The sequence below is a fragment of the Chlamydotis macqueenii genome, chromosome 1 (assembly GCF_036417535.1).
Source record: "Chlamydotis macqueenii isolate bChlMac1 chromosome 1, bChlMac1.mat, whole genome shotgun sequence".
Classification (NCBI taxonomy): Eukaryota; Metazoa; Chordata; class Aves; order Otidiformes; family Otididae; genus Chlamydotis; species Chlamydotis macqueenii.
In genome coordinates, this window is record NC_141556.1 from 153,343,330 (window position 1) to 153,415,418 (window position 72,089).

The window sequence follows — 72,089 nt, forward strand, 5'->3', positions numbered from 1 at the left end:
CAAGTTTTGAGGAAGAAGGGAGCTAAATGCAGAAAAATATTCAAATCCTTGTCAAAAAGCAATGAATGGGATAGCAGGCGTGCTCCAGATCTTCCTCAGCTTTATTTTTTTTTCCCCTCCCATACAAAAATGTGCAAGCTAATAACATTGACATTATTTCACTATGTATTTAAAATAACTACTAAAAGTATTACTAGCTTCAAGAATTACCAAACATGTACAAAGTTGCATGGCCGTAACCCAAATTTATTTAACCCGGAATCCTCTGGAAATCTGTGGGTGCAATATTCAACTCAGGCAAGCAATCTTTCTTTAAGAAATAAGTATTTTCAGAGTCTATGATTTCTGTATCTCTTTCCCTCATGTACAAAGCCACCCATAAGTGTTTTTAGAGGACTGGAGGAAAAAAAAAAAAGCAGAAAATTGGTGGCCTCAATTTAGGGGAGTATGGCAACTGCATCCCTTAGCTCTTGTTACAGAGGGATAAAGCGCGCTGCTAGGAGTTACTAAACAAGTAGTATCAACAAAGTACTTGATAAAACAGCCTGGAAAGATGGCCTGTCCTCTCTTCCAAATAACACAGAGCTCACAACTGGGCAGTGGCGCGGTCATGGTACATTAGCAGTCAAAGGAGCCGAGAAAGGTTGGAGAGAAAGGAGGTGATGGGAGTTCACGTCCTCTCACCGCGAGGTTATGAAATGTATAACCACAGTGACACTCTATCAGGAGTGCGCAAATAAATGTACAAGGGAATAAACTGACTTCACCTGTTTATGTAGAAGTTCAAGGACATCAAAATATAAATCACTCGATTTTGTTGGAACAGATAACTGCACTCTTGATAGTGTAAGAAAGTGTTGCTGACGCACGTAATCTCTCTCCACACTTTTTTCCCATGGCTTCACCACCATCAGCTCTGTGATCCTGGCAGCAGGTAGAAGGCAACAGCCAAGCCAAACACCGAACACATCCCTTTCAACTGTTACTCCTTATCCTGAAACTGAAAGCTATTTCAAAATGAAATTTGGACTGAGAACAAACAAGAATGTATTTTTAAAGGCTGTGACAAATTTTGAAATTCAACCTACTCGGGCATCCAGCCTCGCAGAAAGCGCTTTGAGTAGCCTTGCTCTGACTTTGGGCAGTATTTAAATACAGCTACTATGTATTCAGAGGGCCTGGGGCTCCAACCTCTTCGGGGCGGGGGGGGGGGGGCGGAAATAACCAAACAAAAACCCAGTTGGATCCTGTGTGTGTTTGGCTTGTAGGATAAAGCTTCCACATGTAGCTAAAACCAGTTGCATGCCCCTAGAGGTAATATTTTTATCTGACCATTCAGGCAAACAAGTCTTCCTGACCTAAATTCGCTGATTGCTCGAGAAGTTCATTGCCTGCAAAACAGTGTTGCTGGCTACAGTTTCTCACTCATTCATACATTTTAGTAACCAAAACTCAGAGTTTAAATATATGAATACATAAATGAAATAATCATACTTTTTTTTTTTTTTTTTTTTTTTTTTTTCTACGTATAGCTAAGAAAGCCCAAGTACTTGAAGCACGGAAACACGAAACTAGTGGGGCTTTGGGGCGGCAAAACTGTACTTGCTATATCTAGATTAAACTCCATAATTTTCATCAGCAAGGTCTCTCATTTTCTAGGCATGCCTCTGTCAGTTTAGGGTGGACGGAGGTAACATTTTATGACTGCCATAACCAAGGGCAAATGCCCCTTACTTAGACAGTGTATTTTGATAAATCTAAGCATCACCCAGCACCGTTTATTTTTCTTGGAGGAAAAAGGAGATGGCTGGAGCAAGGTATGCTGGCAAAAAGCATAGTTTAGCAGGCAGGAAAGATGCTAATATTAGCACTATTTTGTTGGTCTACTTTGTATATGAACAAAGCATTCCCAGCGGAGACCTCAAACTAGAAGACAAATGTGGTGAAATGGAGATGGGGCAGGGTGACGTGACAGAAGAAAAGGAATGGGAGAGGTAAAACAATATACTTTTTTTCCTTCATCATATTCTATGGAGATGATTTAAGCAAACGTCCTCTGGCAAATCTATCACAGCTACTGAAGATGCTGCTGTCCCACTTTCTCTACCCCAAAATTACTTGGTGGAACAGGAGAGCACATACTGTCCTTCAAACTGTCCAAACTCACAGCCCACCGTATCACTGAAAACCCACTTATTTCAGAAATTAAAGCAAATATGCTACATGGCTCATAGGAATAGCTGAAGCTAAGACACATCAGCCTGCAGGAAGAGTGACTTGCAGCTGAGAGGTGGGACGGATCCTTAGTGTTAGTGCATTTATTTTGATTAAAAGACCCTGCAATTACATTGAAATGACCGGGAAAATTTTCCAGGAGGGCTATAGTTTTGAAAAGCACTTCAGAGGAGTTCAGAGAAAAAATCTGAATGAGACAGATTACCTATGTAAACTGGGGTAATTCGTTCTAGAGTGTCGGTCAAGAAACAATAGCACTTTTAACCTGAATTTTGTGCACTCCTGAGTCCCATTTCTTGCGCTCTGTACACAAGTTATGCATTAAAAACCAAACACCAAACATAATTATGGAAAAAATGACACTTACTATGAATCGGCCACTGCTAAAAATGAACTTCTAGAGATGCTCCTTACACCAATGCCAGTACAGAAATAAAAAGTATAAACTGCAACTCTGTCCTAATGCCTTTGTCCCAGAAATTATTTGCGAACGTAGTTCTGCTGCCATAGCCAGTATATCAAATGTGTATCACCCACACAGTCATGAATAACATATATTAGATAGTAGATTAATTAATATTAATCTTTTTTGCATGTCAGACCTAAGAATGCTTGCTCAAAGTCACCAAGCATTTTTCATAAAAGTCTGGAAAAAATCTTTCCCAATTTCCAAGGGGTTTCGGGGCAAATGGCTCCTCCATGTTTATGGACGCAGATCACTCAAGGTGGCAAGAAATTGTTCAGACAACTAACTCCGTTACAGTCATAGGCAGAAAATCAACTATTCCTGAGTTTTCATATGAAACTTTCCTCACTGAGAGATCTGTTACGCAATCATGACATATAATCTAAATTTACCTTTACCAATTCTATGCAATTTTTTTTTTTTTCAGCTATGGAAAGCAAAGCCCATCACCAGGACAGCAAAGGCTGCGCGCGGTGCTTTCTGTGAGGGGTCGCACAGGTAGCGAGAAGTCACGGGCACCCTGCCCGAGGTCACACACCGAATCACTCGCACCTCGCAGGCGCCCGTGCCTTGCTCCTGCGGGAGAGGTCGGTGCCTCTGATCATAGAATCATGGAATGGTTTGGGTTGGAAGGGACTTTTAAAGGTCATCTAGTCCTACCCCCCCCCCTCGATCTCCAGTTACTTCTCCCCTTCCCTTTAAAAAAAAACCAAAAATAAAACCAGGTAGCTACTACCTTATACGTAAATGTTAATATTTCCCTGTAAGACGAACGGAGAGGTCTTTCTTCAAAAGCTGATTTATTGCAGCATACCGGTATTTACAGTGAAGTGGCCTTTTCCAATCACACCCCCCCCCCTTCCTCCCAGTTACAGCTGTTGATTTCTAAATGGGTTATTATGACCCAGACCGCTGAGAATTTCGAGCAGGCGGGAACGGAGCCGTGCGGCGGCACCGGTAGAGGTGCGGGCGGCGGGGGCAGCGGTACCGGTACGGGGGGGATGCGGAAGGCTCCGCCGCCGCCTCCGCCGGGAACACGGGAAGCGCCTGCCCCCGACCCCGGCCCCCGCCTCGGCCCCGCACGGCGGCGGCTGGAGGCGCCGCATCACTTTCGTCTTTTTCTTTTTCTCTCTCTTTTTTTTTTTTTTCCCTGGGCTTTACACGCAAACTGGCTGCTTGAGCTTCGCCGCAGCCCCCTCGCGGGCCCCCTGTGCCCCCCCTTCACCGCCCACCCCGACCGGGGCCCCATCCCCGCCAGCGGACCCCTCCCCTCCGCCCCTCGCTTCCCGCTGGCTTTCTCTCAAGGTTGATCCCCGGCGGGCACGGTATCTGAGTTGCGGGTCCCCGGTAAACAACCGAGACACCTCCCCCTCGCCCCCGCCCCGCGGGTGGGAGCGGCGGAGACCCCGCGTACAGGAGCGCAGGTGGCCGGGGGGGAAGCGCTCCTTCCTCTATTGCCCCGCCGTTCCGTGATTCCCCGGCGGGGGCCGGGTGCGTTTCCAGAGGAAGCGAAGGGCCCAGATAAATTAATTTAATTAAAAACGAGTAGCAGTGGCCCCCCTCCCTAGGTGGCCTTTCCTTGCCGCACGTAAATAACCGCCGCGGGGGGCGTGAGACTCCGGGTCCCGAGGGAGCGGCGGAGCGGGGGCCACTGGCGCACGGACACGGCGGCTCCCCGAACGCTTCGAGGCGGCGCGCAGTGGGGGGAGAGCGGGGGCGTCCACGCACGCCGTGCCGCGTGGGCGCGGGCTGACACGCCAGGTGGAAGAGGAGGAGGAAGGGGGGAACTGTACGTGCGTGTGCGAGGAGGACTGACGCACACACGCGTGTGTGTGGGGGTGCGGGGAGGGGGGAGCTGTGGCGCACACGCGCGCCCGGAAGCGACGCGCCGCGGGCGAGTGGCCCGCGGGAGGCGGATCGACAGCACCTGATGGTGCCGGTGCCCCCCCTTCCCGCCCCGCGTCTCGCCCGCCGGGGCTACGACGGCTGGCGAGGGATAGCACCACGGCTCGCCCCGTGTAACGACTCTCCCCTCCGTGCCCGCCCCCACTGTGTGCGCGGAGGGCAGCGGCGAGGGGAGGTGGGTCCCGCTGCCCCTGGGGGGGCCGGAGGCTGTGGGCGGGAACGCGCCCGCCGCGGAGAGGCGGGGGGGGCGGGGGGGCGGTGCGAGGCTCTCACCGCCCAACGGCTCCCCGCCGCCTTGCACGCGAGGGCCCGCCCCGCCGCCTCATTGGCGACCGGAGCCGTCCTTCGCGCGGCGTGGCGGCCAATGCGGGGCGGCGCCGGCGGCGGCCGCGGTCCGCCCCCGTCTCGGTGTGTGAACGTCTCGGTAAGGCGGCGGTCACGTGTTGTTTTGCTCTTTAGTTGGGGCACTCGGTGCGCGATGCGTTACTTACGGCGAAACTCCCGCCGGCGACGGCAGCAGCCGCTGCGGCACCACTACCAGCAGCAGCAGGAGCAGCAGCCGGGGAGCGGCAGCGGCGCCGGTACCCGAGGCGGGGAGGACGCCGGGCGGCCGCCGGCAGCACCCGCTGCCTAGAGGCGACGGCGGAGGACCCCGCTGCGGCTCCGGGCGGCCGCGCTCTCCCTGCGGAGGATCAACTTTATTTTACCTGCTTCCCGCTCTCTCTTCTTTTTTTTCTCTTCTTTAATTTTTTTTTTTTTTTTTTTTCGGCTCCTAGCCCCACTCGGCGGCAGCGAGAGAGCAGGCGGGCGGCGTTCCCGCCGCGGGGCCGGGGATGGCGAGCCCCGCCGTGCTGGGGCTGCTGCCCCCCCTCAGCTCCCCGCCCGGCCCCAACCTCAACAACAACAACAACAACAACCAGGGCGTGAGGAAGTGCGGGTACCTGCGCAAGCAGAAACACGGCCACAAACGCTTCTTCGTCTTGCGGGGCCCGGGCGGCGGGGGGGAGGAGGCGGGGGGCGCCCGGCTGGAGTACTACGAAAGCGAAAAGAAATGGAGGAACAAGTCCGGGGCGCCGAAACGGGTGATCGCCCTGGACTCCTGCCTCAACATCAACAAGCGGGCGGACGCCAAGCACAAGTACCTCATCGCCCTCTACACCAAGGACGAGTACTTCGCCGTGGCGGCTGAGAACGAGCAAGAGCAGGAGGGTTGGTACCGGGCTCTCACCGACCTGCTCAGCGAGGGCAAGGCGGCCTGCCAGGGGTCCCCCCACCGCCACCTCGCCTCCCCCTTCGCCGCCTCCTCCTGCAGCGCCGCCGCCTCCTCCCTGGCCGCCGCCGGCGAGGACCTCAACTACGGGCTGATCACCCCGGCCGCCGCTGCCTACCGGGAGGTCTGGCAGGTGACGCTGAAGCCCAAGGGCCTTGGGCAAAGCAAAAACCTCACCGGCGTCCACCGGCTCTGCCTCTCTGCCCGCACCATCGGCTTCGTGCGCCTCAACTGCGAGCTGCCCTCGGTCACGCTGCAGCTGATGAACATCCGCCGCTGCGGCCACTCCGACAGCTTCTTCTTCATCGAGGTGGGGCGCTCGGCCGCCACCGGCCCCGGCGAGCTCTGGATGCAGGCGGACGACTCGGTGGTGGCCCAGAACATCCACGAGACCATCCTGGAGGCCATGAAGGCGCTGAAGGAGCTGTCCGAGTTCCGGCCCCGCAGCAAGAGCCAGTCCTCCTCCTCTTCCTCCTCCGGGGGGGCCGCCGGGCCCGGCGGCGGCCCCTCCGCCACCCACCCCATCACCGTACCCGGCCGCCGGCATCATCACCTGGTCAACCTGCCCCCCAGCCAGACCGGCCTCCTCCGCCGCTCCCGCACCGACAGCCTCGCCGCCGGCGCCGGCACCAAGTGCACGCCCTGCCGTGTGCGGACGGCCAGCGAGGGCGACGGTTGCCGTGTGGGCTCGGTGGCCGGTAGCCCTATGAGTCCCGGCCCGGTGCGCACCCCCCTCAGCCGCTCGCACACGCTTAGCAGCGGCGGCGGGGGAGGAGGGCGGCAGGCGGGGAAGCTGCTGCCGGTGCTGGGTGGCGGTGGCCTGCAGAGCAGCCGCTCCATGTCCATGCCCGCCTCCCACTCGCCCCCCTCTGCCACCAGCCCCCTCAGCCTCTCCTCCAGCAGCGGCCTGGGCTCCGAGCCCGCCCACCCCCATCACCCGCAGCGCCCCTCCAGCGGCAGCGCCTCCGTCTCCGGCTCCCCCAGCGATGCTGGCTTCATGTCCTTCGACGAGTACGGCTCCAGCCCGGGCGGTGACCCGCGGCCCTTCTCCTCCTCTTCCACCGCCAGCAACCGCAGCAACACCCCCGAATCGGTGGCCGAGACCCCCCCGGTGCGGGACCCCGGGGGTGGCGCTGACCTCTACGGTTACATGACGATGGAGCGGCCCCCGGGCGGCCGCCTCTGTTACCGGCCCTGCCCCGACGCCGCGGCCGACCGGGGCCATCGGAAGCGAACCTATTCCCTGACCACCCCGTGCCGGCAGAGGCCCGCCCCGCCGCAGGTCTCCTCCGCCTCCCTCGACGAGTACACGCTGATGCGCGCCACCTTCGCTGGCAGCGCCGGCCGCCTCTTCCCCTCCTGCCAAGCCGGTGCTTCCCCCAAAGTCACCTACACCCCTTACCCTGAGGACTACGGGGACATCGAGATAGGCTCCCACCGCAGCTCCGGCAGCAGCAGCACCAACCTGGGGCTGCCGGCAGCGGCGGGAGGAGGAGGAGGAGGGAGAGATGATGATGGTTACATGCCCATGACCCCCGGCGTGGCCGCAGCCTTAGGGCCGGGAGGCCGGGGCGGCGACGACTACGTGCCCATGAGCCCCACCAGCGTTTCCGCCCCTAAGCAAATCCTGCAGCCCCGGGCAGGGGTGGGTGGTGGGTCCCCCGGGAACGGGAGCAGCTACAAGACCAGCTCGCCCGGGGAGAGCTCCCCCGACGACAACGGGTACATGCGGATGTGGTGCGGCTCCAAGCTCTCCGTGGAGAGCTCGGACGGGAGGCTGAGTAACGGCGACTATATCAATATGTCCCCTCGGGACCCCCAGCATGGGCCCCAGGCTCCCTCCCTCACCCCCCCCGACTTCTTTTTTGCCCCTTCAGGGCATGGCTCTGGTGAGCCCCCCAAGCCCGGCTGCTACTCATACAGCTCCTTGCCCCGCTCCTACAAGAGCCAGGACCTGGCGAAGGACAACGACCAGTACGTCTTCATGAACTCCCCAGGGAGGACGATCCCGGAGGAGGCGGTGTGCAGGGCTGTCCAGTCCCTTGCCGGCACCTTTGCCCCCTCCAGCCACACGGTGCCTTCGCCCCTGCGGCACAGCCGGACCGAGAGCTTCCTCAGCCAGCGGTGCCAGCGGGTAGCCCGGCCCAGCCGCCTCTCTCTGGAGACCTTGCGGACGATGCTCCCCAGCATGAATGAGCACCCTCTGCCGCCCGAGCCCAAGAGCCCCGGCGAGTACATCAACATCGACTTTGGGGACGCTGCCGTCTATTCTCCCCCCTCGTTGCCCACTGACAGCCCCGTCTCCTCCCTGGGCTCGGGCACAGGGCAGAGGCGCTCCCCGCTCTCTGACTACATGAACATTGATTTTGGGTCGCAGTCACCCTCCCAGTCGGGCACGGTTTCAGTGGGCTCCCTGGAAGCCCTCTCGCCAGGCTCTTCCTCTAGCACCAGCCAGCCCGACGGGCGCTACCTGAAGGCGGCTGTGGGGGTGCCTTGTTTGTCCAGCCCATCCGACGGTGGGGATTACACCGAGATGACCTTCGGCATGGCCACCACCCCACCTCAGCCCATCGTGCAGAAGCCAGAAAGTGCCCGGGTCACCAGCCCCACAGCTGGGGTGAAGAGGCTCACCCTCTCTGGGGTAGAGGCTTTCATTCTCTCCAGCCCTCCTCCGGACCCAAACCGAGGGGCCAAGGTCATCCGGGCAGATCCCCAGGGGCGCAGGAGGCACAGCTCGGAAACTTTCTCCTCCACCACCACTGTGACCCCCGTGTCCCCCTCCTTCGCACACAACCCCAAACGGCACAACTCGGCCTCGGTGGAGAACGTGTCCCTCAGGAAAAGCGAAGGCCTGGAGGAGGAGCAGGGTAGCAGCCCCATGTGCCGGGAGACCTCGGCTGGCTTCCAGAACGGCCTCAACTACATTGCCATTGATGTGATGGACGGGACCCTGGCAAACTGTGAGAAAGCCAGGTCGAAAGCCAGGCACGTCCTGAATGGGGGCATCAACGGAATGGAGATGAGCGCCTATGCCAGCATAGACTTTCTGTCTCACAACCTGAAAGAAGCAAGTGCTGTGAAAGGTGAGTAGCTACATCTGCCACTGCCTGCCATGCGTGTTTGTGCTTAGCATTTGTTTCTTGCCACGGGGTTGTGTTTTATCAGCTAGGGCACTCTCCCTCCTCACTTTCTTGAAAATCTTTTTTTTTTTTTTTTTTTTTTTTTCCCCAACATGTCCTGTAACAGACAGTCTTGGAGGAACTTGCTGGCTCTTTAATTTAGTTTGGGGATATTTCTTCACGTTTGAATTCTATTCTGCTATTATTATGAGTGTATACTTCTGGGTACCCTGATAGAAGCTAATGTTTACACGGTTACTATGTTTGTGCTGTACTTCAGAGTTTTCTTATGTAAGATTTTTGGAAAGTGTGTGAAAAATGTGACCGAAATAGTTTATGTTAATGCAGCTTCTAAATACCGTTTGAAAATGTAAAACGATTGAGTTAAAAACTAGGATTGTTGGACCGAGGGCATCAGATTACAAAAAAAATCCTTGGCTCTGTAGCTGGGGGAAGGTCAGTAGTACCAAAATGAGAAGAATAAATTTTATATCTTGATTTTGAAATACCTTATCTCTTGCAAGAGTTTAACACTAAATCATAGCGAGCGTGGAATGTGAATTTAAAAAAAAAAAAAAAAAAAGAAAAAGAAAAAAAAAATTCTTTCCAGAGCTGGCTATATGCATGAGGTGTTGTGTGTTGCATCGCACATGTCGCAGAAGGGCCAGCCCTGTGGTGGTGGTGGGTTGCTGCCTTCCAGCTGGCAGCTCAGCCCCAGCGTGGACGACCAGCCGGTTGGCTTGCTTCTGCGTGGGTTGCAAATGCTGGCTGGTTCAAAGACAAAAGCAAACTGAAGGAATCTGAAACTCGGGGTGAGGGAGAATTTAGGTTTTAATTATGTAGCTGTTCCTTTGTCGAGGTGCTAGTTACACTGTTTTAAAAAAAAAAAGAGAAAGAAACAAAGAAATCCCCCTTCCCCCCCCCCCCCAATATAGCAGCCCGCCTCTTAGCGAGTGCGCGTTCCTACGCAATTGGGGGCTGGTTGAGCAGGGCAGGGAGCAGCCAATCTGTCAAGGATTAAAAGTTAATGATGAGACACCATCGGGATTCTCTTTGCCCTCGAATTTATGCGAGACGTGGTGCTGTGAACCCCTGTGCGTATTTAGCTGTAATACACGTTTTTGGATCCAGCTAGGTGCAACGTAGTGAAGGCGGCTGCTTGGTGGTGAAGAAGTCTTGCTTCTGTACTGGCGGCACTGACAGAGGTCAGCGCTAATCAGCAAACAGCGATGGTTTGTGAAAGCCAGTTGCCGTTTTTTTCCTCCTTTTTTCTTAGTAGCTAGTGGATTTTGAAGACGAAAATATTTTCTCTTTTGATAGGAAGTACAGGAAGATGGAAAAGATGAGAGACCCACCATTTGCAGAGCAAGCTTTGAACCTAATTAAGACAAGAGGATTGGTGAATGAAATGTCAAAGTTTGAAAGGATGAACGCTGGTTCTGGATGGCTGGAAGGGCTGAGGGCAGAGCGTTTTTTGTCCATTGCTGTTAGTTTTGCTGGGCTTGTTTTCAGCATCCCCGTGGCTTGACCTGGAGTGGGGCGGATACTGTGGGTACTGCTCTCCTTGTCCAGCCTTGGGACTGTGGTCCCAGGCACTGACAAACTGTCTCACCTCTGGCTTCATAGACTGATTTTTCACAAAACCGAGGAGTTTTTCTTGAGCCACCTACAGCCCCCAATGGCTGGCAAACAAGCCCCATCTTGGGAAAGAGCTGTTTCCACAACATTCCCCAAACTGCTGACCCTAAGGCAGGGTGCGGGGTGGGGGGAGCAGGCACCAGTTACCGGGAAAACCTGGAGTGGATGGAAGCGCGGCCACCATCCAGGGGAAGAGCCACAGTGGAAGAGCCGATAAGAGCAGATAAGCAGGGGAAACCGACTGCTGTCCTTCCCAGCCAGTAAACAAAAGGATAATGTGATAAACATCACCCTGCTAACTTGGTACGCAGCGTACAGAGGAGCGGGTTCGGTTCTGCTATGTATTTGTCAAAGGGTGGTTATGGGCTTGCCTTGTTTTAATATTTAATCTGCATGCCTATTTATTCTTCCTCTTTCCTGTAAGCTTTTAAAGGCAGACCAAATGGAGAAGTGTTCTGAGGAAGCTCGTTGAGATTTAATCTCCCCATAGGAGATGAGGCTGACTTCTCTAGCACCCTCATTCCCGGGGAAGGGGGCGTGCCTGTGTGTGCTTACGGTTCTGGGGTGACTGCGGCCCATATCGGGCCGAGGCGGTAAGGAAAAAAATTCACAGAAGCATTGTCAGTCAGCAGTGTGCAGGGTTAGGTACCAAAAATTGGGGTTTCAGGTTAACTGCACTTGTGGCAAGTGAGCAGGAAAAGTCAGAGCATGGGGAAGGGGAAATGGGTCACAAAGGACTTTATTGGTGTAAGTCAAATCCAGTCATTAACTTTTGTGAATTTCCTAGTTTCTCTTTTTGTTTTCACTGGGATTTCACACCAGAGTTCGTTTATGGAAGGACTTCTGCCACTGCTTAGAAAGATCACCAAGTATTGTGCCAGTGTATTTGAATTTCAAACATTGTGATTTGGGAGACTACTACGAATTTCACGTTTTACAGAGAAAAACATGCAATTTATAGAAAACTGTATTTTAAGCATAAACAAGATTATTTTAACACAGTAGTAATTCAGATAGATTTGAGATAATTTTTACAAAGTTATGGTTTGCACAAGAGGAAGCTTATATATAATCAGCATTGTTTACTTAGTTGTTTGCACTTTTAAAAATTTTGTTTTTAACTGTATTAGCAAAGTGAGAAGGTTTACTTCTTTGAAACTTCTTAAAAAACCAGGAGAGGTTTCTAGCATAAAACAGTGGAGAATCCACACATGTTTATTGTTTAGACCAGGAGAATCTCAGAAATACAGGGTATACAAACAAGCTACTTGTAATTACCTTCTCAGTAAATTAGTATTTCGATTTGTGTAAAATACGTGTAAAAAACCAGTTTTAATTCCTCCTGAAGGTCTGTAGCAGTAGATGTGTTTTTGTGTGGGTAAGTGTTTTAAGAGATATTATTTGTATCATTTAAAGGTGGCTGGTTTTCGCGTGTAGCTTGTCTCTCTGCTATCAGTAACTTGCCTCTGCTGTAGGGAGTGCTGTGCTTCTGGAAATCTCTGCCCATGTTATCCTGTCATGGCAAGAGCAAGCAAGTGCACCCACAACTGCTGTCAAAACAGAAAAATTAAAAGGTTGCTTGAAATTATTGAGTTGTTTAGTTTTACTGTGTTCTGAAAGTGTGCAAATATTTAAGAGTTGGAGAACACTTGCCTTCATCTGATGTATAAATAAAATAATACTGTTTGGCTGAAACTTGTTACTTGCTGATAATTAGCCTTTGTTCTTAAATTATGACTGCTTTTTTGTTTAAAAACATATGAACTGTGTATGGTTTTCATTATTTATGGAGAAATTTACAGTTATTTTTCTCATATAGCGTAAATTATTTATTATGGTATATTTATGACAGATTGCACCCAATAATGATGTGACTTTTTATGGTGGATCTTAGTTCTGTTGAAGTCAAATGGGAGTTTTATCTCTGTTTCAGTGGGGTTAATATTTTACCTTTTGTGTGTAATCCTGAAATTCTTAAGTAAAATTCCCATTAAATTTAATAGGTGTGTAATAGGGAATTTTGCTTAATTGAAAACGTCAGACGTGGGTGGGTTATCTTTAATTTTGTTTTCTCTTCCGTTAACAAAATGCTCTGTAACTTGTGAATGTTTCTGGTAGTTGGTCTAGTTTTCTAAAATTGAACAGATACTATGTGTAATGGAGCAAAAAAACCTGAGGATTGTTTTCCTTCTGTGTTAGTTTATTTTGTCTTGATTTATTTAAAGAAGTAATAATCTGTAATGCATCTACTTAAGATGGTAATAAGGTAATTTTTGATAATAATGACCCCCTTGCCTTGTCAATTAGCTCTTACTTTTGTGAGGGTTTTATGGTTGCACCTAAACAATAAAAAGCCTATCTTAAGAAATCTCTTCCTGTGTCTTTCTAATGGCATTTTAGATCATTGAAGACATAACCCTTGTTTCCTTTTTTTTTTTTTTCCCCTTTGGGATTACTTTGCACAATGGATTATATTATTAAGGGTTTTTTTTCCCCTCTAATATGCCAACTGCATGAGGATATTTAATTGTCTCTTTTTGCTGAAGTTGTATTCATTTTTAAATGGTGCTGTGTTAGAAATCTATGCATCTCCTGAAGTCGTTTTTGAATAAATTAGTTGTAGTAGTTTCTCTTACTGATAAGTTCTGTGAGAACATCAAAATTAAAGTGGAAAGAACTGAACTACTTTTAATACCTTGCATAGTTTGGTGTTTTTTAACCTCTTATGCTTAGATTTAAAAAATGAGGTTTTCTGTTACTATCACTAGAAATGCACTTCTTGTCACTCAGAATAGATTTTACAGGTGGCCAAACCAAGATGGTGAGGTTTGAACCTAGCAGTGCCATTTGTGAAACACGAAGTGTAAACTGAAGTTATCTAAGAATAAATTATGCCTTCGATGTTTTAAATTATGTTGATTATATGGATGTCAGCTTTTTACAAGCAGACAAAGTATTAAAATGCATAACGTGTATTAGACTTTTATTTGCCTTTATACTTTAAATTATGTTTAGCTATACTGCTCATAGAAAGAATGTCATGGTTACTTTGAGTCATTTAACATAAATTGTTACAGACCAAGCTGAATGGTGGGTTTGTTCTAAAAGGAACCAGTACAGTCATTGCTTAAGGCAGAGGAAATGCTTAGGGTGATGATTGCTTCTGATTACTTGATTTCTTTCAAGATAGCTACAGAGGCTAACGTTTTCTTGTAAGTAAAAGGGATAAAGGAGTGTTTGAACAGAGAGAGCGTTAGGACATCCTTTATATGGTGGGTTTTGTTTTTATCTAATAAGGAGAGAATAACATGGGTTTCTTTACACTTGATCTACTACTGTTTTTAAATAGCATTAATTACACTGGAATGCTGAAGTGTTTTAAAAGTTGAAACACAGCAAGCATCCACAGACAAACGAAGCTAGAGTTAGTCTATGTAATCTAACTTTCCTCCCTCTTCAGCAGTTAAATGGCAGTTAAATGGCAATACCACCCAGGTATTGTCTGTTCGTATCTGATTTTCTCTGGAGGACCATTGACATGTTGCTTTTCAAAGTAATAAACACATAAAGAAATGGCTATATCTGGGGTCTTTTTTTTTTTTTTTCCCAATGTATGCTTTTGTACAGGTTGTCCATGTGTTTTCGCTTTGTGTCTAGGCATGTTGTGTGTTACTCGTGATACACTTGAGCAGAGTTTGTGGAAGTTTTAAAGTTACGTTGGTGCAAGGTGTGTAACAGCAATTTAAAGTGAGTACAGCGACTGATTTGATAAATTAGGACATGTAATTATGAGGGTTTCACAAGTCTTTGTTTTTTGTTGTAGCTCTTAGTGTTTGCTTAGAAGCACTCTGTGTATACATGAAAATGAGTAGCATCCTTTCACTCTTCAGAAGACCGTATAGTGACCTCAAAGTTCAGATATGTTTTGTTGGTGTGTCTGTTGTCTGGCGTGTTGTTTTTAAAGTTTTTGTGCGTATGGGTGTAGGGGGTCAAGAGTGGCAGCCTTGAAAAGCCAAGCTCAGCTGAGCAGTTCCTTTGCTTGTTGAAAAGGCTGGTTTTCCTCCTGCAGCCTTTCCAAAGGAAAACTTTCTTTGGCTGCTTTTTTTTTTTTTTTTTTTTTTTTTTTTTTTTTTTTTTTCTCTTTTCTTCACACTGGTGTTTGCCTCAGCTGCCTTTAGCTGTCTAGGGTTAGTCAATCCTCCAGGTGCTCTCAAGAGCCAGCAGCAGTAAACAGAGCCAGCAAGGGTCACTGCTCCCACCTCTTCTAAATACAAATTATAAAGTAGAATGAATTTTTCCCCCGCATCTCTGTCAGCTGTAAAGGAAACCAGGATTACTGCTTTAGATGGTATTTGCAGTTTCCACACTAATTTAGGTAGGATGAATCCCTTAGTTGTAGGGTTGTAAGGGTTTGTATTTAAAGCAAGCTTTTAAGGCTTCAGCATTCTAAGCCTGATCCAAAACGCAGAGAAATTGATGTAAAGATTGCTTGTATCTTTACAGAGACTCACCTGAAAAATGCATTTCATGGAGTGTTGAAGTGTCAATGTGTACAGTAAGAGTTGAGGCTCACGCAAAGAGAGCAGTGGCGTGCAATCTCCACTGTGTTGCTGGTCAGACAGTAAGGAATACAGTAAGGAATAACTTTCCTGGAGAGTAGGTGTGATCCCAGCGACTAGTCTGGTAAGCACGCACACGTTTTCGTGGAGTTGCGCTGTTGCTTGGTAGCTGAGGTGAAGGATGGGCCATGAAAGTAGCACTGTTCAGGAAAGGTGTTCAATCTGATAATGAGAAATCCCTTTGGAAAATGATTTAAAAGACCAAAGACAATACTCGGAGTTCTGTTACTATTCAGGTTTTTTTTTTTTTTATTTTAAGAAATTTTTGTCAAAACAGACCTTCTCAATTTTTTATCTCTCGTGATGGCCCGAAATTCTGTCTAGGTGTATCAAAAGTAGTGATTAAAAAAAATCCAGTTCTTGCACACAGAGAAGGGTAGTACGCTTCAGAAGGAGGCACATCACAAGTTACCAGTGGGGAAATACTTTCCAAAATAAACATCTTTGATACTGGGGTAGTTTTTTGTTTGTTTTCAAATCCAAGTTTGCCTGTTCAGTTAAATAAAAGTTATCCTAGGGTGTGTTTTTAATCTCAGTAAATCAATCACAGAAATAGTTAAGAGGAAAAAAAAACCACCCAAGCCCCAGATCTAAGCCTCCACCTCTGATGGTAACATCTACATGGTGGAAGAGTAGGGCAATAGCTTGATTCCATAGATTAGGAATGATTCAGTGTTTTGTTGATATTGTCAATCGTTTCAGCATCCTAGAGGAGAACACTTCCTTCCTGGCAGATGGCAGCCCCAGGGCCATGCACCTGCCATTACAAGCACTCGGTGCTAGTAATCTACCCCGGCATTGCTGTTGACAAGAGGCTAATGATTGGAGGCTGTCTGTCTGACAGCCTAAACAAAATAGGAACATATTAATCCTTCAGCGAGGGTCTGAGAGATCTTAGGAATGACAGTCAGGGCGGTATACCGAAGAATTATAATGGAATCTAATTTAGAGGTCTCTGGTAGTGTTTGCAGTGCGAGCCACTTTTGAGATAATGATGCTGCAGAAGGTGAACGATGGCTCGAAGAAGGGATTTTCTGTTTCTTCAGTGGAGCGATAGCCAGCTTTATATTAATAGCACTGCATCAATGGGAGGAAGGCTGGCGTGATGTAGCCGTGCCGGTCCTCTGCAGTGGAGTCTGCCCTTGCTGGGAGTGGGGGGTCGGATGTGCTTGCACAGAGCTCTGTCTTGTGCAGGTAAATGGGGCCAAAGCAGTGTTAGAAGGTCAGAATGTCTCCTCAGTTGTTTTTGAGTGATGTGTTTGGTGCTTGTATAATGCATTCCTGTTTCAGTTGTTTGATTTGTAATATCATGTGTTTTTATTATGTCATTACACCAGGATCCCTTATTTTATCTTTTCTTCATTTCCCTCAATGCGTGTGTTTGCTTTTCTTTGAAATGAGTGTGGGTGACATTTCTAGGGGCCACTACCCAAGGCGAGGGTATCTTTGAAGTAGGCCAGGATGTTCTTTGCTAAATTTAAAAACTACCCAAATATTACCCAGAGTTTGTAGAGTATTAAGCAGGATTACATGACGCACAGATTAGACATTGTTGAGCAGCTTGTTTTTGTTTGAAGGGGTCAAAAATGGAGGCACTGGGGCTTTAGTGTGATGCCAAAATAGCAAACTTGCTGATACCAGAAACAACAGAAGTTTCTTAGAAACAGCAGAATACAGTGGAGAATTTTCCGTACTTTTCCCAGTGATGCTTTAGTAAAACTTGTTTGGTACCTGCCGTGATGATGAGTGTAAGGTATGAAACTCATTGTTCCATTGGATCTCAGTTTCCAAGTCTGTTTCACAGATACCTTAAAGTAGAACAAGACTTAAAGTACAACTTGAGGCAGAGAACTTTGCTTCTCTTCAGTCAAAGACAAATCAATAAATCATTCCAGTAACAGTGGGAAAATCATGTTGATGAAAGAAGATCTAAGCAGTTTTGGAGTTGCCTCTTGCATTGTGTCCTCCCAGGCACTGTATTATTTAAAAACAGTGCTTAAGACAGTCCTAGTGTTCACTTTAACACCTCATTAAATTGGGTAGCATTGTCAAACTAATGTAAGAAATGAGAATTTGGAAATTTTTTTTTTCCTTGGCTCTAGGCTTTTGCTCCCTAGAAGTCACAAGATTGATTGAACAAGACATCTGACAGTTTCTGGGGGAGGGTTAGGCTTACCTTCTATGTGGGAGATGGTAGCGTTGAACAGTTGCTCAAGAATGAGGAGGCAATAATGATGCTGGCTGCCTTCTCTGATGGGGATAACTGGGGCTATAGAAAGTTATTTGCAGTAACTGGTAATGCTACATTTTAGCATTATTTTAAATAAATAGGAATAGAATTGAGAAATAGTTGCAAACCTCAGCAGTTATTTGGTTAATGCAAAACCCCTTTACATCACCAAGTTGACTGCGTCAGCTACCACAGTCTCTCCAGTGCTTGAATTATTGAGAAGTTATGGTGTGAATTTCTTCTGTAGTCTTTTTACCAGTTTCTCTGATAATGATTTTTTTTTTTCCCCAAAAACTCCAGTGAGTGATTTTAACTTATTTTAAAAGTCAGACCAAGTGTTGGGTGATGTGTCTAACCAAAACTTTCACTGATGCCCAAAAAAGTCATATTGCAAGGGAATTACAAGATTTGGATCTGGAAAATGAAGGTAAAATTCTTCCATAAGGCAGTTGCACTTGGTTATATTGTAACGTGATTCATTTTTACAATGTAAACATTTGGAAGAGTTTATAGGAGGGTGGACTTGCATCTTTTACAGCAGATTTCAGTCCCAAGCAATTATTTCTGCCAAAGTTAACGAAATATAACTATAATGATACTGTTTCTTTAACATAACAAAAAGTTACACTTTTATTGTAGCATTCTTCATAAAGATTTGTAATGGTGATTAATACTAAAGTTGTTTGTGAACTATGAAAAGTCACTTTGTAATAAAATTTTTTATGACTAATTAGTTTTGATCTAGTATAAAACTTTGAACATTTATGTTTGGATTGGAACTCAAACTTGTATAAATTAGTGCAAGGGTACATAATTTCCTCAGTGGTGAACTTGCAGAATTAGTGCTCATGACTTTAACAGTAGTTACAGAAGGATAACTACATGGAGGAGCATTAGGAATATACATACATGTGTATCTGTATGATCCTGAGGCACAGAATACTTGAGAGAATTGGCCTTAAACTACTTAGTACTTACAACTTTATAATCCCAATAGTCTAGCGGTTACTCTCACAAACAGCAGCGAGGGATTCTAACGTGCACCAATGAGTGCTAGGATAATATTGCTTTCTTTTAAATATCTACAGAAAGGCAGAACTTATTACACTGTTCTGTTTTAATCTTTAAATGTCAAATGAAAATCCTGTCAAGATAAGCTTTTAACTTTAACTGGTGTATTTTTAAATAAAGAGTAGATTGCGTGGGTTCTGAATAAATAAATTGGTAGTACTCAGTTGTTGAATGTTAGCCAGTAGGATGATTTCCAGATACAAATGCACCAGTGTATTTCAGCACTGTAAGTGATTTCTAGTCTGGGTTCTCTCTTAATTTTTTTTTCTGTTAGTTCAAGTGGCAGTAAACTGAAAGCTTTTTAAGAGATGGTAACATGAGATAGTCCATCTGTTATTAAGAAAAAAAAATCAGAACTTGATAGTAGTGAAATAGCTGGACTTTTTTTTTTGTTATTGATTTTTAGTAGAACTAGAATTCAGCCCTCAGGAAATAAATTGATTGACTTTTATTTTAATAAATATGCTAGGAAGTGGAAACAATTGATTTGGATCTTGCAGCTTGAGTGAGCACGGTCAAACTGGTGTGCCTGAATGAAGAGGGAGCTCGTCTGTGCTGTGAATGAGCTGTGTAGGATCTTCAGATACCATGCTGCTGTGCAATGGAGTCCTTGCGAGAGGTCATTTAGAGAGCTGTGAGTCTGAAATAATTCCCTAAGTATTGAGTCTGCTTCGTCGGTCACAAACATGGCAAGCTTTAACTTGCCATACTGGCCATGTGGATGTTATGTTGTCTCAGAAAAAGAAAATACTGCAACATTTTCTATTCCTCTCACTTCTGAGTAGATGTTTTCCGTTCTCTTTGTACTCATAGATTTGCTGTTGTTGCTTTTACAAGGTGGTAACATTTCAACCACACTATTTAAAGAAAAACATATTGAGAGTTATTTACGTGATATTTTTGGTCATGTAGACTCAGGCTTGTATTCTTCTTACTTTTACTTTGCCAAGGAATATAATTGTATTGATTTTTACTAATAATTTCCATATTGTTCTAGTGCAGCTTGCTCTGTTTCCGTAATTAAGCATAGGAGAAGCAGAATGCTGAAGGGAGTTTTTTGGTTGGTTGGTTTTCTTTAAAAAAAAAAAAAAAAAAAAAAAAAAAAAAAAAAGATGCTGGAACTTCAGAATGTGTACCTGGGAAATAGTGAGCTCTTCTGAGGACTGATGCAGAGGAGACAACTTTAGGCTCTCCGCCTCGAGTGGAATGAAGTGTATACGTCTTGTCCTTATCAGGTACCTTAACTCTGAAGATGTTCTTAATATTTCCTGTTAGTTTGCTTTAGATCCCAGCCAGTTTATCAGGCACTGATTTTTTCGCTTGTCTTCCTGAGGCATTTTCCCATACATTTAGTAAAGGGCTACCTGAGCAGCCAGCTCGTCTTCATTCCACTCTGGAGGCAAAGTTCTATTAAGTTCTACTGAAAATGACAAAACAGTAGACAAATATGTCGTTGTTGAAAATATATGTTAAATTTCTTTTTTGTAATCTCTTAATTTTTCTAAAAATAGTGTAAACTCATTTTTTTCTTGGCTTGTGAAGTGGTTTTGTTTTACTCATTAGTGTAGCTGTGTTTTTGTGTGTATGTGTGTGTACCAGAGTAAGATCTTAATTTGGCTTCTGTAGTCAAAGAAATGTTTCACATTTTGGTATGTCTCAAAATATATGAACTCATTATTTGCATCGATACAAACAAAGCAAATTCTTACCTGGAAGAAGGGAATAAAGTGTATTTGATACGTAAAGCCTGTTGTCTCATCAATTAAAGAAAGGAATATGCGAAAAAGAGTTATATTTGGTAATTGTTAACCCAGGAGCAGGAAACACTTGTCCAAATTCCGTGATTTAGTTTAGGAATAACATTGGAAATAAGTGGTACACCTATTAGTACAGGATTTAGTGTAGTGGGGCTATGACTGTAACTGTTGGAATGAACAGCATTGCCATCTCTTTTAAGTCTGAAATTATGTTTCTTCATTGGATCAGATGCTACTGGAGTGTTTTTTTTTGTAGTGTATGTGTTTGTCTTGGTGGTACCTTTCTTAAACTTCTCTCCTGCTTCTGTAATGTGGTAACTTTTAATTTGACGGAGGTTTCCAAGATTTTTCATAGCAGCTATGAGATATTAATAGAGAGGCTTGGAACCGTTTCTCTTTTTTCTCATGGGTTGACTTAGGTCCCTCTTTGGGCCATTTGTGACCACATAGTATAATTCTGGAATAGTAATAATTAACTACTTCAATTAATTTTTTTCAATGTACTTTAATTAAATATAGCTACTGGAAAAAAGACCTCTGAAACAGTGTGAAGTAGTCCATGGACTGTCATTTGGAAAGCCGTGATGTCGAAGAACCAGTCATTTACAGCCTGTTTATGTCGGGGTTATTTTATATGTGTTTCATGGAGGTGGTTAAGTCTTATCCCTGCCGTATAGGAAAGTGTATCTGTGGCCTCTTGTCTCAAACATAGATTGAATCTGGCTTTTTTTTTTTTTTTTTTTTTTTTTTTTTACTTAAGAGTCTTTTTGGATGACAGTTGGAGAGGTTGAGGCATCAAAGTGGAAGACACTGGCTAATTTGTTGTGCCTTTTATTAGTATCTCTGGTTGGTTGAGTTTTCCTCTTTGTAAACAGGCATCTTGTAACTGCTGAAGAAAAGTTTGGGTGGGATTGTTTAGCACAGATGGAATGGGATTATTTGCAAGCTGAGGGAGGATATTCCAGAGAAGGCAATTTATCCATGTTTTTCCTATCAAGTTTTGTGGAATTCAGCTGTGCTGGGCTCCTCTTTTGGTCTGATGGACACATGAGTATAATGAAAAGGCAGAAATGTCTTCCTCTGAGGCTACAGGATGGCCACAGGACTTCAGTATCTTAGAGGACCTTAACATAGGTGTTTTGAGCGAAGCTGCTTAATGTCTTCTGTGTTGCAGATTCCAGCACTCAAGTGTCTTCAGTGTGTCCTAAGAGTCCATGTTCCTGTTTCAGATTTCCCCATAGATGATGAGTTTTTTCGTCTAGATTGTGTTCTTGTACTTTATGTAGAACTGAGAGGTTTGATCCAGTCTGTAGACACCTCATTTGCACCTTATGAGAAGCCTGCTGATCAGCCTTCTTAAAATAAGGATGTGGCTTCTGTAAGTAGTCACTAGAAGGTTACCGGTACCTTTTAAGTATTGAAGAGGCTGGTCAAAGCCAGGCTTGGAGATTGCCACAAACCTGTCTTCCCTATCTATAGAGGGAGCCTATATGCTTGGCGTAAATGGAACATCTAACTTCCAGAGGTCTGTGGCTTGTGAGATCAAACTTGCTGTGTGGAGTCTATTTTAAGCAGAAGGAATTGAAATGAGACTGATATTTGTATGTGGATCAGCTGGCGTAGCTAAGTATTCCTGCCTGACTTGGACTGTGCTCTAGTTAGTTGATGATGTATTGTACTTGTTCAGTAAATGTGAAATTAAAAGGGATTTGTATTTTCTCTAGCTATGCAGCTGCTGCACTGTTGGCTGAGCACTTCTCAATGTATTTCCTGGTCAATCACAATACGTGAAATGTGCAATGGTATCAGGGCCTTAGCACTTGGAAGCGGTCCTGGTTTCTGCTAGGATGGAGCTGATTTTCTTCCCAGTAGCTGCTGGGTTTTGGGTTTAATATGAGATTTGGTATGTGAAGAAGGTTGGTAATATACTGATTTTATTAGTTATTGCTAAGAGATCCAGGACTTTTTCCCACTTCCCAGGTCTTGCTAATGTGCAGGTGCAAGAAGGTGGGAGGGCAATAGCCAGTACAGCTGACCCAAACTGGCCAGAGGAAGTGTTCCATAACATAGGTGTCATACTCAGTATATGAGGGGGGTTGGTTGGTGGGCAGAAATCCTGAAATAGCTGTTCCGAGATCGCTGCTTTGGATTATTCTGAGATAACTCTTGGTTCTGCTCTGTGATCGCTGCTCAGGATGGACTGACTGTATTGGTTGTCAGGTTGTTGGGCGGTAAGAAATCGTGCGTAATTTGTTTTGTATATTCTATTATCATTATATTTCAGAATAGATATATAAAATATCATCTTTCCCTTTGCTGTCCTAGTAAACTTTCTTTATCTCAATGCACAAGTTTTCCTTTCTTTCTGATTCTCTCCCCCATCCCACCTGAGAGGGGGGAGGGTGAGCGAGTGGCTGCATGGTATTTAGTTACTGACTGCGGTTAAACCACAACAGAGGCAAAATTGAGCTTCAAAGGTGCAGGTGCCTTGGGGAAAATACTAGTATTTTGCAAAGTATTTATTCATGCATGTTGTCTGCGATCTTTCCTTTTCCATTCTTTGCAGAGTGTCCTTCTAGATCAGCACTGTATCCTACAGGAAGCTATAGTTCTTTAATGTGATATTCGGAAGTGTTCATCACACCTATTTGAGACGTCCTAAGCAGCTTTAAAGAGCTGGCAGTGGGAGAAAAATATATGCAGGTTTTTATGTACTGGAAAATCTCCCTGAAGTCTAGGGGAATTCTCTGCTGAGCATCGTGGGACTAGAGCCAAACTCTTACGTATCCCATCTTAAGTGACAAAGATGGTTTTAAATCTGTTTTATAAAAGCAGTCCCCACAACATAATACATTTCAAAAAGATGACAGTGTCAAAATATATTGCTATAAGTAAAATGTTTTTTTTTTTTTCAAAACTGCTCCGTAAGGTACCAGTGAGCCTTTTTAAGAAAATTAAGCATCATTGGTTGCTTATAAACATATTTACTGGCAGCAAATCAGGGGAGCCATAAAACAAAACAGAACAAAGACACCTGTGTGAGAGCACTTGGGAGAGGAGGAAAAAACAGAGCTGATGAAACAGTACAGTGCAGCTCTGTTTGTGTAAATATTTACTGAGAGCTCCTGTGACTATGGATGAAAGTGCATCTTACTCTGGAGTTAGCAATATTATGCATAAATGATGCTTTTTTTTCTTTTTTTTAAAAGTCTGAAGTTTTGAGAAAAGTACTGTGAAGGCACACTGTGCTCTGACAGCGTAGTATTTTTCATATTTAAACAAATAATTTTTTTTTTTTGTCTTTGGGAAGGTAACATTTTGTACTGCAGATAATTCTATTTATTTATTTATTTATTTTCCCCCAGAAAATAGGTAGTTTCTCATCTTTGTTCAGTGTAGTGTGTCCATGAGAGCATACTGAACCTGGCAATTGCTGGTGGCTGGGTGTCACAAGCAGAGTAGGTCCTGCGGTGTGTTGCAAATGAAGTGAAGGAATGTGCTCAGAGGAGATGCAGGGAGAAACAGCTTCCTCTGCTTGAGGGAAAACCTGCTGGTTTCCTGGACTGGGAGCTGCGTCCCTAAGGCGTGGTGAACTGGGATTGCTCTGCTTTGGTCTTGGCTCCCCTTCATCATGGAAGGTTTGTAAGTGGTCTGGTGGTATGGGGAAGTTCACCTTTTCACAGAGCTTTGTTGTAATAGCTCTTTCTCACAAATTTAGTCTTTCATATTCTTTTTGCAGTCTTCTTTCCAAGCACTTTTGTGGAGTAGGTTCGTATTTTTTTTTAGTTCTTTTCTGGGTTGCTAACAGGAGCAATACATTTGATAAGCCATAATCACAATTGTATTGAGTTAATTTACTGTAGTTAGTAGAAAAATATATTGTGCCTGTGTGCATGTACAGTGCCTGGAACTATAGCCTGCATTAATAGAGGTTTCTAAGAACAGCAATATAAAAACCCCAGAGTTTACAGAATAAAAAAAGCCTTTAAAATAAGGAGACTCTAGCTTTATTCATGGAAGTATTTGACTTTTTTTTTTTTTAATTCAAACATTTGTATATAGAAGCTTGAATTATTGTTGAAGTGGTGTTAATAAAGGAAAAAGTTTAAGGGCTTAACCTGATTTGTGCTACTGTATTAACAACTCTGAACTACCAGACATAGTTTTAAATGTAACAAGATTAATAGCTGAAGTGAAATGTGTAGCTGTTTAATGACTCAGTAATGATACCTCAAAAGATACAAAATTGTGAGAAAGTAAATTGTTCTTACTTTTTTTTTTTTCTGAGCAATATTCCTCAAAACACATCAGCTCATTCATTTTTTTAGTGTGAGAAAAGAATCCTAACCTGATCTTGTGGAAGAAAACTCTTGAAACTTGGTCGGAACACCTGCTGCAGTCTCCATACAGACTTTGTAAATCCAAAACCTCTTTTGATATTGGGTGCTTAAGTCCTTGAGGCAGGGATCTGTCTTTCAAAGAGAACCTGGAAGAAGTGTTTCTCTTCTTCTGCCCACAATATTTATGTAGGTAGGACACTCACTCAGGACTGACCAGCATCCAGTACCTTTCTGTCTCAAAAAAAAAAATTTCGATAATCTTTCCCCCTTCCCCATCCCTAGCACATCTTACCCATATATTCTTTGGTAGAGTGCTCTCGTTCTTTCTTACCGAAGCTGTTTTTATGGAATAATTAGATATCCACTGTAATAGAAAGAGAGAGTGAACATGACTTTCCACAGCTTACATGAGTCCTTATCCCTGTTCCCATTAATATTTAAATTTTTAATATTAATAATTCTTCAATTTAATCACTGGAAAAGATTGCTTTTTCTCCCAAGTGAGAGAGAGAAAAAGCATGCTTTTCAACTCTTTGAGAGCACTCTAACATTGTATGTTCAGGCGTATGGATGGAGGTAACCTTGTGGCTAAGAAGAAGATTTTTGGACTTTGATACTGGCGATTGATATCTAGAATGGAAGTCAGGTTCTCACGTGTGGATCTAACCAGAAGTCTGGTTTCCTTCCCCCCCCACCGCCCCTTGCCATTTACTGTTACATGCCTGGAATAGGTCCACCAGCATTTTAGTTGGCAGTTGTGTGAGAACATCAGGCTCTACTCACAAGAGGTTTTTTTTTTTCTTGTCAGACCTTGTTGCCCTTGTTAATGACTACTGCTATATATTCAAAGAGGGACAAATATGCCTTTGACATCCCAATGGAGCAAACTTCCACGCAAAGGTGTGTAAAAGGATATGGTCTCAGCTCCTAAAATGAATACCAAGTCATACACCTCAGAGACTTGGAGATCTTTCATAACTCTTATTCGTCTGAGCCTAACAGAAAATAGGGCAGAAGAATTATTGCTTAGAAGTGCCTGTTTCTTCTCCTTGACAGTAAGGAGCTGGAATGACTAGCTCTTCATAGGGTGAGTAGTTCAGAGATGTAGAGGTGCACATTTAGGATGGCAGAAGTTAGCTGAGTATTGCCTACTGTATGCTGTAGGGGCAGATGTGCTACTTCAGATGTTTTTGTTGTGTCTCCAGAGATGGGGTTCGTAGGTACTGCAGTGTATTAGTCACCAGTTCCTTCCTCCCTCGCCCTTCATCACTTGTAAGGTGAGCATGTTGTTCTGCAAAAGTTTCTTCTCTTAAGAAACTTCTGTATGCAAAGTGGTGTTGGAGTTTGTGTGTTGCTGTCAGTCTGTTCCTGGGAAGAGCTGCACTGTCTCGTTGACGTGGTGGAAGGAGCTGTAAAAGTCAAGCCAGCCGCCTGATTGAGACAGCGTTTGCAGTGTTGGCTTTTGCATCTGTGCTGATGAAGGAGTGGTGTGATGGTTGTAAGATGGGAGGCAACTCCAGTTGCACCAGTCATGGTCATCAACCAAGAACGTGACTTCTTGTTCCACGATGGTTAAATCCTGTGCGTGTGCACTGTCACGTGGCTCTTTGGCTGGCCGCCACACACTAATCTTTTCAGTGGCAAATTTTCTATATAGTTTCCACATCTACTTCTCTGTGTGTGTTTCTGTCCCTCTTACAAACTCCCAGTGGAAGGCCAACAGGACTAAACATTTTTTTTTTTTCTAGCGTTTTGTATGCTCAGGGAAAGCAGCTTGATTTTGTTTGATTTCATAAGATATTTTGGAAAGGTTATGTACCCAACTTGTAAGGGAGAGAATAAGTGAACAAATTTCAGATAGTACTGTGTTGAAGTTTTTTGTCTGATTTATTTTATCCATAACGATGGGATTCAATCACATCTATACAAACTTGTTTAACAGTACACAGTGGCTGCAGCTCTGAAATTAAGAGGTATAGTAGCAACTGTATTAAATTAATCCTGGAAAAATGAGCATGTCTAGTTTCTTAATTTTAAATTTGAAGTGCCTATTTTTATTATAATTGATGTGGGAAATGTATTTCTGGACCAGTACTTTAACTATAAATTCATTATAATGACATTTGTGAGTCTAATCCTTTATTTTCCACATAATTACATTTTAATGTTTAGTTATTCATACTACAAAATGTATAAGAACCTTGACAAAATGATATGAAACACAAATTATGTCAAATTCTGAAATCAACTAAGCGTAGCCCTCATCTTCATCTATTACTTCTATTGTAGACCCAGCTCTAGGGTAAGGTTGCACGTAAATAAGTGTTAGTTATATAAGTGTATGGTATCAAATACAGATTACTTTGATTTTAGTGCCTTTGGATAAAAGTTGACACTTACTATAAATTGTGGTGATTTGTCCATGCCATCAGATGAATGTTTTAGCCTCTCATGTGTATGCTGAGACATTAAAAAAAAAAAAAAAAAAAGTACTTGCAGGTGCTCACATGCAGCATCTTTTTCCAGATAATCTAGTGTTTTGTTCCTACTTAGATTACATCTTTCCCCGTGGTTATCTTAATGCGATTCAAGATGTTATGACTTTTTAACTATTTGACACAAGAGTTGAAAGTACTGTAAAGTTCATTTTAATGTAGATAACTGCGACCATAAATTCCCTACTTTGCTACTGAAAATAAATTCAGTGATTTTTTTTTTTTTTTTCCTTATTATCAGTCATGAAGAATCCATGTTGACCTGATGCTCACTTTTCTAAATTTGTGAAGCAACAAGGACGTATCTATACAACATTATGTACTCTTTCTTAGTGCCCTGACATTCCAGAAGAGCCTGGTTACTTGGGGCAGCGTGTCTCCAATTATGATCAACCATGACTTATTTAAAAAACAGATAATAATGTGGCTTTTTAATTTCATGTTTTAACTTGTTTTTCCCATCAAGTGTGGAAGTGTTTTACTTCGGAATGGGTATTATTCCTGGGCTTTGTAAACTGTTAGAGCATGCTACCTCGTGTTTTCCTGCGAAGTGTTGGTAAGGCGAATGTTTAAGCTCTGATCGAAACGTTTTCCTATGATGCTGGCGCAGCTCGGCTTTATTTGGTATGAACAGTCCTGCTGAGTGGAGCTTAGGTTCCCTGGAATTGCTTGTGAAGAGCTGTAGCTCAGCACATGAGTTGTTTTGTTATCTTTAGCAGGGTTACCAGTGTACTTAGTAAGTATAGTATTCACTAAATTGCTTAATGAGAGTGAGAGCCAGGTCAGGATTTGGCTCCTGCTGTGCATCTCCCTGGTAGCATCGTGGGGAGCAAGCAGGCTGCAGTCGCATTGGGATGCTTGGCCAAATCTGTGACCTTACAATGTGTATCAGCACGTGTCCTACAGTCCCTCCCATGAAGAAGCCCTCGGAGACTGTGGTTCAGACCATTTCCCATTGCCGTCAGTGCCAGGTGGGCATGGGTTTATCGCTGTCAGGACCCATCGTGTCCCTCCCCACCCTCAGCCCTGCCTCCCCGCTCCACTTGCTCGCTGACACTGGCTGCTCTGGGCGTAGGGAAGGTGCTGTGGAGACGCAAGGCTCCCATCCGTGTGGGTGCCTGTGGGCCCATCTCCTGCAGGATGCCTGGCCAGGTACAGCGCACGGTGCTGGAGAGAACTGGAGGATAGGTAGGGCAGTGCTGGTGGAGGGGATGCTTGCCTTTTCCAGCCAGCCGGTTGTGTGGTCCAGGGCCACGTGTCTCCTCCTGGGTGTCGGGGGGACCCAGGACGTCTCCTTGCGGGTGGGATTTGGTTCCTTGGGCTGTGCCATCTAATGGCCTAGCCCAGTGCCCACAGACGTACGTGGTGTTAACCTTCGGATTTGGTTGTATCAATAGGATTGTTCTTCCAGGAGAAGTTAGTTAGCAGGATCAGAGCCTGAAATCGATTTGGCAGGCAGCGTGGGGAGGGGAAACAAAGGGACAAAGCCACCAAGAGATTTGCTTGGAGTCAGGGCAGAAGCCCGTGGCAGAGCTGGGGGTTCTGCGCCCGATGCCTGATCCACTCTGGCACTTGCGCTGCCAGTGGAATAAATTTACTGGTTATGAATAACCAGCAATGCATTTTACTGTGAGGCACATGGATAGCTGTTTCTGTCTGCATGCTTGTTAGCAGATGAGAATTATTTTTAGGAATTAAGAAAATTTTTTTTCATTGCTTATTGACTTTGAAAATTAATAAGCAGACAAGGTCTTCTTTAATTAACTAACCATTATATTCTCTTCACAGTATATTTAACAAATCTTTGACTATTTGGTAGTTTCCTAGCAATTTGCCTGTGCATTTATTATCAGATTTATTCCTCAAGAAGCACTGGTGGAGTCAGATGACTTCAAGTAGTTTTGGAAACTCAGCAGTGATTATAGATGCTTTTCTTAATAAAGCCCAAAACCAAGAGGAAACCTCAGTTTTGACACAGTGCTGGACTTTGTATTTTGATTTGTGTGTGCCCATGGGGAAATGAGGTTATCAAAGAATATATGTGTGTCCTCTAGGAATTTTGTTTAGTTTCTGGATAAGGACGGTGTATACTGGTGTGACTTGCTGTGTAAGTGGAATGTTGACCTGAGACTTGAAATCAGTAAAAGATACCGATCACTGAAGTAAAAATTAACAGTGATAGTGATGTAATATTTTATTTTTTTTTTTACTTTAACATGGAACTTGTAACTTCTGTCTTGCAAGTAGGCTTCCTCTGAAGGAAGCTGTTGTTATTGCTGTTGTGTGGTTCAAGTGGTAGCAGTAGTTATTCTTCCTTTCATTATTCAAAGCTTCTTCAAAACCTGATTCAAAGCTTACTGAAGTCAAAGGAAATTGTTTCATTATTGAAGATGACATTTGGGTTAGGTTTTGAGTTATAGGTCAGCATTATAGACTCAATGGATGACGTGTTTATTGCGTCATAGGCTCTTAGGTTTGTGCCTATAATTCCATTGTCCACCTACAAAAAACTCTGTGAACTAAGTTTGGAAGTGCTTTGAAGCATCGGCCACTTCACCTGCTCCAGTTTAATTCTGGCTGGAAAGTACCTCTTATGCTGTAAGACCAATGGCAGTTGCTAGAAATCCTCCCTGATGACCGCCCTAGACTGACATACTTCTGGAAATGTACTTGTTTGTGTTCTTTGCATGAACAAGAATATCTTGTTCCAATTTTCCTATCTGAACACATGATTTTTTTTTTTTTTTCTTTAACTATATTTGGCTTTCGCCATCATGTGTCCGCTTTTGGGAACCTAAATTTATTTGTCAGATTGATTTCCCTTTGGAGGAGGAAAGCAATAACACAGAATCAGCGTGTCTCTTTAAACACTCATTTGTTTGCCCACATGATGCATTTATCCTGCTTCCCTGAACAAAAGTCAGAATAAAACGGTTAGGCAGCTCTTCCTCAAACAAGGGATCTCCGCTCCCTTCTGAGAGCGACCCATCCATCCTGCCACACCTTCTCCCACACAGCCTTACTGGAGGGTGACAGCAGTTTTGGGGCTCCCTTGATTGCATCATAAGCCAGTTCAAGTTCTTAATTTGAAACACCCTCCCAGCCCAGACAATGAAAGTTTATTTTCTGAAGATTGAATGGGTAGATTCAACTTAGTTTCTGATCAGAAAAGTGGCAGCAAATAAATTGCAATGGATGGGAGGCAATGAGATGTTCTCCTTTAGTCTTGTCAAGCGATTAATTAATCTCAAACTAGGTCATGAAACAAAATTCGAAGTAGTATCCCAAGTGTCTGATCATATAGCGGCTCCAATTGACTCCAGCAGGACTGATTCCTTAAGTAAACCTTAGCTCTGAGAGATTCAGTAGCAATTTTACTGCATAACTCACCTTGGTTGTTTAGAGCAGCTTTGTAGTCAGTAATCTAGAGAAGATTTCTTCCATTTGCATACCTACCCACTTTTTTTTTACTTCTGGAATAATAGTTATTTAGTAAATCAAATAACTAAATTAGAAGAAGATTCCTTCTATACTTTGCTTACGTTTTTAGAAGACTCTCTCCCTAAAGACAATATAGTCTCAGGAAACTTGTTTTTAATATCTGGAAATTGATAGCTTTTGATAACACCCAGCTGACTGAAAAAAACAGTTGAGTTTGTACCTACTTTCTGCAACCCCTTTTCCTTTCCATTGATGCAAACAATGATGGTCACAACTTGAACGGGGGGGGATTTTGTGCTGGGTTTTCTAACCAGCTCTGTCTCCCTTCTGGTCTGAAGAGCCACAGCTGAAAACTTCTAACACAAGGAGGTGATACTGGATTGGGGAGTACACCCTTTATTCCCTCTGCAATACCTTATCATGAATACAAATATAAAGGCAGTTATTGCATAGCTTTTTTTTCTTCCTATGAAAACTCGTTCTGAATAATCACTCTGTGGTATTTTTTGTGTTGTTTAATTCATAAATGTGAATTACTACTTTTTTTTTGCAGCTTTTATTGACTTTCTTTCATTTTTCTTTTCAGAGTGAAGGAATTACTTTTCTCACCATGACCTCAAACAACAGAGTACAACATTCAAAGAAGCTGCTCGGCATATACCTTTTTGGTTTGGTGTGGGGGTTTTTTTGTTGTTTTGAGGTTGTTTTTTTTTTTTTTTTTTTTGTAACTGAAGCTGCTTAAGGTTTACTTTTTGTTGTTGTTATTGTTGGTCCGGACAGTTACTTAACTGTTGTGGACTAAACCGTGCAACAAATCTGGGAGGAAGGGAAAGCAACCTGCCTAACTCATTACCTGTCCATGGCATCTACGGTATCATTTTGCTGCTGTTTCGACAGAAGTTGGAGATGCTCTTTAGATCGTAGGAACTTTTCTGCTGGCCTCTTTAACTAACGGCCAATGCCTTCATTTCTTTTTTTTCTGCAAAGACAGACTGTATTTATTCTTCGGCATATTCGGGGATTCTGTAACACCTGCTGAAGCAGTACGATCTGGTATTTACTGGCATAATTTCAAGCCTACCACAGCGCTACCTCAGTTCAAAGTAAAGCCGGATTTGCGGTGTTGGTGTACAACAGAACCTCCTTTATCGCTCTATGCTGAGTCTCTCTCAAGAACGGTCGGTCGTCAGCCTTACTGAACTCGCAACGCGTACAGCTGCTGCTGCTGCGTTGTGAATCGCTAGCCGCAGGGTTTACTTCTCAGACAAAGCCGAACCAGGGCACTGAAAAGTCTAAAATGGGATGAGACTCTGTGAATCGGACTTGGATGGAGGATTCAGAGGAGTTAAAATATATATATAAAAATGTGTAACTGAAGCAACGTAAGTTAAAAACATCAAACTGTATTGGGGGTATCTCTCTTTACCTTTGACACACCTGTTTAATCCTCTCTATGTAGGTGTTTATGTAGGTACTTCAGATTGCAAAAGCCTTTTCTCTCCTATTTACAAGCTCACTTTTGTCAGCTAACCCTGTTCTTAGCTGCGTTTCTTGTAACCAAAAATCCACATAGGCATGCTAGGAATGCAGGGATGATAATGGGTATCGGGCAGATTGAAGCACTAATATTAACACAGTATTATCTTGCCATGTAGAAAGTCCTGATATTTGCCTTTTACCAGGAAAGCACCGCTGCAGCTGCCGGTGTTATTACAGGGAAGAAGAACCATTGCAGTCACTTATCTTGAGTTCTTTTCAAGGCCACTCGTGCATCGCATTTCCAGTAGCCTGAAAATCCGAGTGATGTGGCAGCTACCGTCACAAATGTCACACACAGCTGTTGCACCAGACTAGCAGAATGTCATGCCACCTTGTTTCTCTTTTGATAAATTTGTTGTAGAGTTCATATACATTTTAAAGGTACCTCCCCAGTGCCTGCTCTGATAGACATGTAAGTATTACTAAGTTATTTGACTTATGTGAGGCTTTTTTTTTTTTTTTTTTTTTTTTTTAAATCATTGTGCTAGGTGGAACATGTACTTCACTATTAATGATGCATTATCTTTTGGTTTTTTTTTTTTTCTGAGGAAGACAAGAATCGATGTCTTACAAATATAATGAATGGCAATGCGGTCTTCCTACTTACATGTTGAATTTTTAGAACTGAGGATTGTATTACAAGACAAAGATGAATGTAAACTAATTCCTCCCTACCCCATGACACACTTTATTTTTCAGTGTAATTTTGGGGGTCTTAAATCACAGCAATGCATAGGCTAATATGATATTAGATCTAAAATCAATTTAAATATCTAATCCATCTGTTTGGGGTTTTTTGTTTTTAATAATAATAATACTATAACTGGTTCTAAGATATTCTAAAATGCTGCTTGTTCAAGTCTGGAACTGAAAAAAAAAATAAATACCTTTGACATTTTCTTTCTGACCCTTCCCATAGCACTGAGTGTGGTACCTGCTGAATTCAATGTTTTGAACTTCTATTTTAAAGTAGCCCTCTGTACCAATTAAGAAGTCATGCCACTAAAAAAATGGCTAAAATGCATACAGCAACTTAAAAAAAAAAACTTGACAACATAGCCAATTCTTCTCTATCCTGTATATTTCACAAAGGCATATGCAATACTTACATTCTTAATTTAGTTTACAGAATGGAACCAAAATGTATAAATGTTATGTTTGCTAAAACTTCACGATGTATATTTGGTCTTTGTACATTTTGCCTGACTTACCTTAAATTTAAAATATTTTTTGCTATATAACCTTAACAGTTATTAAGCAGTGTTTTCTTTTTGGGTATGTATTGTTTCTGGATATCAAGATGTTAAATATATTTCTTGCTATTGTGATATGACAAGAGACTTAACTTATCTTGCTGTGTCTTCCAATGTACACGCTGTATATAAGGATAAATGTGATGCTGCTGGAGACCAGAATAAATGGAACTAGAGTAGTGTATTGTATTTAGTCTGTATTGATCATGGATGCTCTCCTTAATAGCCATATGCAATAAAATACATTATTTATGAAAGGAGTAAAGTATTTGTGTGCTTGTTGTCTCTAGGGGTGGAGTGTTTTTTCTGGTTGTTTACATAAAATCAGTTTATTCTCTCTTTTAAACGGAAGCACACATTCTCTGAATAACTGCTTTGCACATACTTACCTGCTTTCCTTTTAACACATGTAACACTCCTGAAAAAAATCGTGAAATCATTTAAAATCTTGTTTAAGAATAAAAAGATCAGTATTATAAAGGTAAAGTTTGTACATTTGAGGAAATAACTAGGAGCAGGATTTGGTCTTAATTTTTAATTCCAGTTTTAAAAGTGAGTGGAAGACTGTGGGAGTCCTTCTGGCAGCCTGTTTAGTGGGAACAGACTTGCCACATATGTGCTGTGTAGTCACTGACACTGGTACAAGGTGAACGGGAACATAGTACTCTGTGTAGGTGTCTTCATCTGCCAGCTTGGGTGCAGGAGCTCTGGGGTGCAGTCACAGACACCACGGGGTCACCGTAGCCTGATCTGCTCCTGGTCAGTCAGACTGTCCCTTATACATGTGTAAATGACCCTTTTTCAATGTTCCTTGCACCCAAGTAAATGACCTGTGTGAGAATCACTGACTTCTGACAGGGATTGTGGTCATGAGGTGCATGGGATAAGAACTGTAGGTTCCTAAAAAGCTTGATGTCCTATTTCACAGCAGAATCTTGCTGAGATCTCCTTTACTTAAGCTGAGGAGTGTCTGAGATGCTTCTTTGCTGATCGCATGCAAGGCCTGCTGGTGCAGGAGGAGACATGATCTCTCTGTGTACCACATTTAAAGTAATTTGGAGTGAAATCCTGTCTTGGGACATGTATTTTATATCCTGGCCACATCTACCACTAAGTGGGCTGTTAATTTCATGGTTACCTTATGTTTTGAGGATGGTTGACGGACCATACTTACACAACTTTGTCTTAAAAAGGACAAAACCTGGCTCACTGGGGCAATCTCAGGTTCCTTCTCTGAAAGTGGCTTGAATGGAAAAGAGCAGTTCTGTCTGTTGCTGCAGTCAGATAATCCTATGGCTGCTGGAGTGTCCATATAAGCCACAGAGTGCAGACATAAGTCAGAGATAATGTATATGCTGCCCAAAAGAGAACGTTCGGTTCCTTCTCTCATCTGTCCTGACTGTCTTAGCTGCAGGCTTAGCTAAGAGAGACAAAATGGGGCATTGTGGATCTTATGATGCCTGAGTCCTTGAAGAGAAAGAGCAATTGCTTTAGTCTTTGAAATTGCTCTAGAGAAATAAAACCATCCAAAAGTACCTTCTTTTCTGCTATCAACAGGGTATGTGAGTGGTACCTTATGATACCATAGAAGAAGAATGTGTTTGATAAGACATCTGGAAATCCAGTGTCAGATTCTCTGGTGCATTCAATTTCTGGTAATCAGAGCATAAAGGAAACCTTTGGATACTTAGCCCACCCACAGCACAGTTTGGTGTTTGCTGCTTCCAAACAGAGCAACATTTGCAGTGACCCGAGAGTAGTGCTGTTAAGTCCTTGTCCTGTGACTATCCTTCTAAAGGACCTCAATGCAGTCCATGGCTTCCAGCCTCCATGGGAACCTTGGTTTACTTTTTGTGGTATGGGGTTCAGGGAAAGGTTGACCCATGTCCAGGTGTCACCCCAGCATGGAATGAGGTTACCTTGAGCACTTACCTGTGCCCTGGAGCTAAGAAGCATTCCCAAATTCTCCAGTTCAGAGTGGCCCTGGAGACCACTATAAAAGGCATCATCTTTCAATAGCCTTTAAATAATAATCATGGGACAAGCAAATTGTCTTCTTCAACATCTATTCCTACTGTTCAACTTGCTTTCTGTTATCAAAGAGGATGGGAAGAATAAAGGGTTCAGGCCTTTTCTACGCTAATTTTGAACTCATTTTTTGAGAATTATGAGCAAGGAAATGTAACTTGGAGTCTGCTCTTGGGAGAGCTGTTGCTGAATAGTGCAAAGGGAATAGATTTGGCCAGAGATGCAAGCCTTTATGCTGTGGGAGGCAAATCACCTACCAAATCTTTCAGTATATTACTACTGCTTCAGTCATTCCCAGGTGACTTATCCACCTTGAGGAACTTCAGCCAGCTCTTGCAGAGACATCAAGATGCATTGCAAGACTCACCTGACTTGCACCTGGCTTCTCCTGGGGGACAAGAGTCTCTGAAAGGGTCTGCAAACAGATATTAATGAATGGGAATTTTGCTTTTTTAGGAACCCTAAATATTTAACTTATAGTTGAGGATAGATATTTCTTATTTAAGGGTATGATTTGTGACATTTAGTGGGAATCTGACTTCTGAAAACAGGACTTCTCTGAAGAATCTCGATGGCCTACCAAAATAATAGGGACAGAAAATGTCACCATTCACTTTTGACGCTATAGATCCCTTAGCTTTTAAAAATCTGTATTTGTTATTGTGGTGTATGCAACCTATATGTCAGACTAAACATATGTTTTACAATGTGCAAGCTAGGGATGGGGAAACTATGGCCTGTGGGATGGATATGACACATGACATTGCTTCATATGAGCCATGGCTTCCTGGTTTTTTTTGTATTATTAGGCAAAATAATGTCATATGTTGAACATCTGGCTGACAAAAGTTATTGAAAAGTCTACTTGATCCTCAGTGTTTCTTTACAGAGCCTCTTTGCATCTTCTCTTTCCCCCTCTGCTTAAAGTGAGTAATAAACTGAATCGTAAAAATGCATCAGTAAGTGGTAAACTGAAGGTATGTCTGGAAGGTGAGGAGCACTACTGCCAAAATACTAGCTCTTACACAAGGAAGAGGATATAACCATCAGGCTATGTTTACATATTGTAAATGGAGGAGACAGAAGATAGAATTAGACACACCTTGAAACATCCATTAATACAAATAGGAGGAGGGTTTAGGTAAAGGAACAGGATTCCTTTTCTGGGAAACATGCTTGCTGCAGATGGACTAGTCAAATTGAACTCCCACATTTGACAGGAATTAAACATTAATACATTGTTCTGTCTCAACCTTTGAAATTTCTGCTACTTCTCCTAAAAATAGTTTTCCTTCTCATTAAATAAGGATCCTGTCTGAAAATGTGGGTGTACCCAACAATGCAGTTACTACTTCCCCATTCATTCATTAGTCTGAGTAGGCTGTATTGCAGAGGTGAACATGCAGGCCTTGCATTCTACCTCAGATAAACTCCAATGTGGAAATTTTGCCCAAGCAAAAGGATCCAGACTTGCAGTATGACTTAGATTTTCCCCAAAGAAGTGAAGTGTACCCTTAACTCAAAATACTACATCAAATGATGAAACTTGTATATAAAGGGATGAATGTACTACATCTCCACTAGAATATTTTTGTGTGAAAAGTCTGACCTTAAAACGATAGAGTTAACATATACTCCTAAGTCCTTTAAAAAAGCTTCCTTTCACCCAGGCATAATGGCTTTTTGGACAAATTTGTATACCAAATGACTATGAAAGGTCTTCCAGGTGTCCCCTATGAGGTCTGCAAGGCAAAGTCTAAATTTGTGATGCTACAATACATTAAGACCCTATTTGACAGAGCAGTTATTCCTGGAAAAAAGTGATAATTTCTTTAACATCGGCCCTTAACTGGCAATTGACCTGGTTTAGATGCAGATATTGAAGAAAAAGGAACTGGTGAGACTGGTGACTCTCAATTAAAACTCAGATCATGTGCTCAGGAGTGCTCTTATTCAACTGCAGATGAAACTCCTTAGTCAACATGATGAATAAAAAAAACCACAGCAACACCATGATCAACTTCTCTGACAGCTGTAGGCAGTATCATTTCGTATCGGGAGATGCGAATGCTTTCTATGTATCAGGATAGGAACCGTCCTGTGTCCACGCGGGACTCCCACCACTCCTCGGACATTCGAGGTGAAGCTGGTTGGTGCGGCAAAGCAGCCTGTTCTCATCAAACCTTTCAGGCAAGTATTGTCGTCCTGCAAAAGGACCAGAAAGTGCGGGGGGTGGTGTATTATGCCATTGCTTCAGCTGTGTGATAAACCTAGGTGAAGCCGTCAGGATGCACGTGAATGCATATATACTTAAACAAGCTACGAAGACAGAGGAGGAATAACAGATACAGCCACTACACCACCGTATCCGTCATTTTACTTAATCTAAGCTGGAGGTAACTGTGAGGTGTTTACCCCTTCCCTACGGAGCAGAGATTGCCTCAAATTGTCTCACACTTGCAGTGGGATCAGGGTATAAACACAGAGACTGGTAAGTGAGTTCACACCGCGCTTGCCCTTAGGAGGGTCACCCGGATCACTGACAGTGCACCCACCCGCTGCCCTTTCTCTGCTGCCAAGCTGCAGGCTAAATATCACAAGCTGTTGGACGAAGATAAACGCTGGGGCACCGGTCTCAGCAGCCGCAGATTAGGAATATGCCACCATTGCATTCATGGTGATTTACTGCAACAGAAGCTCTGACTCAGAGCTGTTTGGGAGTTTGTTTATATGTTTTTGATATATTGTTTTTTAAACCTTATGTCCTCTGAAGGCTTTTCTGTGTTGTGGTATAAGATTGCCTTTGAGCGGTACCTCAAGAAATGTAATTATAGTCAATTATTTATCATGTCTATCAAGCTCTTCCATATAAATATCTTGATTCTTAAGTGGGATACAGAAATAGCTTCTTTTTTTTTTTTTTCCCTAGAATGCCAAACCTCACAATGACTGCCCATTTTCTCAAGGCTAAACTGCTTTTAAATGACAGGTTTTTTGTTCCTATTCAATGTGTCAGTGCAAGCAGAGAGGAATTTCCTTGGCTAGTTTGTGCCTTTAGCTGATGAATCAATAAAGCAATCCAATATTAATTTCAGCTGCAGATAAATGAATGTTTCTCTAAGGGTTTCAGAAGAGTAAAGGTTAGAAGTTAATCTTATTTATCTAAAGAACAAATATTGAAGTGTTTCTACTTTGAGTAGAGTCTTTTCTTAGTAGCAGACTCAACAAAAGAGGAATAATATTTTCCTTCTCTGCATTTGATGCAGCATGATTAATATTCCAGTGTTGGATTCTATATTATTTTAATTAAATAATGGTTCTACTATTTAATAGGAAATACTTGGACAATATAAACATTTCATTATTTTATTGACTTTGTCTGTATTTCTCAGAAGGTAACAGACCCCTTTTCTATTCTAAAGGAATAAAGAAAATGTTTGTACTGTGTGTGCTGGTCATGGTCAGAAGAACCTCAATGATGTTTGGACTTTAGACTCTCCATCCATTGAACTGCCTGCCCTGCTACAAACTATAGGCTCCAGCAATTCTGCCATTTTACACTGTGATTGTCCTCAGTTTGATGTGTAAAGCAGCAACGCAGCTTCTCAGTGCGTGAGGTGCACTATCGTTCTGTGGGTGAAGTTCTCCCATGCTGTTCAGCGAAACGGTCCGGTTCTCCTCTTCTGCAGAAGCAGCACTCCATTTTTATCAATAGATGCTGTGGTAAAGGCCTAATTATGCTTGTTACCACATAAGAAGTTTCACATTTTTTGTGCATTTGACTACAACTTGATAGATGTCAGTGCACCAATTGACATGTATTTGGAGGATGTTGTTTGTTTGTTTGTTTGTTGACTATTTTACTTGTCGTCTGGCACAGAAGATCCACAAGGTGAAACCTTAGTGTTCCTTGAATGAAAACACAAATTTCAAATGGACCTCCAACTTATGTCAGCCACCAAAGACTTTGCCTTCCTGCCTAAGAGCTTGAACCGCTGGCTGCGCGCCTCTCTTAGCGCATTCATTAAAATCGTCACATTAATCCGTGTGACTGAGACATAGTGAAGGCGAGGGCTCTGCAAAGCTCTCCTTGAACCCCTGCCTCACTACAAGTGAGACTTTTTGTATTTCCTTTTGCGTTTCAGGTTTTTCAGGAGCCTTTCCAAAGAAGAAATAAAAGCCTCCAGCTATAACACAGAGTGATGTGCATCATCATACAGGAAACCCTGTAGCCTTTATGGTGGTGGGTACAGAAGCAGCGTAGAAATGGACGCCGGCCTCCCCTGCGGCCTCTGGGATGGGGAGAGCTAATGGGATGGATACATCATCTGCCGGGCTCTGCTCAAGCTGCTCCCGCTCCAACTAGCCGCACCAGTGGGAAATGTCACAAAACATCAAACTCAGCCTCAGCCCATTTTTTGCGCCATTGCGCTCTCCCCATTGAGAGGGCAAGCGTGGGCCCCTCGAGGTATTTTAGTGCCTTCCTCAGAGGCAGCTGCTGGAGGAACCAGGCCCCTGGCAGCCACCCCAGGCCACGCCGCATGCACGGCTTCCCTGCTGCACCGAGGTGGGCGGCTCGCCCCTCTGCTCGCTCCTCCGCTCTGTGTGTGTGTGGCACAGCCATCGCTGGGATTGTGTCTGCCTCATTTACAGCACTAAAGGGGCTTTATCAGCTGCTTTCTGGGATCCTCTGCTTGATTTCGATGCATGCCTCCTTGGCGGGAAGCCAGCATTTTGTTTACCTCTTGAAAGAAGATTCATTAGTATGTTTTTCCTGTTCTAGTTTATTTGTGTGTCATTCACCCTGCGTAAGCAATTTTGCTTTCCCAGTCCTTTTTTGTTGTTGTTGTTGTTGTTGGCTGGGGAATGGGGGAGGTTTGTTTTTATCATTGATATATTGGTGAGTTAAGTCATTGTTTGCAAAATGAACCACATACTGTTTGTGGTTTAAGAATTTTTTGCCTTTTTTTTAAAGTTTTTAAGCCAAGTTTTGCTAACAGTTGTCATCAGCCCAACTGAAGTCAACAGAATTGCTCAGTTATGACTGAGCATCGTATTAAGCCCCACTGTAATTTTCTCTTAAGCCTTGTTTAAACGGGTGTATTTATGTGATAGATCCACCACAGCTAGCACCAACAGCCCCACAAAAGGACTAGATGCAGTGCAAATGTTAGCAAATGAAGCCCTCTGTTTCTAAACTGCCAGGATAAGATATCCTGAGAAATTTAAAAGAAACAAAGCTGAAGCTCTTGGTCTGCATTAATATTACACTGCTGCCAAAAGCAGAGGTGCCATTTTAGTAAAGAAATCAGATTTAGGTTTTGAAAGTAACTTTCACAACTTTCACTGTGCTATCCCACAGAGGGTGTAAGTAGCACCAAATGGATTTTCAGGCTCTCCGTGACCACTTTGTATATTCAGGAGGGGCTGAAATGAGAAGATGCTAATGAGTGACTCTGCTCACAGTGCAGGTAGAGTTGTTGCTTTCAGGGAAGGGAGCAGTGGCCAGGGCAGCGTGGCAGGCAGCGAGCTGTAACCTGTCACTGCCTGGACTTGGAGAGCCCCTCAGGTGGAGAGAAATCAAGGAGGCCAGATGCCCAACATATTGCAGGTGTTTACAATGGCCCTCACGTGGTTGTTTAAGCATAGGGGTTCTTAGAAAGCAAAAAGCATAGCATGTGGTTTTCCATTCCTCCATCCTGGAGCTTAATTTTGTCCTACAAACTGTCATTTTGGGATGAAATTATTTTAATCAACTTAATCAAATGCATTCAAGGTCATATTGAGAGAAGGAACTAATGAATACATTCTGGAAGAAAGACACTTTGCCTTCAGTGCCACAGTGTTGGGGAAGGACTGAGATCAGTTTCCACTTCCTATAAAGCCATAGCACTGAGGCTTAAAAGATTTATGTTTTTAAAAATCTCCTCATTTCAGGACAAGAAAAATGTGATTGATCAGCTCTTTTAAAGAAAGGAAGTCCTTGTCTAATTAACACCCCTATTTGCTTTCTTTTAAGGTAAAACATTAGGTGATGCTGTGTAATGATCTTTTGTTACATATTCTGTTTCCTTTCCTGATAGATCAGTGAGTCAGGGTCAGCAATGCAACAACATTTTCCACTGGTCCTGTGACCACAGCGAGGAGGATTCTGAAAGCCAGCTTCCATGTTCCCCCCTCAGAAGAGAGACACATTCCAAAAAAGTGTAAGATCTCTTTGTCATCCTGACTACCTATGTTTCAAGTTTAAAACCTGTTTCCTTGGTAACTAGACTTGCTAGGCTAGTCTGCTCACACCGTGTGTGCAGAGGCCACCACATACCGTCCAAAGCTTATTAAGTAATATAGCAAAAACATTTAATGCATTTGATTTTTGTACTAATTTTAAAGGCCTCCTGAGAGACAAAAGATGAACTTTCTCTGCTACTTGCCTCACCTTGTAAAAAGCATTCTCCTGTGATGCTGGAAGGTATCGTGACAGGGGATGGCGACAGTCCCTTCATGAGAGGAAAGTTGCTCTTCTGCTCGACTCGCCTCTCCATTGCAATTTCTTCCTGGATTCCTCCCAAGTGTGGTCAGCTGCAACACTGCTTTATTGCACGCTTTCTGTTTACGAATGCTGCTGTAACAGAAGACGTTCAAAACTGGCTATCTGCAGCATATCTCTGTGCTGTCGTCACATAGCTGTGTAAGGGGCAGCTACTTGGATATTCCTGACTGGCAGTTTGACTCTCCACACCCAGACAATGTACATTCATAGTGTCTTGGTTGCCTGCCACCCAGCCCATCTGTTGGGTTGACTCTTTTCCCTGCTTAAAAGTCAGTCAGACAGGGGTGTAGGTGCCAAGAAAATGTGAATTGAGAAGGGGAGTCTACATAACACTGCTGGCAGACTATCTTCGGCAAGAGCCTCCTCCTTTGTGGCAGCCATCACTGCCAGATGCCTCCCTACAGTAGGTTACAACTGCTGACATTTGTGTACCAAGAAAAGGATTTATGAAGCGGAGAGAAGGAGGGAAGAGTTTTCGGGGTAGCCTTGGCAACTTGCTAGGCAAGCTGTGCTGCTGCAGGTACTCGGCTCACAGCACAACTGAGAGACGCGAGGAGCTTGCAGGGTCTTAAAAAGTTACTCAGTAGGAAGGAGAGCACATTGTCAGTGCACTAGGGTGAACCTGAGGGAGCCCATTAGACTTGAGAAGAGAGCCGTTGACCCAACTGAGCTGGCTGCAAGAGGCAAGTAGAGGTATTTCTCCTCCTCTTCCATGTAGGAGATCTATACAGGATTGTTAGCCCTGTCTGGGGAGTGTTCCTGCATGCAGAGTGCAGATTCAAAGATAAGATCCCTAAAGACAGATCATCTCTCTCTTAGCCACATTTGGGTTGTGCAGTGAAGAGGATTAACTCATCTATGTGTAACCTTTATAATCCAAATCTGGAGCGTGTCAGGAACATGCATGCTTGCAATACTGTCCATAAATGTGTGTTTCACTTCAAGTCTGTCTGACTAGGATTAATTTATCTGTGAGACTAACTTGTGTATCTGTCTTCTTTGCTTGGACATCCCTTCATTTCTGCTGAATAGGCATTACTGCTGCTGCCTTTTACACCAGAGGAACAGGTAACCTGTTTCCATCATCATTATTATACCTGAATATAGGAGAGAAACACCTTCAGAGTTGGTCAGTGGAAATCTGCCATATCGGTGCCTATGGATCAGCAGTGCACTGCAAGCTAACTAGTATTTAATGGATAATTTTCTTTTCTACTCAAACTTAAAACATAAATAAACTTGTGGAGGCCAGTCTGAATTCTGGAATGTTTTAGATAATTCTTTATAAACTAAAGAAATCAATCATCTCAAACCAGGGAATAGCTGTGTGTGATCTGAGTTATTTTGTTATGTTTCCAGACTTTTTTTTGTTTGGTTGGTTGGAGGTTTTTTGTTATTAAAAAAAATTTGGCTTTCCTAGCCCCTCCGTGAAATGCAGTGTAGCACCAGGAGCCTGTAACCAGTGCAGAGATGCTATCTCTCTTCTCATGAACCTGGGGAAGGAGTTTGTGGAAGGCACTAAGAGCGAAGAATTGCCCAGTCTTCCTTTTGGGACTTGCTGCAGTGAAAAGATGAACTTTCAGGTACTGGGCAAGATTATTTTTGTGATCACCCAACTCCTCTTCCATTTCCTGTTATTTTCTCTTTCTGATGTTTTTTGTCCAATGTCTAATTCCAAGCAGAGAACCCCAGCTTCCACTAGCCTGGGGTAATGTACTGAAGTAGTAACGCGCCACAAGTGATGGCTGATGCTGCGCTGCCCTTTCCTTGATGGCTGCAAGTAGTGCTGAGGAATCTGGTGCTCAACATGTTGTCTCCGAGCCAAGAGTTAGGGACCACTGCCTGAGGGGACAAGAAGCAGATTTAGTGTGCCTACTTGTCAGTTAATAGTCACCCTTATGTTGTACAGTAACCACTCTACTTGCTCACTTCAAGGGAAAATAAAAAACATTTAGAAGATGGTAAAAATCCCAAACAATAGTAACAATTCTCCCCCCTCCCCTATTTTCAGAATAGGCAGCATGCTGCAGCCCTAAACATACATGATATAAAGTAATACTAAAATTATTAGGTGTTGATGCTTGCGTAGCCTTTGCAACAGCAGTCTGCTGCTCTGTGATGTGCTAGCCACATGGCCCGCCCTCAGTGCCTTTCTCCCCACCCTTGTCCCCTTTGGTCTTACATCTTGGAATCTGTAAGATGTATCCTGCCCTGTCCTCTGCCTCGTCAGCATTATGGAGATTGACTGGAAGTGGGTGCCCTTGCTTGTCTCCCAACCATGTCACCAGTCCACTCTCCAGGAGGATGTTGTGGGCAGCTAGGATGGGCCTTGGTGGGGACCAGGGCTGTAGGGACAGAGGGACTGGTGGGGGTAAGGTGGGCCATGTTTCCAGAAGAAGAACAGAAGGCCAGGTTGGAAAAGAGGAGTTCAGTAAGCCAGGGGCTGAGAGAGAGAAAGAAAGAGGTGTGGGGAGAAAGGAGAAGGAGATAGGAGGAAGAAGAAGAAGAAGAAGAGAAAGCACTGGAGATGTAAGTCTCATAGTGTTACTTCCCTGCACTCTCTACTCCGGTGTGAAGTCCCCCAGGAAAGTTACATTGTCTGGAAAACAGAAGTGTAAATGAGCAAAAACCAAACTCTTGTTCTCCCATGGAGATGCCTACAGCATGACATTTGGGAGCATCTGTATCACGAAAGATTCAAATGGCAATGTGTAAACCCAAGTGTATGGCCAGGGAGTTGGTTATCAACAGATCAGTCCACCCCAGGCAGAGGAAGGAGCACAGAAGAACAATCGATGTCATAGAGGAGATACTTAGTATTTAGTCTGACTAGTACTAGGAAATACGAAAGTTCTAAGAACTGCAAAAAGAGTCAAATACTCTCCTAGTGTTAATGCGCTGCAGTCCAGTGAACAAAGTTCCAGTCAATGAAAGCAGCCTTTTAAAATAGCATAGCCTAATGCCTCGCTCTTCTTCCGTGTACTCTACAGGGACTCTTGCCAGCAGCTGAACTGCTGCTTTTTGGTCCCAGAAAAATATTGCTCTTTTTTTTTTCCCCCCTTATTAAAGTCTACCCAGAACTTAGCTGAGAAAAACAAATATTTTTTTTTTATTTAAACTGTTTGTTAAAATTAGTTGAATTATTTTGGCATGTGTTTTTCACTAGGTCTTTTTCAACAGTGGTTCCGCTCTATCTATTGGGAGCCACAGACAATAGGAGAATTAAACCATCAGTTGTAACCCAGGTCCATTTCTCATTCTGTATTACACATTGTTATACCAATGATGTTTGTAAAATGCAGCCTTTTGAGTTCCAGATTTGGATATTCAGCATTAACACAGTTAAAACCATTTATAAACCTGGGTAGTATGTATGCTGCACACTCTCTGAATGTTCTGCGTATTTTCTTTGTGTAAGCTGTATGCAGTCACTTTAATAAATATCCTGTACAAGTAACATCCTCTTAACCATTTACAGCAAGGCACTGTGGAGGATGCACTTCCAAAACAGGTCAGCGAATTTGGAGGCTATGGCAAGAAAGGATGACTCTGACACTACAGAGTCATTCATAGCCAAGTTAAGCTAGCAGACACCACTGCTGCTGGAATAAGTCCTGCTTTCTCCTTGCCCCATGCATATTTCCCCCTCGACCCTACGCCATGCCATCCTTGGTCCCACTGCGAGGTTCCATGCAGCTGCACACCGTGCTGGGCAGGGGAACCCATCCAGGAGAAAGCTCTGCCGGGAAAAGGGGCTTGGCTAGCTCAAATGTGGGTCTGTTCCCTGCTCTGGTCCACTCCATTGACTCACACCTCCTGATGCCAGAACAAGGGAGAGGGCAATGTTGAGTCAGAAAAAAGTGAAGGCGATGGGAGAATGGGACTGCTTCTTTTGGCCTCAGTGCTGGACCAAAGTGTTTGTGGAACTAGAGTCTCTGAGTGCCAGCTCTGGATCTCTTGAATTAACGTAGTTAAACCGTGAATAAAATCTTATTCTGGCAGATAATTTTCTCTGGCCTTCGGTAAGCAACATCCATTGCTTATTCAGTCAGGTTCCTGGAATACAGGCAATAAATATATTTCTTTTTTATTGTTTTTGTGAAACTTTGTATAATAATGCTTGACTGCAGCAAGTCTTTTCCAGTCTGAGTCAGGCTCCATTTTCTTGCACTCCAAACTGAAATATTACAGACCAATACATATGTTTTGGCGCCTATTTTGGGACCTTCATTGTCCTAATTAATCGACAGTACCCTGCAGTGATGACTGCAGTGATGCAGTTGGGGTCTTGGGTATGTCCCAGCGTGAAGCCTATGGTACGATGTGCTTGTGTGCCTGTAGCGGGCAGGAGACAACTGGAGAGCATCAGGAATGACTGCCCTTCTGAAAGGTCCTCTGACTGCTGCCCTTCTCTGAGTGGTTCTTCCCATGGTCTTCCACTCCAAAAGGAAAAAGGTGGTTAATGTGAGGGTCCACAGATGGTTTTGTCAGGTACTTGGATTGTTATGATTCAGACACTCGCTGGCTTTATTAGTGGCTTTTATGTGTGGGCAAGCACAGCTTTTGCCCCACTCAGATAGACAAGAGCTGTTTGCACAACGCCTCTGAGTGAGGAGGTGACAGCCTGTGAGGCAAGGTCCAGGATGGCCAGTCCTCAGTGGAAGTATGTGCAGTTGGGTACAAAAATGGAAGTCTTCCAAATGTTGCACAATCGCTTACTCAGAAATCCAAAATAAAAAACCCAATCCAGATGCCCTACATCTAGGGGTGGACCATGGGTTTTACAGGCTGGATAAGGGCTTAAGAAAGTAACAAAGTAGTGAGTCCCTGTTCACAAGAGCACGGTGGCAGAGAGCCCCTAACAAAAACAGGCTGAGGGATGGGTAGGAGAGCAGCCCAGTGCAGACATGTCAGGTGCGTGGAGGGGATGTGTGAAGGCATTGCAAACAGTCTTGGATTTCTGATGACAGCTCTAGGTGGACTGCACAGTGATAGGAGACTGGTTTTGCCCTCTGGCTTTGTTCAATAAGACGAGTGCATGGATATCTTAATTGGAGGGAAACACTTTTATTGATATGCAAAATAGCAGCAGTAGGATAAAAACACAAATTCTCTTACAAACCACAGTCAATGTTAGGGTTGTGAAACATTGCAAATGTAGGTGTACCACTGAAACGCCATGAAATAAAAGTGCTTACCCATCTTTACAGCCATTTCCAGCCCTCTAAAAACCTCTTTCTATTTCTTTTCTTTTATGGAGTCACACATTCCCCCTGCTCCCCCCAATTCTTTGACCTTTTGTTTTACTATATTTGAGTTGGGAAACATCTCCTTTGATTGTCAGAGTGTTGCTTTCATTTGCAGTTCTACTTTGTTTTGCAAAATCATTCAGGAATTCTTCTTGATCCAAAGGCAATTGTTTGAAAGACTTTCAGTAAAGCCTGTAGGAAAAAAGATGTCCATTCTTCCGTTCTTCGTTTTCTCTTATCATTTTTCTTGTTCTCTCCTTGCCTTTGCTGATGACCATTAATTTGTCCATTTAGAATCCAAGGAAAAGCTTGCTTTTATATTTCCCAAAAAAGCCAGTGTTATTTTCTATCCTTTGCAAGATGCCACATGTGCAATTTACTTCCTGCCTCGAGGTCTGAAATCACCACAACAATGCCTTCTGCCATCAAGGTCTCAGAGGCTCCTCTGCAGCAAAACACTTGAACAAACACTTAAAGTTAAGCCTCTGCATAGCCTTATTGAAGGAGGTGGAGAAGTATGAATGTACCTTGAAATGCACGGAATTTTTGTATAAACATTCTGAAGATTTGCATTCAAAAGGGAAACGATTAAATTTTTCCACTGAAAGTTGCTTTTCACTTGAAATGGCTTTTCAGTTGATAGCAAAATTTCACATCATTTGACATTCCACAAGAACAAAAACAATAAACTCCTCAAAGCCAAACTTCCAACTGGAATCTATTTATTTTTTTTTTATTCTTGCAAAACATGAAAAATTAAGCAAATTGCAGCTGAACTCTTTTTATATCCCAGAAAAAAAAAATTACAACCACTAACCCCGGTTCTAACTAAAAAAATGATATGAAAATGAAGAAGAAAAAAAATCTATTGAATTTTTGTTTTCTTTTTGTTTTTCATACTTTGCAGTATATAAAAGAGCCTGAAAGGTGTGAAGATCAGATATGGTGACTTCTGACACAGAGTCCAATTGCCCATGTTCAGCGTGGTTTAGTTAGATATTCAAGTTTGTTCAGACTGTTCTTCTTTTCTTTGGAAGGACTGTTTGCAATGCCTGCTTTCTGGAACTGTAAATGACTGCATAAGCTTTAAAGTCCACCTGTGTTCTGGTTTTGTTTAGTGAGGGGGGGCCTAAGGTGATAACTTCTGTAGGAAACTGCTAGAAGTTTCTCCCCTTTGTTCAGTGGACTCGGCCAGGCCTAGGGCCGACCCACTGCTGGCCAAGGCCAAGCCAATTGGTAGCAGAATGTTTCGTGATAACACCTCTGTGATAACGTATTTAAGAAGGGGAAAACAAAAAAAAAAAAAGGAAGAGAAGATGTGAAGTCGCTGAGCAGGGTCAGAAATGGGGAGGCATGGGCCTTGTGGGCCTTGCAGGCCTCACCCTCTGGCCTCTTGCTGGGCAGCCAACTGGGCCCAACTCGGCCTGGCCTGGCTGCAAGAAGTGGAGAGGAGATGAGCTGGATGATGTGAAGAGATTCTGAGAGGAGTCTGCCAGCCTGTTGTGAAGAATTTTTCTTGTGAGAGGAACGGCTGCAGACGCCAAGGTCAGTGAAGAAGGAGGGGGAGGAGCAATGCGGCTCCCGGCCAAGATTCCCCTGCAGCCTGTGGTGACGACCATGGTGGAGCAGGTTGTCCCCCTGCAGCCCATGGAGGTCCACGGAGGGGCAGAGATTCACCTGCAGCTCATGGAGGACCCCACGCCGGAGCAGGTGGAGACCTGAAGGAGGCTGTGGCCTGTGGAGGGCCCGCTGGGACAGCTGTTCTGGAGGGACTGCACCCTGTGGAAGAGATGACCCACGCCGGAGCAGTTTCATGAAGGACTGTGGCCCATGGGAGGGACCCCACGATGGAGCAGGGGAGGAATGAGAGGAGTTCTTCCCCCGATGATGAAGCAGCGTGGTGAAACAACGTGTGATGAACTGACCGCAACCCCCATTCCCTCTTCCCCCCTGTGCTGCTTGGGACGGAGGGAAGGTAGTAGAGATAATGTTAAGCCCGGGAAGAGGGAGGGGTGGGGGGAGGTTATCTTGTTCCCTGTCTCATTATCCTGCTGTTTTTAGCAATAAATGAATAGTTTTCCCCAAGTCGAGCCTGTTTTGCCCATGACGGTAACTTTAAGGATTTCTCCCCATCCTTGTCTCAAACCTCAAGCCATTTTTCTTGTATTATCTCCCCCTATTCTCTCGGAGGGTGGGGGGAGTGAGAGAGAGACTGCATAGTCTGGTCCTGATCGGGGCTGAACTATGACAACCTGCAAATCTGTTCCTTTTACCTTAGCATAGCCAGATACATGTCAAGGATTACTGTACGTCCCTAGAGGTGTTTCCAGCATCATCATGCGGGCAAGGTGTCATGAAATCAGTTAAGAAGCCCAAGGACTGGAGCTGCCCACTGAAGAGCTGTAAATATTTGGATCAGACGAATGTACTCAGAAATAGATGAGTAACCTGTTTCTGACGCAGGGAACTCATCAGGAAGTCTTCACACAAAGAGTCTGAAAGATCAGGCTCAGTGTGATTTGGATTAAGACGTCACTATCTTGTCATCTGGGATGAAGTGTAGGATTTATAGAAACATCTTTCCCTTGCTCAGGATCAGCCAATTCAAACAACTTGTATAAGTGGTTTCCATGCTAGAGGACTGCGTATACATCTCCAGCACCTATTGCTGCATTTTGGTTCTGTACAAACAGTGGGCATAGTGGCTGCTTTGTTCATCTGACAACACAAAAAAACCCAGGCATTTTGGCCACAGAAGGAATATTCTCATGTAGCAGGATCCCCAGGTTTTGGGAAGTGCTGTTATGCTTACTCTGCCACATCCTTCCAGAGATGAGAAAGGAAAGAAAAGAGAAAGGGAAGAGATATTTAGTCCTTCTAGACTGGCTTTATGTGAGCCCTATAAAGACATCTTTTGGTGATGTCTAACTTAGTCATTGCAGCTCATTCTCTGCCTCTCTCAGCAACACAGGGGAAGGATCTGGCAGCCTCAGATAGCCAGGCTCTGAACTCTCTTGATATTAAATGCCAGAGCAACCATCACAGCTTCATTAGGCACCTCTAGTACGATGACTTGGAGAGTGCCTTTGAGACTGGGGACCTGGGATTGGGGGTTCATAATCAATAATTTGGAAACAGATTCTGGCCATCCTCGTCAACTGCATTGAGTTTCCTGACAGAAGATCAGGGTCCTTATTTCTCCTTTAAGAATGAAATGCTAAGTCCCATTCTTCAGCATTTTTTCTTTCCATATGCAAATATACAAATTCCTCCTTGTGTAACTCTGGTAGCCTGAATATTTTAAACAGATACCAACATAAGGAAGGACACAGCTCTTTATATCTTACTCATTTTACAATTCATATATGGCCCTGACAAGAATTTTTTTCTTTAAAATGTGGAGCCTGTGTATTAATGAACCTCATCTTGCCTACCTAGTTCAAGTCAGGTCTGATGAAAGCCACCTTTGATTTAATTTTTTGTTTGCATTAATTTGGTGTGGGTAGCTGACCTTTAGAATAAAAAGCTATGCTGGTGCAATGCAGCTAGAAGTATTAAACAAGTGTACTGACAGTTGAATCAAAAGTGACTGACTGGCCTGAGGTACACCTGTCACAGTAATGCTGCCAGGGGAACTTGGTGCCCATGTGTTCGGGTTTTTTTTTCCCCCTATAAATCTCAGTTATATAAATTTGCTAGGGAGATTTACATGTATAACTCTGGCTTCAGAGGCACCCTGCATGATATTTAAAGGAACTCTGGTTCTTTTTTTCTCTGGAATGCAGGATCAAGAGAGGGCTTATGCATTAAAAATGAAAAACTAAATCAAACAGCAGTTTACTTTATTCTTTAAAGTAAACAGAGCAAAGGCTATCAGTGTCAGCCACAGCAGCAGTCAGGTGCGTGCAGACCAAAGAAAAGAGTGAAGAAATTTTTCCTAACAGAGGCAGTTATGGAGACTTGTTTGCTTTTTCCAGGAAGAAAATGATCTTTTTAAAGGACACAGACTGAGCTTAATAATAATAATAATAATAATAATAATAATAATAGACCAGAAGACAGACTTGTTTGCAGTAAAACCATTGAACACTATCCAGCTTATGCCCCTGCTTGAAAAAGTGCTGAGCACCCCAAGTTCAAAGAGGACAGTAGAAAATCAGGATCAAGCCCAATGGCAGGATGAGGCAGTGCTTTAGGGAATGACTCCTAGATTTATCATTAACAAGCTGTAGGCAAGGAACTCCAGACCCATGTGCAATTTTGCCGATAGGTAAAGCTATTTTGCACAGTCATACTAAAGGATGCAGTAATTTGCTGGCCCTGCTGTTGTTTATCTTGTTTCTTTGTGGAAACAAAGCTTCCGTTTAATTTCTCAGGCTGCCTGGGTTCTGTCATCTGTTTTGGGTTTCTTAAACCAATGCTAAATTACTGTGTGTTTAACTAGTGTTTGCTCCATCAGGGGTTAACTCCAATGCAACACAGTACAAAAATGGAGCATGACAATGAAAAAAACCAGTCTCTTCTGTATGGCAAAAATCAGAAAGAACTGTATTTTCATATAATGGCAGGTATGTATCAGACAGGAATTTTAGTAACTTACCAATGATAACATCATATTATCAGTGAGAAGTCAGTGATTTCAAGCTGCTTACTCCTCTGTCCTACACAAGGCTGTTACTACTGCAAAAGAAAGAGTCTGGTCTATCCTTATTTTGAATCATGTAGGTAATGCAAAGGAGACAAAACCTGTCTGAACAGCAGCATTGCGGTGATTTCTGGCAACCGCATCCTGCTGTTTGCTCTTGCTTTGGAGCCTCTTGCAACAAATACTGTTGGCTTAAATGAAGGTTAGGAGGAGTTGAAGGCAATGCAGGTGGTATGCTGGGAAGTTTTGGAAAGAAGACGAGTCCCTGAAGGATGACTCAGTGTCATAAAATTACCTCTCAAATGAATTTAAAAATTATGTCAGGCACATCTACAGCTTTGTTGCATCCCCTGCTCTCAAGTCCAGCCTGACCAGGTTGGGGTGCAGCCTCTCATCTCCACTTGCTGAAGTGCCAGCAGTGTGAACACACACATCTGAAAATATCATCACACAGAGAAGTTTCCCTTAGTAATGACGCTCCATTTCTGTCTTTATAACAGGAAACCTGACTGAATGTGAATAATTTTTATTGATTACAATGGTTATCTTCTTATTAGTGCTGCTATTTTTTCAAAGAGTAATGGCAAATTTTCCTGAAACAGCTGAAATAAATGAGTAACTACTGTCCCTGAAGGAGGAGACCTTTTTTTCACCCTTTTCTTTCTTCATTTCTTTCTTTTCCTGCCCTGACTCTTTCCCACATATCATTTCTTTTCCCACTCATAAGCATAATTCCCTTCTCTTCCTCTTTAAGCTGACTCCCTTAGTTGGGAAAAAAAAAAAACCAACCAAACACAACAACCCTACTTAGTTTGTTTCACTGATTTTTAATATCATTGACATCCAGAGGGACCTGGACAAGCCAATAAGTGGGCCCATGCAAACCTCATGAGGTTCAATAACACCAAGTGCAAGGTCCTGCACCTAGGTCGGGGCAACCTCTGGTATCAGTACAGGCTGAGGGATGAAAGGATTGAGTGTAGCACTGCCAAGAAAGACTTGGGGGTACTGGTGGATGAAAAGCTGGACATGAGCCATCAATGTGCGCTTGCAGCCCAGAAGGCCAATCGTACCCTGGGCTGCATGAAAAGAAGCACAGCCAGCAGGTCGAGGGAGGTGATTCTGCCTCTCTACTCTACTCTGGTGAGACCCCCACCTGGAGTACTGCATCCAACTCTGGAGCCCTCAGCACAGGAAAGACATGGACCTCTTGGAGACGGTCCAGAGGAGGACCACAAAAATGGTCAGAGGGCTGGAGCACCTCTCCTATGAAGAAAGGCTGAGCGAGCTGGAGCTGTTCAGCCTGGAGAAGAGAAGGCTCCAGGGAGACCTTACAGCAGTCTTCCAGTACCTAAAGGGGGCAAGGAGAAATAAGAAGAAACTTTTTAGCAGGACCTGTTATGATAGGACAAGGGGTAATGGTTTTAAACTAAAAGAGGGAAGATTCAGTCTAGACATAAGGAAGAAGTTCTTTACAGTGAGGGTGATGGAACACTGAAACAGGTTGCCCAGAGAGATGGTGGATTCCCCATCCCTGGAAATATTCAAGGCCAAGTTGGACGGGGCTCTGAGCAACCTGATCTAGTTGGAGATGTCCCTGCTTCTTGCGGGGGTATTGGACTGGATGACCTTTGAAGGTCCCTTCCAACCCAAACTATTTTATGATTCTATGATCATTTTAGTGAACTGAATTCACTAAACTTCTTGGTTGTCCCTCTGTGGTACAGGACGAACAGCACAGCTGACACGCTGATAGGCGTGGGTGTCCAGATGTGGTGAAGGAGTGCAGGCTTTTTTTTTTCCTGCAGCAAAACCAGTCACTTGGCTCATCCTGCTGAACAAAGCTGTATCCTGAAAACTTCATCTTAGTAACATTTTTCCCATCAGCAAAGCCAGTTTAAGAGGTTATTGATTTTTCCTATTCCTCTACTTGTTCTCACTCTCTGCCATGTTTCTCCTGCTACTTTCTTAGCTGTACTGATACAACTATTTGTAGATGTCTTGCAAAGAGGATCATTGAAATGATCAAAATCCCTCTTCAAAAGTAGTTTAAAAAAAAAAAATCCCTCTGATCCTTCTGGTGGTTGTGATCAGAGCACAGCCCAAAGCAACCCTACAGCCCTTGCAGTTGGCAGAGCTGAGAGGGCATTGAGCTGCAGCCGCAAGCCAGGTGAGTTTGCAAAGTAGGGAACAAAGTGTCTGGAAACAGGGAAGTGACAAGCTATTTTTCGCTAGTTTACCATTGGAGAAAATGAACGTCTAAATTACACAGATTTCATTTTTGTTTTCAGCAAAGGCTGCAGTGAATGCAGCTTGGTAGTGTTCAGCCACAGATGAAGCAGAACCTCTAACCACCGATGTAAGCACAAATTTTTACAGTGACAACAAAAGGCTAAGGACATCAAGGTGACAGCTATGTTTTCAGCTTTGATCATATGAATTGAGAACTGCTGCCAGCTGGGAACAGTTCAGCCTTTCCTGGGATCCAACTTTAACAAAGGAGCAATTTTGCTGTGGGAGCTTGTGGGCCTTATTTGTTACACCTGACTGACCTGTACATAGAAAATATATAATAAAGAGCATTTTCTAGGTTTGGAATGAAAGACATGCTCATCATCATGGCTATGATTGCTTGGCATAGGAGAATGTGAAGTACGGTATGAAATTCTCCGAAGTCCATTTTTAAGGAAACCTTTGAACCTACTGTCTCCTAATAGTTCTTTGTTTAATGTTATGTCCACCCTCAATCAACAACACATAATGAGCCACCTCACACTGTAATTTATATGCTTATATAAAATACAATTGCCAGGTTAGATGTTTACATGAGATACAGATTATTGTTTGTTAAGAATATGTACACTGAGAGCTGAATTCTTTGAACACCAGGCAGGAATATGGTGTTGTCTCCCTAGGGGGTTAATGAGTTGTTTATATTAGATACAGAAGTAGTCCCTAGTAAGTTTCTGTTTACTGGCAGAGGACTCCACTTTGCTATCTGAAAAGGATGTTAATAAGTCTCAAAGTTAGATAGGGAGGGCCAATAACCCTTCAGGAGAAGTGTCAAAATTATTATGCTGATTAAATTGCAGATCACAGCTTTCTGTGGTGGGTTAAAGGTCTGAGTCTGAATATGATCTCAACAGGAGTCTTTGCCTTCAACAAGATTTTCTTCTGAGAGTGAAAGATAAGAGTTTCATCCTGACAATAATGTGCATGGGAGTATCTTAGCAATATTGGAAGCAAAGAAGAAAAATGTCTTTGAGTGGATCTGAAGTACAGACATACAAAATTGCTGTCCATAGGGACCTTGACAGGCTCGAGAGGTGGGCCAATGCAAACCTCAGGAAGTTCAACGAGGCCAAGTGCAAGGTCCTGCACATGTGTCGGGGCAATCCCAGGCACAAATACAGGCTGGGCAGAGAATGGATTGACAGTAGAGAAGAAGAGAAGGACTTAGGTCTGCTGGTGGATGAGAAGCTCAACGTGAGTCAACAATGTGCGCTTGAAGCCCAGAGAGCCAACTGCATCCTGGGCTGCATCAAAAGAAGTGTGGCCAGCAGGTTGAGGGAGGTGATTCTGCCTCTCTGCTCTGCTCTGGTGAGACCCAACCTGGAGTACTGTGTCCAGTTCTGGAGGCCCCAACATAAGAAGGACATGGACCTGTTGGAGAGGGTCCAGAGGAGGGCCATGAAGATGATGAGAGGGCTGGAGCACCTCTCCTGTGAGGACAGGCTGAGAGAGTTGGGGCTGCTTAGTCTGGAGAAGAGAAGGCTCCAGGGAGACCTTACAGCAGTCTTCCAGTACCTAAAGGGGGCTTATAAAAAAGATGGGGAGAAACTCTTTAGCAGGGCCTGTTGTGACAGGTTGAGGGGTCATGGTTTTAAAATAAAGGGAAGCAGATTCAGACTTGATATAAGGAAAAAAACTTTTGCAACGAGGGTGGTGGAACACTGGAACAGGTTGCCCGGAGAGGTGGTGGATGCCCCATCCCTGGAAACGTTCAAGGCCAAGCTGGAACAACCTGATCTAGTGGGAGATGTCCCTGCTTCTTGCAGGAGGGTTGGACTAGATGACCTTTAAAGCTCCCTTCCAACCCAAACCATTCTGTAATTCTATAATCATTATTATCTTTCATTTCTTTGCATTTGAATTTAAACCAAGTAATCAGTCTGTAACTATTTGAACCACAGTAAATAGTTGTTTTCCATAACTGTTTCTGCATCTACTTCTGTACCTATTTCTTAATGTCTGTCTTGGGATAAAGTTGATTTGAGAGTAATTCAAATACCAAGGCCCTTTTTCCTCTGGATGTGATGACCCTTAAATCTTGGGTTGTTTGTCACTTTTCTATGCCATCACCACAGTGAACATGTTTTGGAGGACTGAAGAGTTAGTGTTCCTTCTCTAATTTGTTAAAATGATTTGAAATACAGAGCAAATAAAACCTCTTTCAACAAGCAGTGTGAGCCAGAGTCTTGAAGTCTCGCACTGATAGAAGACGGTGCGAGTGCTAAACCCTAGATACGACTGGAAACACACATATTTTAAAGAACCTGTAGTAGATGAGCCATATTCTCATAGTAAGAAATTAAAAAAAAAATTGTTTAAAATCTCAAGTTCATGATTAAATAAACAAATAAAGAGCAACACTAGTTGTTATTAGCATATGTAACAATAACGTGGAACATATTAGATCTGTAATTGTGTGAATAATAAACAAAAAAGAAGAATATTTATTCTAGAAATTAGCTCATAGAAAGGTGTATGACATTTAGTATGCATTCTGCCTAACTTAACCTCAGTTCAGCATTGGAGTTTCATTAAGGTTTTAGGGCCTGTGCAGATGGGAATATATTCAGAAATACAAGTTCAGTGCCAGAGGGGACAGAATTCTCCTTTGTTTACAATCAGAGCTGCTTTCTGACCTTCAGCTGTTGAAAGCTCTCATTCAGCTTTAAAAAGCTGAATGTTCTCGCTACTGATGCTTTCCAGACAGCTTATTTTTTGTTACCATGACTAAAACTAAGCTAGTTTACAATTTGCTGTTTACACTGTTTAAAATTGCTACTTGGGCTTTGCTGAGCTGGTACTGATACTGTTATCTCAGACTATTTCTAATGCTGTCTTACACTATTCAATATACTAAAGTGTATTAAAAGAGTTAAGATTAAATTTTTCATCTGTACCAGAACCTTAGCAAAATCCTTTTGGAAAGCTTTGATGGAGGTTAGAATTCATTTTCTGTGTTTGAACAGGTCTGTCCAGCTCTTTCTTGTAGAAACCGAGAGCTTCCAAGGAGTCATAATAAGGTTTGTAATTTTTATGAATAATAGAACCATGGTAGTGACATTGGAAAGGCTAAAAAAGATCAAAGATACACATCCTAATGTTTTAGGACCACTTTTATCTAGGTGGAATTCAGAAAAGTCTGTGCCTGCAAGATTATTTCATCTATCTTAGAAGTTCTTGGAAGAATTTTTTTGGCAATTTCCAAAGATGTGTATGGTCTGCCACTTTGAACCATTGTAGACATTCTTGGGCTATTTTCCTAATGCAACTGATTTGACAAGGAGAGTGCTTAGATGCTGCCATGATGGGAAACAGCATGAAACACTAAGGCTGTCACTGCTGACAGAGGGATATGTTTTTACTACATAATTACCAGGTCCCGTTAGCCAACCCCATGTAGAAACGTAACAGAGCCAACATTTTGTTGTAAGGCAAGTGAGATATTAACCATGTGGGGACACGTGGATATCGCCTAGTTACTTTGGGTGATACCTATTTTACTATAGGATTTTAGCAAGGTCTATAACTGGAGGTAATTTTGTAGGGGAGGAGGTGCTAGAAAGCTGTTCTAGCAATGACAAGGAGAGAGGTTTTGCTGATGATGGGTCAAAACAGGTTCTACTACTGCTTTCTGGTTTGTTCTCACTGAGATCTTCCTGTGTTTATAAATATTCCACGTTAGGCAGCTTTTTATAAGTGAAAACTTTTGTGTTTGTGAATATAAATCCTCAGATGAGATAAGGATAAAAAGATTTAACAAACAGAGATAAAACTGAACATCAAGGAAAGACGAGCAGATGAAGATGTGAGAGTAGGAATGCAGGAAAAACGTACCCAGTCTGGGAATCTTCTTGAAGAAGTTGTTCAGGAGAGAGTGAGCAGGAAGTTACAATATTACTAGGACATTTTTTAAACCAATCAAAAAAATTAATGGATTTGGAAACTGGGTTCTGTGTGGGTTTTAATTAATATCTATAGGATCCTGCTGTCTTAATCTAGGGATGTAAACAATGAATAAAAGAAATCCATTATATTTCTCCTTTAAATAAAAAGCATGATTTCTCAGCTTGCACAATATCCTTTGCTTCCTCCTCCCACCCCCGCCCAGGGTCTAAAGACCATATTTGAAACAATTTTCTATCTGTTACGAGGACTTTGTCCTTTTTCCCTTTCCCATAATTCACAATTGACCCTGAATCAGGTTCCAAGAACAATTGGAACTGTTTTACGAAATCAATAGGAACATTTTATTGCTTGTTATTCCTTCCCTGGCTGCTTTGTTTCCTTTTTCCTTACTGTGCTCCTGTTCTATGATTGTTATTATTTTTTTTTAATTAGAAGACTAATAACTAACTAGTAAATTGTCTTGTTGCTTCCTTTTCCAATTAGTCAAAGGAAAATTCAAAATATAAGTTCTTAGGAAAATTGCTTTGTGCAGGTAGCAAAAGGAACTTCTTTCATTGCTCCTGGGTAGAGGAGGGTGGATGGAAGAAATGAGTTCAGGGGATTTTCCTTCCTTTGAGGCTTTGTTCCTCTCTCTGGATACCTAAACCGTATCCTGATAAGGAAGACAGGCTTTACTGCTACTTTATGAAGGACATGTTCCCACACGTACAGAGCATCTCCTCTTCTATAAGGTATGAAGAAATGTATCAGATACGCCTGAACAAAAATCAAGTCATAACTCTGGCAGTCACTGTGAATAGTCACTACTTCTGGGTGTTCATCACCTTACAATGCTGGGCTCACAGATACTTGTAATGAGATAAGGGAAGATCTTGGCCTTTAAAAGTCTAAGGGAATTTTGCTGCTGAGTTGACTGAAGTCAGGATGTCACCTTGAATATCTAGTTTGTTGGATGTCCTAAATTGCACTACAGAGCAGATATTTTCCAGTCTTTCTCTAGAGGCTAATCTCCCCAGATCTTGTAGATCTCTGCAAGACTTTAATTCCCTACCCCTCTTTGTCATATGTTCTGTAAGCTATTTTCTTTGCAAGCTACTTTGGAAATAGGTGTACTCTGCACACAGGTGTTAGACCAATGCAGAATCTGAGCTGGCAGCCAGTTTGTCTTCTTGTGATAGGGGGTGTTTATTTATTACTGGTTAAGTCAAACATCTGACCTAACAGCAAAGTCTATTTATCATTTTAGCCTCCAGAAGTAAACTAGAATTTAATTTGGTTATGAGATTGCCTTAGAATCATTTCATTCAGATTCATGGCCCCACACTCATGTATTGATATTCAAGAGATTAATCTTATTTTAAATGACAGGTGCAAGTCTTCAGATCAGGCATATGGTACATATCTGTCTCCACTCTCCAAGTGGATCCTTCCTAGATAATTAACAGATTTCAAGGCAGTGACACAGTGATAATAATTCATTCTAGAGTTCAGATACATACTTCATTGACTTTAATTTAAACATGTTAAGATAATAATAATAATAAATTCTATAATTCAAGCATTGTAAGAGCTTAAAGGCAAGTGTCAGTTTGTTCCGCACCTCCTAGCAGATTAGTTTTCTAATATTTCTGTTTTCTAATGAAATTGCAGTAGCAAAGCTGTAATTTGGGTTATCTGCCAAATGTTCTTATGCCTATTTACATTACAAGCTTCAGCTGAAACCAACACGTATTAGGTATTTCCAAAATACGTGCTGGATTTACACAGCACACGGAGAGAATGAGACGTTTTTAATTCGAGGTGGAGACTCCTGTTCATCATAAGTCTTTCTCTGTTGTTTCATCACAATGAGCTTCTTTTAATAAGTATGAATAATGGTATTGATTAAGTAGGGTCTGAGAATACAAAATTTTCTGCCACAAGGCTCAGTGGTCTAACTGCTTAGCTACTGAAAAAAACCAAACAAATCCTGGGGATCATCGTTTCTTCCTCTGAGTAGTTATGGAGGGACATGTGGGGAGGGATCAGATAAGCCTTTGCTGCTTAGTCAAGTGATTTCCAAACAGTCTTGGAGATGGTGCAAGTTACTTACTTTTTAAGGCTGGACACAATGGTGGCCTCTCTAGACATATGGAACAATAAAGTTTCAGATATCTCAACAAGCTTTTATCAGAAAATGTGGATGTTCTCAACGCTTGTCTTAGGTGCAGAGTGGATCACTATCTTGACCATGAAAGCACAATTTTCTCCCTTGCTTTTAGGCCTAATCTACTATTTTATACTTTACCTCACCTGCAATACGACTGGCAACAGGCAACTCTTCAATATATGCTTAACTCACTGTTGTTGTCAACTTGTGTCCTGCCTTTTATGCAACAGAGGAGACAGAGGTGCTACTGGTGTACTCACCAACTGGTGCTGAACATGGTGCCAATACTGACCACAGGGAGATTTCCCAAAGTCGTGTCTCCCTTTGAATGCCAGGATAGACCTTCAGATAAATTAAACAGCAAACTGCTCTGTTACCCTGGATCTACCCTATCTTTTACCATTTCTTTACCCTGTACCCACTCCTACTTACTAATCCCAGAGCATCTTTTGCAGCTGTGTGTTATCCCGTATTTATGTGTTGGGCATCCTTTGATAAATTGAAGGACTTGTGAGCAAGTGCCCTATAGAGCCTTTGGAAAGTATTTTAATTATTGATAGGAGTAAAGGGAGGATAGATAGCTGAGGTGGGGAAAACCCCCAAAATATATCTTAAGAAAAAAACCACCACATTACAAGAAATTTTGATAAAGGGAAAGAAATGTGTCAGAGTTTGATTCTTGCATTTTTCAGACTACATGCATTTAGACAATCTTGAGTCTGAATAGTCAAAACTTTATAAAGGAAAAGAAATCCAGAGAATTATTCACATCAATAACAGGGAATTATGTAATCTTTTTATATGATTCTAGCTCTGGGAACTCAGTACAACTGTGTCTTAGGGTTTTGCTCTGCATCTTTTGATCAGACTAAATATTTCACTAAAGAACTTTCGTCACAAAAATATGTTAAAAAAGAACTATATGCTGTTAAGAAAAGCCAGATATTTTCCTCAGAATGGTGTATAAACAACTCTGTTTCTGAACTTGCTGATGCAGAGGTGAATGTAGAAAAACTCTAGTGAGGCCATGGAATTACTTTTACATTCATGCAAAACCAGGGAGAGATCAGAATCAATAATATTGTACTTTTCTGTTTTAGAAAAAATTGCTAATATTGTCAATATTTACTACAGTCATAGTTCTTAAGGAACTGTGCCTTGATCTGCTATCTCTAGCAATTAGTCTAATGAGCTCAGTTAAATCAAAGAAAGTTATTTGGTATTATCTTTACTAAAAATAGATCTGATTCTTATGGCCTTAGACAGATGAAACTGTGCCTCAGGTGGTGAAATACAGACTTCTCTGGCATGATATCATTATTGAGCTATTTCTCTCTGAAATTAAACTTACACATGGAAAAAAAAAAAAAAAGAAGATTTATTTTATACTGCTCAGGACCTTAAAAGAAATCACTATTGTCACCTACCTGTGTTTTCCTGTTTTTCTGTCCACCTTCCTACATGCTTACAAAACGGAAAGGATTAGAAGTGAATAATCTCTATTTCCCAGACTTATGACTAGATAATACGGTTTTGTGGTCTGCCTTTTTTTTTTTCTGATTGTTGTAAGCAAGTGATTGTAATTGTTTCAGCATAGATATATTTTTGCCCAGTAGATCATGCAGTCAAATTAAGCAACTTTCACTTTTTTTTTTGTTAAGAAAAACCTCTGTATAATTTTATTCTTGTGTTAAATTTCTAGAAATCTTTTCCCTAACCTTTTCTGAAAAACACTTGTATCTATAATGCTAGAGCTACAAGCATCAGCTTTCTCGCTGTGGCAATTAAGCTGCTCTGTGATTAGCAGCAGATTATGCAATAGAATACAAGACATTGCATCTACTGTTTTGGTTTTTCTCTAAGGGCTGATGAAGTAAGCTTTTACGTCATCAAGGACAGGAGCACCTTAGGACCTCATAACAGATATAGATCCATGGTCCTATAAAAAATACAAGTGCCATAAATACAAGATTTTTTTTTTTGCAGTAACTAATATGTATATAACTTATTACTCAGTCTGAAGCTTTTGGAAATGAAAATATTTTTCACCAGAAAAGATTCTTGATGACTCCTGTATATAAATATTTATTATTAATGTGCTTCCAGTGCTGTGAAACAAAATAAACAATCAGAAACTGGATGAAGCATCATTTGGAAAAAATAAGTAGACAACTGTTAAATTTATAATACTGGTGAACTAGAACTCACATCCTCAAAGACATTTTAAGTGCTTAACTCCTACTGATTTCAGTAGGAATCAGGCATTCAAATACATTTTTAGAATTTGGGGCTGTGCAGGTACTGTAATGAGTGCAAGAGAGATGCAATAAATGAATTTTTAACATAAAATTTTTACTTTGACAGGTTTATTTCTTCAGTAGGTATTTATTTTTAGCTGTTTCATCATACATCATAGCGTAGCATGATATATCAGTAGGATATGCCTTTTACACCAGACTAAATATATTTGTATCAACATTTCTTAATTTTTCAGGGTTTTCGTAACTTTGTTGTCAGACCTTTCCTTGGGCTAAGCCTTGGGTGAAGTAAATCCCAACTCAGGAACTGCATGTAATTTCAAAAATATATTCTTAAGTGCCTGGATCTCCCCTTTCTTTTGGATCAAGGGGTGGCAAAGTGGCATCAGTGACATCGCTCTGCTAACACCAGAGCAAAATCTCTCCTGCTGTGTTACTTTCTCTTCTTACTCTGAGACCCCCTCTTCCCTCCACTCCCTGATCTGTCCATCTGGCTAAATGTTTGCAGGTTAGGCAATGAATGAGGTACATTTGCTCTCTAGCACTCTGTGATCTGATTCCACAAATAGTTTCCCAGGCACAGAGTCCGGTTAAGATCAATGAGAACATTCACATAAGCAAATACAGATTTGTAGGATCAGGCCCTTGATCGTCTCCTCTCTTCTCTGGGGACTAATGTCCTCTCCCAGCACCACCATAACAACACTCTTTGGCATCTCTTTCGCTTATTGTTTTCCTGCCAGTTTGCCCATTCAATCTTTTATTTCATCCTTTAACTTCCTTGACAGCCCCATCTGTCTTTTTCCTTCCCAAGGGCTGGGGATTTTTAAACAGTGAAAACTCAGGTAAAATTAATTAAAATGGTTGATTCATTTTATGTTTAATTGCTGGAACATGATTTTTTCTCTGAAGTCTGATATGTTAGTACATGCTTCCTCTGGAGGCTTTCTATCCTGCAATGATTCAGCTCCCATGCTCGCTTCTGCCACAGAGAATTATAACTAAAAGATCACTACTCCATTTCTGTGCATGTATACGCACCGAGAGCATTGTTTTTACAATGGATTGCATCATGTGATATCAGAGCTTTAAAGAAAACAATTTCTTATTGGGAAATAAAGAGAAAACACCAAAGAGCCCAGGACTGCTTCATCTGAAATCAATAGAGATTTGGGCACTGACTTTGGTGGGAACAGAAGTAGGTCCCAAGACTACAACCGCATGGCCTCAGAGGGGCTGATTTATACAAACACTTCTTATTAAAAGAAATAATACATTCCCCAAAGCAGTAAGGAGAAGAGCATATAAATACTTAAATGCTTCCCCCTGTGCCACCAGTACTTTTATGCCTTGTTGCCCCTACTCAGTCCTTTTAAAAGGAGAGACTTTTAGCCCCCAGAAAATCTTCTGTCTCTGAAAGGAGAGGGGTTTTCAGATGGGAGCCCTGGGACATCAGTGACTAGGTGTGTGGGGGGGTCATATAGGAGAGGGCTCTAGGGGAATTTGAAGGAAAAGATGTGGAGCCAGAGGCTGTGAGGAGAGTGGGGAGGATCACAGAGGAAAAGTGCTTCAATGTTTCCTTTCTATTTTGAGAATTAGAGGTCAGGGCTTGTTCCTTTGGTAAAGCCTACAAATGGTACTCAGCTGTTGTGTAGGTGCGTGTAAATATACAGTTTCTAGCAAAGGACCTGTGAGGACTCTAAAGGCCTCCCACATTTGCTCTAGAAGAAGAGGAGTGAAGAGGAGTGAGTTATTTTGCGAAGACCAGATGTTTTGCAGAGATTCAAGAGGGCCATGACTGGATTTCCTTCCCGTCATGCCGTGGCTGAGCATAGGCTATGTGTGTAGATTGTTAAGGGCCAAGGTGGGGGTTCACATGCAGACTATCAGCTACCATGTCAGCTGTCTTAATCTGGCTATATGGTCAACAGACCAGGTAGACTCAATATATCTTCAATTAGAAAAATTCAGGAAGTACCTCTAGAGATCTGGCCACAGGTATTTTTGTAGACAGGCCATAGAGGTGTCATATTCATCCTGAGTGACTTTATATGGAAAAATAAGAAGAGCTGCCTCCCTGAACAGCCCATCACACTTTCAGGCCAGTCCCCCACCCTTGCTCTTGTTATTGTCTGTGACACCTCCTGTGAGCTGCCCTTTCCAACTGGTGAATGAAGATAGGATTGGATTCTGTGAATGCTGATCAAATGGGACTAAATACCATGACAGATAGATAGAAGATAATCAGATATAAGCCACAAGCTTTGAAACGCTGCCCAGATCTAGTCCTGCCTTTTACCTTAATGTATTATGTTTTACTCTGTTGCATTATCCCTGAATGGCTAAGTAAGCCCATATGATGGCATTATTTGTTACTGGCAAATTATTGGCTATATGGCTGTGTTTCAGTATGGAAAAGTAAAAAAAAGTGTAAAAATTGTTCCTGGGCTTACAACCATTATATTCCCAAAGGACATGTTGACAAAGATCTTAATGGTTGTGAACCAGCTATTTCTGTGCTCATGGCTATTAGGAAGCCTCCATTGAGAAGCCAAAGGAGTTTGTAATGGTCATGAACCAGCTATTTTGGAGTTCATGGCTATTACAGATTCCAAAGAAATGCCAGTGAAGTTTATCATGTTCATGAGCTGCGCGTTTCTGTCTCACAGTAACTATAAACTCTGCTGAGAAAGTGAAAGAGTTTGTAATGGTCACACATGAGCTATTTCTAGGCTCGGCGCTATTACTAACTCAGATAAGAAGCCAAAAGTTCACAAAGTGGTATTTCTTTCGCCCCTGGCAAACTCCATGTAGAAACTGATAAAGCGACTAATGTTTCTCAGAAAACCACACTCTAATTCACAATAACACCTCTCAGAGTACTACGGTGGTGCAAATTCTCTGCTTTGCTCTGCTCAGAGCCACTGTGGCAACTTGCCAAGAGCCTGAGGGCTGCAACTCATTTATATATGCATTTACATAAATTTACATGAATTTTGTGTCAATTTGTATTCCATCAATGTTGCAATGAAACCTATACTGAAAAGAATAAATAACGTATAGCTAACGGACTAACACTAATACTGTTTTTCTATTTTTCATTGTACTTCTTTCACTCTCATTTTTCTTTGCAGCTTTCTTAATTCCTTAGCTGAATTGACTTCCAGTCTCAGAGAAAGTCTGTTTTATGGGGCACAGAAAAACCCCGTTTCATCTGCATTTGATGGCAGGGAAGCAGAGAGTTGTGGCTTCAGCAAATTGCTTATGCTGTACACTTAGCAATCTCCCCAACCACCGGTGGCTAATATACATATTAAAGAGGGCAGCGCTCACACAGTCCCTTGCTGACCTCCAGATGGGAAGCCCTCAGAATATTAATGAGATTTTAAATATGCACACTAAAAAAATCCTGAAAATCAGAAATAATAGGGCTTTCTGTATGAAAACAACTGCTAAGGTAGAGTTTTAGATATAAAAATATCTCAGTGAACTGAATTATTAATTTAATACCAAAGGTTCCCTTTGTGACAGAATCTATTAGGAATTAATGGACTTTGATGCCGTTATGTACTTTTGCCTTCTCTAAAGGATGAACAGTTTGTATAATGCTTCTTTATTCTTCAGTACAGCTTTCAACAAAGGTCACTATGACTTCAGATAATTATCTGTATGAACCACAACCTCATATTCCACTTTCTGCCATCCTCATGAAACCACTAGCTTTGAGATGAGAAAAGCTCCCCACTTGTTGCTGGAGGGCGTGGCAATATTTTAAAAGGGAGATGGTTTTAAATCTTGTGTGGTTTTGCCAAGGTCAGGAATCAACAAATAGCTTTAAAGACTCAAGATCCCTCTGCAATTACCCAGCACTCAAATGGCTGATGACACTCGTTTGAGAAGCCTTTTGCTAGGGTAGGAGAAAGTGGCGGAAGAGGTTACAGCTAACCGCGATCAGCTTCAGTGTTTGTAGGTGCTGCAAGTGTAGTTTGTCTTGGCTGTTTAAAACCTATTTTTAAAATGTTTTCAGTTTTCTGCTGCTGTAGCCTGGTTAGCATGTAGCTTGTGAACAGCTACAACAACAAAAGCGTTTGTTAACAGCATTGCTCATTTGAGTGATGCAGCATTCACATCTAGGCCTGCATTGTTGGAGTACTTGTAATATACTACTCCTCACCAGAAGTGGAAGCTTTACAACTTTAGCTTTAAATTGCAGAGAAAAAGCATTAAACATACTGGGTAAGAATTTACTGGGTTGGATCAAAAGCCCTTTAGTCCAGGATCTTCTCTGGTGGTGCGGAAGTCTTTCAGATCCATTCTTCTTCAGTGTAAGCCAACAAGAATGGTGACTGGGCAGAGATGCACAAGGAAAAGAAATGTGGTTACCATATTGTGAGGTTTCCCATGTTTGGCATCGGACTGTCTGGCAATCTTTGGAATAAGGGCTGTTTGGCATCAGGTGGTAGCATCAGCATCTCAGCATGGAACAGTCCTGATGGATTTTTATTCCGTGACTTTGTTTAATTGCTTTTTGAACCCACTCACAGCTCTGTCCTCCCAATTTACCTTAGAAGGAATAGTGAAGAAACCTTTGTTTCCTTTCCCTGCAGAGTCTGCAGGAGTGAAACACAAAGAAGACTACAGAAAAGGAGCCTTTAAGCCAATTGAACATACACAAATCCATGGGACCAAATGGGGAGCACCCAAAGGTGCTCTTGGAGCTTTTTGGTGTCATTGTGAGGTCCCTCTCTGTCATCTTTGAGAGATCATGGCAGTTGGGGGAGGTTCCTGGTGACTGGAAAATCTATCCTTGCAGATATTCAAAACTCAGAGGTTTGAACTGGATGATCTGCCAAAATGCCTTCCTACATGTGCAATTCTGTGATTCTATGTGCCTGTACAGAGGTCTGCATATGGGAGTCTGTCAGTTTTTCAAAACACTTTGTAGTGTACATCTGATTCATCACTTGGGTGAAAGAAGTTCCACAGGCAGACAAAACTGAATTGTTTAATTGTAAATTACACGAACACTAGCATTAAATGGAAAATCAAAATAATTTGGTAAGCAGTGTTAGATAGAGCTTTGTGTAGATATATTGTTATGCTTAAGCTGTATCTTAAACTATACCTTGCTCCTCACGAACTCAGAATGGTTTGCAGATGTTAAACGGGTCTCACGGTCATTCTGTGGGGAAGTGTCCTGTTTGCAGAGACAGGTAAGGAGGAGCACCACATGGCTGGGTGACTGAGCTGGGGCTGCAGAAGCAGGAAGGTTAGGCTAGGTCTGTGGGGATGTTACAGCGTACGGAGGAAGAGACAGAAGGAGAAGACAGAAGCTTGTCTTATGTGCCTCTGTGCAAGCCACAGTAGGGTGTTTTGCTGCAGTAGATGCAAGCATCCTTGAGAGAAGAATGAGAAGGCAGAGTTAGATGTCCCTCCCGCTACCTCTCCTCCCAATCACCAACAGAAGTTTGTAGGCTGCTGAGGAACAGAGCCAGCACATCTTCTGTGCTGCTGCTGTAGCTGCTTATGGGATGGAGGACATTGTGCCTTCTTCAGGTGAGATGCCCTCCAGAGCTCCCGCTGAGTCACTTAGGGTGGCTGCCAGTCTTGTCCACTCAGACACTGCCCTTTTATCCTGAACTGGACCCTTCAGAGGACTAGCCTTTCCCCGTTTTAAAAGATGTCCTTCGTTTCAGTGTTGCACAGGGAAAGAGAAGATTGGATTAGTCAGTCAAATGATCAGCATTCACAGAGCAATGCTAAGCAATCTAAGTGTTGATTAAATGTTGCTCTAAGTGCAAAATTCAGCCTGGAGGAATCCTTTAATGAAAAGGAGCTACCAAGCCCAGAAGAAATAAAGTTCTTCTTTTTGTGTTGTTTGAATATTATACTGAATTGAATCCTTTGAAAAAAATAATCACGGATTTGACTTCATGTTTCAGATCGCTGCTTAAAACACAATATTGCTTCACAGTTCTGCTTTGTAATCCATACAAGAAATTTCATGCATGCAAGGAAACTTCTGAAAAAAAAAATGTTAACAGCTACATAAAGAGCAAATGATTGACACACCCAGGTAGCTGAGGGTCAATTATTAAATGGGTAAGTACTGTGTGCGCAAGGTAGAGTTTTGACAGGTGATGTCCAGACAGCTTCTTCTGTCAGAGCAGGGATATTCTAACAGAAAATCACCACCTGGCTCAGTAACTCATGGCTAGAGCCGAACTGTAGCTCCTTGTGGGGTCTGGAGCTCGGGTGCAGATGGAGAGAGGTACAGGCTCCCCTGCATCTCCTGGCAATGATATGGGGAGGGTGGCAGAAGACAAGGGTATAGTATTAATTGTAAAAAGATAAAATGTGATTGGAGTCTACCAGTTTCCGTGCTGGCACACTGTGTGAAGGCTGAAGGATCTGGCTAGAGTGAGGTGAGGAATGGAGGGTAAGCCAGGGAGGTACCAGGAGTGCTCGCTCACTCAGAGCAACATTTGAGTGATTTGATGTAATCTACCTTTGCTGAATGCCATTTAATTTATCAAAGCCACTTTATGGATTGAAATCAAGGTCTATATACTTGATAGCAGCCAACAGCAGTTTACATTTTATGTAAGTCCTTTAAAATCAGGTAACTGTTATATTTCTTTGCACACTTTATATAGAAATGATCAAATCACTACTGAGACATGAAAAGTTAAGCTAGAAATGTACTGCTCAGGAGAACTGTAACTAGATTCCCCTCAATGCTCAACAACTTCTGGTATATGGAGATTGCCACTTTTTTTGTTTGCTTGTTTGTTTTCCTGTGGCCATGGATGCCTCAAGCCGTGGAAATACATGATTGCTACTGATAATCACAGAATTGTGGAATGTTTCCAGGGATGGGGCATCTACCACTTCTCTGGGCAACCTGTTCCAGTGTTGTTCCACCCTCATTGTAAAAAAAAGTCTTCCTTACGCCTAATGTAAATCTACCTCCTTCTAGTTTAAAAACATTACACCTCGTCCTATCACAACAGGCCCTGCTAAGAAGTTTGTCCCCATCTTATAGGCCCCCTTTAAGTACTGAAAGGTCACAATAAGGTCTCACCAGAGCCTCCTCTTCTCCAGGCTGAACAACCCTAATAATTCTTGTACTTATGTTACTGATGTAACTGCAGTACTGCGCCATCACAGAAACAGTGGTGTAGATGCAATAATGAGTTTTAGTGCAAGACTGGGAACTATTGTCTGTGACAGAGAAGGCAGGAACTGCTTAAGCCAGTTTTAGTAAGGCTGAAAGATTTCGGGATCTATTTCACTGTACCCATATATGCTGCAGCTGAAAGGATCTCAGAAATATTTTCTATTTCAGTCTCTTGTTCCTTAGCAGAGAACTGCCAAGTTCTCTCTTTTTAATGAACGATGCAAAGGAGACATTTAACTGCTACTTCTATTTATTTCACAAAATGCTTGAAGTTACTATGTTAGAACTTTAAGTTGGAATAATGTGCTTTGTATGTACCACAGTCTATGACAGGAAGCACAAGTTTAAGTAAAGAATCATTGATAAACTGTTTGGTAAGAAAAGTTGCTCTTATCTGAAGAAAAATGATGACAAAGCAGAACAAATGGAAAGGTATTTCTCTCCTGTGTGTATATTAAGTTCCTAATTTAACATTTAATTACAGCAAAAGGTAGAATATTCTGTCTTGCCTATGTTCCTTGACAGTCTTTTCAGGCAACCATAGGCATTACTGAAGGATTAGAAAATAACAGAGGACTTGGTATGGATTTCTGGGTTTTAGGATAAATGTTTTATATTGAGAAGTTCTGCAAACTATGTGTAAGTACTTCAGAAGCCAGTCCAATATTCTACCTTCAAATTCTATTAATTTTGGAAATTACTGGAATGTTTATTTCAACTTCTTCTGCAGTAGAATAAATTTTGGTGGTAGATTTTCAATTCATGTGTTTGCTTTTTAGTTATTTTTCAGAAGTGTGATTACCTAAGTAATTATTTTTGGTGGTTTTTTTTTTTATTGCGGAGATTTTTCTTCTTTTCCCCTAGAAAATACTGTATGTTCTTTCTAACAAGAATTTACGGTGTTCAGTATTTTACAGGATAGAGCCCTGTTGGCAGAATACACCAACCACGATAGTTCTCTGCAGTTCATTACTGATAGTGCAATGAAGTGCTCTGTTTATTTTAGACCTCACATCACACTTGTCTCCAAAGTATCTCAGCAGCTCAATGTTTGAACTTATCTCCCCATGAAAAGCAAGATTGTTTCTACTTATGCCTGTACTAGTGCTTTATCCGGGGTAGCTTGTGATGTGTCAAGATATGAAATTTCCACTGCTTCCCTTCGAGCAGATCTCCCTGGCAAGTGGTTTTTGCAGGGAGGTGCAGGCTGACTCATTTCAAGCTGATACTCTGAATTGTTTCCTCACTATTAGAAAGCTTTCTGGAAACCTCCTGTACGCACCCTGAATGCAAAAACTCATTTATTGAGAAGAAAAGCATCTCAAGCAGCATCTTCTGTTGAATGCCCCAACAACATTACTAGGTCACGAGAGCCTGGAAATTCAATGAGTGGTGACTCATGTGCCTCTGAGCTCCCATTCTGTCAGCAGTTTCCATTCTTCTGCTTAGCTGATGTAAACAACAGTGAATCTGTGCTGATTTACCAAAGGAGAATTTGGCACTGCAGTGTTTTTGTCTTCCTGTATTTAATATTAATTTTTGTTTGCTTTCTTCCCTTTGTGTTGCACCTTTTGTCTGGTGTGGCTAAGATGAGACCTAGGATGCAGCTACCCAACAGTAACTTCCAGGCAGGACAGCTGCTGATTTACTTATTTTGAGGCACAGAAACACAAGAAATAGAAACGTGGAGGATTAGGGAGTCAGATCTTGCTTCCCACATCCTGGATCCAAGAGTAGGATCCCAGCTCCACACTAAGAGAAGACATGTGTGAGCAGCATCTCCCACACATTGCTAACCAAGGGAAGGAAGCAGGTGGGCAGCTGAGGATGAGAGATTTAGGGAGCTCTGAGTCCCCTCTCCTCCTGCCCCAGGTGGCTCTGGAGCAGTCTCTCAGTCTGTCTTGCCTCTGTCGAAAGTCAGAAACAGCAAATACTGTTTTCTAGACTGACCTGTGATTCTGGCCATAAAGAAATAAAAATAGAAAACTGCCAAGCGTGCTGCGTTGTTCGTATGATTGCGTGTTTGAGCATATCCAAACGAGAGTATCACTGCCCTGACATCGCTGCTAAGAAGAGATCAGAGAGGATTACAAAGTATTTTGACATAATAATAGCTAATCAGCTGGGCAGACTCAGACTGCCCTGATCAGTAGAAAAGGTAATGGGATTACTATCAAGAAATAAATAAATAAAAAGTGCACGTTACTCACTGTGTGCAAAAGCAGACTTAAAGGTTTGGGAATGTTCATAATCCTCACACAGACTGTTTTTCAGAGATTTCACCAGCTATTCCCCTGTAAAATCTGTGGAATGTGGGGGTCAAACTTGGGAAGTTCTTGGGAACAAATCATGTATGCTCATGACTAAATCCAGCGATGAGAGAGCCCCGTACAGCAAACTGGTTTCAGTCTTTCCTCTTAGTGCTTGAGCAAAGCAGGAGGTATAAGTGTTAAA

General features: G+C 42.7%; 1 protein-coding gene across 2 annotated transcripts; it reads left to right on the top strand.

Moving 5' to 3' along the window:
• The first annotated feature begins 5,303 nt into the window (after positions 1 to 5,303).
• IRS2 (insulin receptor substrate 2) lies at positions 5,304 to 31,952 on the top strand. Of its 2 annotated transcripts, none has more exons than XM_086770553.1 (2): positions 5,304 to 8,959; positions 31,173 to 31,952. In XM_086770553.1, exons 1-2 carry the CDS (start codon positions 5,440 to 5,442, stop codon positions 31,175 to 31,177), a joined length of 3,525 nt encoding a protein of 1,174 aa, XP_086626679.1. In that variant the 5' UTR covers positions 5,304 to 5,439; the 3' UTR covers positions 31,178 to 31,952. The 2 variants fall into 2 exon arrangements, with proteins under 2 accessions (XP_086626679.1, XP_086626670.1); XM_086770544.1 differs by lacking the exon at positions 31,173 to 31,952 and adding an exon at positions 10,316 to 13,002.
• The last annotated feature ends 40,137 nt before the right edge of the window (positions 31,953 to 72,089 follow it).

Bases quoted from the DNA above. Each gene is read 5' to 3' on its own strand.
- IRS2 (XM_086770544.1), top strand. From the start codon at position 5,440: ATGGCGAGCCCCGCCGTGCTGGGGCTGCTGCCCCCCCTCAGCTCCCCG. The intron at 8,960-10,315 runs GTGAGTAGCTAC...CTCTTTTGATAG, and splicing joins AGAAGCAAGTGCTGTGAAAG to GAAGTACAGGAAGATGGAAA.